This window comes from Phoenix dactylifera, unplaced genomic scaffold (assembly GCF_009389715.1).
Source record: "Phoenix dactylifera cultivar Barhee BC4 unplaced genomic scaffold, palm_55x_up_171113_PBpolish2nd_filt_p 001257F, whole genome shotgun sequence".
Taxonomy (NCBI): domain Eukaryota; kingdom Viridiplantae; phylum Streptophyta; class Magnoliopsida; order Arecales; family Arecaceae; genus Phoenix; species Phoenix dactylifera.
Window position 1 is genome coordinate 72,090 of NW_024068591.1, and position 50,471 is coordinate 122,560.

Genomic DNA, 50,471 nt, shown 5'->3' on the forward strand with positions numbered 1-50,471 from the left:
TGTCATCCTCTTCCAATCGCAGACCACCAGGCCGAGCATAGCCATACATTGCACCACCGAGGATGGCGTCCAATCCCACTAGTGGCAACGTGTAGAAGTCCACCAAGAACTTGTTTCCTTGAAACTCTACCACCTCCGACCGGAACATTTTCTGGCAATGGAGTATCTCCTTGTTGGCAACTTGAACTCCGAATTTGGTCATGGCTTCGATGGGAAGCGGAAGAACCTTGACAATGCGATCACTCACAAAGTTGTGGGTTGATCCGCTGTCAATGAGAATCGTCACGGATGTCTGTGGATGTGTGCCACCACCTGCATCATCCTCAGACCACTCCATCCTGAGAGAGCATGTATGGAGATCACCGGTTGTGCCACATCGTCGGTCTTATCTTCGCCGTGGTGCTCGAACTCACTGTTGATAGGTCCCTTCTTTGTCCTCCACATAACCGTGGTCTTGCACCTGTGCCCTAGCGTGAACTTCTCATTGCATTTGAAACTCAGCTCTTGTTCCTGCCGCTGCTGCATCTCCTAGGAGCATTGGATTGGCGCCGGAGTGGGTAACCGTGGTGCAGTGACCACCGGGTTCAAGACCCTCGAACTGCCAGCAACTCGTGTGCAATGCTACGGGACGCCTTCTGCTTCTGTTCCAGCCTCTCCTCCCGCATGTGAGCGATCATGATTGCTTCTCTTAGGAAGTGGGGTTGTCGTATGCGCACTTCCTTCGCAATGTTCTCCTTGAGTCCTCCAATAAAAGTACCGATGAGCACGTCTGGTGGCCAGCCCCTAACTCGGTTGGCCAACTTTTCGAACTCTTATTGGTACTCTCTCACCGTTCCTTATTGTTGGATGCATGATAGTTTCTCGTTGAAGTTTCACATACTCATTGGGCCCAAACCGAGCCAGCAATTCCTGCTCGAACACCCTCCAGGTAATGACGGCTCCTTCCTCCCTAGTATGCCTGTTGTATCCATTTCCACCAATGGTTAGCTTCTTTGTCCACATAGAATGAAGCGGTGGCAACTCGACGGTTGGCGGGGATTCCTTGGCCATCGAAATATTGCTCAGCCCGATCGAGCCACACGATCGGATCGTCCCCTGTGAACCGAGGAAAATCCATCCTCGAATGGCGCTGGACACCGCCGATCTCTTCTATTCGATTGAGACTGTCTTGTCGTTGTTAGATATATGCCCTAGAAGCCAATCTGGCTGACACATTATTAATTCTAGAATATAATTTTGTACTTGATTTTATTATTATTGAATAATAAAAGGTATCTTTTTCATTCATATTGTTTATGTGTCTATGAATCGTCCAAGGAATTAATAAGATGATGATGCATATTCTTAAGAGTTAAGAATTTGAGCCATGTATCATTGGTGATTAATTTCTAAATGCTCCTGATCGATGGATTATCACGAGGACGGTGATCGATCCGATAAGATCAGTGCATACATCACTTTCCTTATACATGGACGAGTCTCGAGTCTACAGTGTAAGACACTGAAGTGATACTGCAGGTACTTGTTAGAGAACAAGGATACTGAGCGTGACCAAGACAAGAAGTCACTTGGATGTCTATCTACTCGTCAGTGACTTGCTTGATGTGCAGTGATGTGACTGATTCTTTGACCTGCGGTGCTTCGGCTACTCACAGTAAGGTTATTGTAGTTTGATTGTATGCATACATGGTCTCTAGCCATATGGATCCATGCAGTATAGATTGGGACCTCGGCCGAGACAGTAAAAGGAAAAGAGTTTTCCGCTTTCGAACTCAAGTCGAATAAATCTATACATATGACAGACTGTGAAGTTTGACGAGTTATCCATGACCTTGTCTAGTCGGGACTTATGTATAGAGGGACTGTATCATACGATAACTGCACCTAGAGGTTCATTATTCTATTCTACTGGGTTGCCACTACATACTGCTAGGTGTCACTTGTGGATGTTGGGACTCACGGGCATTTACCTGATGATCGGTAAACCCTGACGAGTAGAACTGAAAGTGTTTCAGTCCACTGAAAGGTGTTTCAGTGATATTGAGATGGAGATCTCAATATGTCTCATTAGAACCTATGAGTCACACACATTAGAGCTTCTGATTATTAGGATTGTCGAATTGTGATTTGGAATCATAATGTCAATTGTCAATAAGATTGATGTTCGAAATAACCCACTAAGAGTTAGTGAGTTAAATGGAAGAATTAAATAATTATAATTAGATTATAATTAAGTCTTTTATTGATGATTAATTGAGTCAAATTATGTTGGGTCTGACCCAAAGAAATTTGACTCAAATCCTAGTCAAGAGTTGGCTAGATCGAGTCCCTAAAATCCCTACCTAATTCGGCCTTTTTCCCTGAATAGAGGCAAGAGGGGGCAGCCAAGAGGGCAAGGAGGGGCGTGGCCCCCTCTCCTTCTTTGCTATGAGCCGGCGCCTTCCAAGAATCAAGGGGCCGGCCAATATAAGAAGGGCGCCAGGAAACCTAGTGGACTAGGACTCCTGGCGCCTAGGGTTTTTGAGCCCTATATATGAAGCCCCACGCCCCAAGCTTTAAGAGAGTTCTTCTTCCAGGCGTGGGGCAGCAAGGAGGTATTTTTGGGGATTTTAATCAGCAAATAAAAGGAGAGAAGAGAATCAAAAACAGTGAAAGCGTTTCTTCTTCCCTTGAAGGCTGCACAAGGTGGGATCCTTGTGATTTCTTCCTTCTTCTTCGACATCCAAGAGAGGGTTTTGCAAGGAGCTAGCACCCCGGTGAAGCCCCATCTCTGATCTTCAGCAACTTCATGTGGATACTTGTAGAGGCCAGACGTTTGTGCGGCTACAAGGAACCAAACCACGATCATCAGTTGCGGTATTCTTCTACCCGCACAAAGGTGAAGATGAGATCTTATTTGAATTTTTAGATTTCTGATTTGCTGGTAGTTTAACAATTCATAATTAATTATTAGATCTTAGTTTAGTCCCCATCTGAATTCAAAAAGGTTATGAATCGTTCTGATTCAGAAAACTTTGAAATCCACCCGATCCTGTTCCGGCGTATACGATGCACCAGGCCCGGCACGCGGATTCCGCCGCGATCGTCGCGCCGCTGCGGGGCAATCCAACAGTGGTATCAGAGCCATGATTTTGGGGAACCAATTAAGATAACAATTAATTGATTATGAATTAGTTCTGATTTTTTAATTATTATGCATGCTGAAAAAATTCTGTGTGCTGAAATTTCGTGATTGTTGAAATTTTCAGCATGCTGATTTTGTTAGATCGATCATGCGATGTTAGTTTTAAAATTATGATATAATTATGATGTTTAAAATTAAGGTATTGCATGATCTGGATCTCAGATGGTTGAATAATAAAATTAAAATCAGATTAGATAAAACCATGCATAAGATTCATGTGGCGATGATCATAAGATTCAAACCCTTTTGGTATCAAATGTAAAGACCTGCGATGTGATATGTAATATCATGTAATATTTTCAGATGCTTGCATGCATCTTATTTGATGTTTTGAGGGGCCTGCGTGCCTCCTAAAAGGAATGTAATTTATTTCTATATCTAGTTGTATTTCTGTAATGTAATGTACGTCAATGATCAGTCGAAGATAGTACATGAGATGAACGGCGATCTGAGCGGTTGATGGCGATTGGATCAAGAGTTGATCAGAGATCGAATCAAGGAGGCTCAGGACCAATTCAAGAGTTGAAGACCATCTGATCGATTGAATGCATGTGCTTGTAATATGACCTAATTAGAATCCATGATCATCACCTATTTAAAATTCAGCTTTTATTTATTGCTGCGATTATAACTGCCTGCAATGTGCCATTTGCATGTGATACGAATGTGAGCGGGGTAGATAGATTTACATATGATGCAAATCAGTTAAGCAATCCCAATGAGACCACAAACCTCCTCAATCTAGTCGAGGGTGAACGATTCATTGAGTTAGCCATTTTAGATTAATTAATCGAATTGGTGTCTAGGAAAGCATTAAAGGTGGTTACTTAATTAGGACCTTCCTCTTCGAGTAAGGGGAGCCTTCCACCTGCTTACCTGGCCAATTGATCGATTACCTTTCATGGAGAACTCAAAGATGGAATCATCAAGACTAAGATTACCCAAAATTTTAAGTCTAGCGGTCTTCCACCGTAGTAAAGCTGCCAACGTCTTTCTGGTGTTGACTCATCTTGGCTGGTCACAGTAGTCAGTTGCACCGGGGGTGGGACCTCTCTAATGGCATGAGATGTCGCGGGGTAAAGATGGGGTTGGACCCAATAACTGTCAGGTGAGGGACCTAATGACGACTTTGCTTTTGCGGGTATATGGTGGGTCTGACTTAACTAAGGAATGAGGCCAATAACTATCAGGTGAGGCTTCATGACTTAGAGACCAGGTATCGCTGCGATTTGTTTGAGAAGTATTGTACAAGAGTTGTACACTCATTGGTTTATGTATCGCCAATAACTGACAGGTGAGGTGGCATATAGACCAATGGGACCGCATCACCCCACTTGAAACCCTAGTCGCGAAAAAGGTTTCCGTTCTCCACCCAGGGAGTGTGAGAGTTTTGTAGAAATAGTGGGAGCCATATTTGTTTTAAAAGTTCTTAAAACAAATTATATCAAGTACAAAAATTTTAACTCGAATCTTTACTCTCTGCAGATCACAATGTCAGCTTCAAATTTCTTTGATCCGTATTCTTGAGACCAACCGACTAACCGGTACAAATTACAAAGATTGGCTTAGGAACCTCAAAATCGTTCTAAATTGTGAGAAACTAGGCTACATACTCGAAAGAATATCTTCAGACTACCAGCACGTCCTACTGATGATCAGCGTGAGACGCATCAAAAGTGAACGGATGATGACGTTAGAGTCAAGTGCTACATCATGGCATCCATGTCCAATGAACTTCAATGCCAGCATAAAAATATGAAGACTGGTAGGGAAGTATTAGCACACCTACAAGACTTGTACGGTGAGCAGAGTCGCACAACTCGTTTTGAAGTGTCCAAGAGACTCTTCAAAGCAAAAAATGCGAGAGAGGCAATCTGTCCATGATCACGGTCTGACTATGATCAAGGATCTAAAGGAGCTTGAGAAGCTCGGTATGAACATGCACAAGGAATTGCAAGTAGATCTGATCCTGCAGTTCCTTTTTCGATTCATTTGGACAGTTTATAGTAAACTACCACATGAATAAGATTGAATGCACTAAGATTGAACTATTAAATATGTTGGTAACAGCTGAGGGGGCCTTGAAAGGTTTAAGGGCAATGTCCTTGCTGCTGAGTTGACTTCTGGTTCCAAGAAAAAGTCTACTTGGAAGAAAAAGAAGCCAGCGAAGAAGCAGAAGAAAGACAAGAAGCCAAAGAAGGAAGTTCAAAAGAAAAAGGCTAATGACAAAGAAAAATGTTTCCACTGCAATGTCGACGACTACTGGAAGAGGAACTGCCCTTCGTATCTCGAGAGCCTGAAGAACAAGAAGGTAGACACACCTTCAGAAGGTATGTCAGACTTGCTCGTAATTGAAACTAATCTTATGGTTCTTCTACTTTTATTTGGGTTATAGATTCTGATTCTAGTGCTCATTTGTACACTGCTATGCAGGGTCTAAAGAAAAGTAGAAGGCTGGCAAAAGGTGCGGTAACCTTCGGGTTGGCAACGGGGCAAAGTGCTGTTGTGGCTGTGGGCACCTATCCTCTGCAACTACTGTCTGGTTTTAGTTATTACTTAGAGACTGTTACTACTGTACCTGCTGCTAGCAGAAATTTGATTTTTGTTTTCGTGTCTAGCACAGGACGGTCATGTTTGTTAAATTTGACAAAGACTGCTGTTCTATTTATTTCAGAAATAAATTAGTTACACGTGATTTTATGATTGACAGTCTCTATAATTGTATATGGATGTATCTATAAATGTGTTTTGAGCAAGAAGTGAGTGCCAAAGGATTCAAGAGATCCAGGGATGAGATAAACCAGAAGTATTTGTGGCACCTCAGCTTGGCCAAATTGGAGAGGACTGAAATGAACAAAATGGAGAAAGATGGGCTTCTCGGCTCATTGACTTCCGAGTTATATCCAGTTTGTGAGTCCTGTCTTCAAGAAAAAATGGCTGATTGCCCTTTGTAGGACATGGGAAAAGGACCACTGAAATACTTATCCTGGTACACACTGACGTGTGTGGGCCCATTTGATGTGCTTGCCGGGGGTCGTTATTCATACTTCATTACCTTTACCGATGACTATTCACGATATGGGTATGTGTATCTTATAAGACACAAATCTGAGTCTTTTTGAAAAGTTCAAAGAGTTCAGAAATGAAGTAGAAAAACAAACTGGAAACCCTTTTAAGGCTCTTCGATCAGATCGAGGAGGAGAATACTTTAGTGAAAAATTTCGGAACTATCTCAAGAAGAATGGCATAGTCTCACAATGGACTCCTCTAGGTACACCTCAACTCAACGGAGTGTCAGAAAGGAGGAATCAGACTCTATTGGATATGGTCCGATCCATAATGAGCTTCACTGATTTACCTATATTTTTTGGGGAGATGCCTTACTTACCGCAATTTATCTACTGAATAGAGTCTCCTTTAAATCCGTTCCTACCACACTGTATGAGATATGGCATGGTAAGAAGCCGAGTCTTTGGTCATCTTAAGATTTGGGGATGTTCGGGCCCACGTCAAGCGACTACAGGCGGACAAGTTAGAGACTAAGACCATAAGTGCTCATTTTATCGGATATCCTAAAGAGTCATTAGGATATAATTTTTACGTCTCAGAGGATCACAATGTGTTTGTAAGCCGACATGTCATCTTCTTGAAAAATAGTTTATCCTTGATAGAGGCAGTGGGAGGAAAAATTGACCTTGAAGAGAAAGTCTCTGAAAGCAACGAGTCATGGATCTTATAGAATCCATTCATGCAGAGCCAGTACACGTTGTCCTCCTCCACCTCGCAGATATAGTAGGGATCTCCTATCCTTCTGATAGATACTTAGGTATGCTTGAAGAGGATACCAAAGAAATGTTCCTAATAAGAGATAGGGAACACATACAGGATCCCAAAACCTACGACGAGGCGATATCATATATCGATTCCGAGAAATGGCTGGAAGCTATGAAGTCAAAGTTAGACTCCATGCATTCCAACCAAGTCTGGACCTTAGTGGATCCACCAGAAGGAATTGTACCTATTGGATGCAAATGGATCTACAAAATGAAGATAGGTTCGGATGGAAAGGTAGAGACCTATAAGGCAAGACTAGTGGCAAAAAGGGTATAGTCAGCGTGAAAATATTGACTATCAGGAAACCTTTTCACCTGTAGCCATGCTGAAATCCATCCGAACATTGCTTGCTATTGCAGCATTTCATGATTATGAAATTTGGCAGATGGATGTGAAGACTGCTTTTCTGAATGGATATCTTGATGAAAATATCTATATGGATGCCTTTGGGGTTTTACTTCCAGTGATGGAGATTACAAAGTCTGTAAGCTGCAAAGGTCCATTTATGGACTAAAGCAAGCATCTCGGAGTTGGAACACTCGTTTCCAATGATGCAATCAAAACGTTTGATTTCATAAAAAATGAAGAGGAACCGTGTGTTTACAAGAAGGTTAGTGGGAGTGCTGTCGTGTTTCTCGTACTGTATGTAGACGACATTCTCCTGATAGGGAGATGATATTCCATGCTAACCTCGGTCAAGGTCTGGTTGTCAAAGAGTTCTCCATGAAAAGACCTTGGGGAAGCATCTCCTATATTTTGGGGGATTAAGGTCTATAGAGATAGATCTAAGAGGATGCTGGTCTATCACAGAAGATGTACATAGAGGAGGTGCTGAAGAGGTCAGCATGGAAAACTCCAAAAGGGGTCTTCTACCCTTAGGCCATGGGAATTTATCTCTCCAAAAAGATGTGCCCCAATACATCTGAAGAGACTCAAACGCATGAGCAAATTCCATATGCTTCGGCAATAGGGGAGCCTCATGTATGCCATCGCTGTGTACACGACCTGATATAGCCCTTGCTGTGAGTGTCACAAGCAGATATCAGTCGAATCCAGGTGAAGTGGACAGCTGTGAAGAATATTCTTAAGTACTTGAGAAGAACTAAAGATTTATTCTTGGTTTTTGGAGGATCATCAGAGTTAAAGTAGAAGGGTACACAGATTCAGACTTCATGACTGATGTCGATGATAGGAAGTCAACATCTGGATATGTGTTCTTGTGCAATGGTGGTACGGTGAATTGGAAGAGTTCTAAACAACCGATCATTGCTGATTCTACTATGGAAGCTGAATACATCGCCGCCTCTGAAGCTGCTAAGGAAGGCTTCTGGTTCAAGAAATTCATTGCAGAGTTGGATGTAATGACATCAGATGCCATAACACTCTACTGCGATAATAATGGCGCCATAGCTCTTGCTAAGGACCAAGGTCTCATCAGAAGTCCAAGCATATAGAGCGGCGCTTCCTCTCATACGCGACTATGTTGAGAAATATGTCGAGGTGCAGAGAGTAGACTCCGCGGACAACGTGGCAGACCCGTTCACTAAGCAGCTAAGTCAGCAAAAGACTGAAGCCCACCTTGAGAAGATGGGACTTAAGATATATGACTGATTGGCTTTAGTGTGGGAGATTGTTAGATGTATGCCCTAGAAGCCAATCTGGCTGACACATTATTAATTCTGGACATAATTTTGTACTTGACTATTTATTATTGAATAAATAAAAGGCATTTTTATTCATATTGTTTATGTGTCTATGAATCGTCCAAGAATTAATAAGATGATAATGCATATTCTCAAGAGTTGAGAATTTGAGCCATGTATCATTGGTGATTAATTTCTAAATGCTCCTGATCAATGGATCATCACGAGGACGGTGATCGATCCGGATCAGTGCACAGATCACTTTCCTGGATGGACGAGACTGAGTCCACAGTGTAGGGACACTGAAGTGATAGTGCAGGTGCTTGTTAGAGAACAAGGGTACTGAGCGTGACCAAGACAAGAAGTCACTTGGATGTCTATCCACTCGTCAGTGACTTGCTTGATGTTGCAGTAGTGTGACTGGTCCTTTGACCTGCGGTGCTTCGGCTACTCACAGTGAGGTTATTGTAGTTTGACTGCACCATACATGGTCTCTAGCCATATGGGTCCATGCAGTGTAGATTGGCTGCAGTAGTTCACTGTAGGAGTAGGTATGCACCTATAAGGAATCTATCAATCTTGATAGATAAGGAGAGTTCTATGTGATTTATAAGACTAAGTTCATAAGACCTCGGCCGGGCAGTAAAAGGAAAAGAGTTTTCCGCTTCCGAACTCAAGTCGAATAAATCTACACATATGACAGACTGTGAGGTTTGACGAGTTATCCATGACCTTAGTCTAGTCGGAACTTATGTATAGAGGGACTGTATTATACGATAACTGCACCTAGAGGTTCATTATTCTGTTCTACTGGGTTGCCACTATATACTTGTGAGACCCTGGAACTGGGCCTGGTCCACTTGACCGGCCCAGTCCCAAGTTTTGGCCTCACGTGCGGCGCACGTGAGGCAACGGGATGGAGGGATCCATCCCGAAGAAGAAGGAGCCCCTGTTTTAGGGCTCCTTCTCCTTCTCCTTCTTCTTCTCCTTCTCCTTTGAGTCCACCGAAGGAGACCGCCACACCCAAGGAAGAAAGGGGGAGGGTCTTCTTCGCGTTTCCGGAGAGAGAGGAAGAGGAGAGCCGAGAACACGGATGACCCTTTTTCCTTCATTGAAGCCGGAAAGGAAAGTCGTCGGACCTGCGTCGGGGCTGAGGTAAGGCCTTCTCCTCTTCCTCTCTTGGTGATTAGCCATGGTGTATGGGGGTTTTGAGCCGGCCGATCGCCGGATTTTGGCCCAAAACGGGATGTTCTGCTTCGGCTGTATGCTTTAGCCGTCGGCATGTTCGCTACCAGGGGTGGTCGGGCTTGCTCCGCCGCCTCCTGCCGTCGTCGGGGCCGGCCACCATGGTTGCCCCGGAGTCTGACCGAGAGGGAAGAAGAAGAAGAAGGGGGGGTCACGGGACCCCCTGTTTCACCGAAGGAGAAGAGGGGGAGTCGGGAGAGAAAAGAAGAAAGGAGAGAAAAAAAAAAGAAGGAAAAAGAAAAAGAAAAGAAGAAAAAGAAAAAAAATGAATAAGAGAGGGGGGTGGTTTACGGGTATGAACCCGCACTCGGGGTGCTAGGCACTCCTACAGGGCCACCCATGGGAGGATATTAAAAATTTAAGTCTTTGTATATATATATTGTGATGAATTTTAAAAGAAGAAAATGGTTTTTGAATATTAGGTTCTGCGAGGGATTTGCGGAATTAATTAGATTTATTGTGGATCGCGTTCGCAAGGTAAGTGATGTAACCTCTTTTCTAGATTTATCAGCAAACTATAAGTATGTTTTACGAATCGAATTATTCGTGATTTTGAATTTGATGTATGGATTATATGTATATTTTTAGAATATTGTATGACTCTGATTGAACGTATTTGCTTCTGATTTGAATTGTGTTTAATTGCTCTGACATTGTACTTTTCGGCTTGGAACACTGAACATAATGTAAAAAAAAAGATAAAGACGTGAAATAGATTCAGACTTGCAGTCGGCATAGTTTCTAGCTGTTGAGTTGAATCTGATAAATTGAAATAACATAAGATATGAACAATATTTGGTTTTGACACTGCATGTTTTCATGACTGAATTATAAAATAGAGAAACTAATTGAACTTCGACCTGGCTATGTTGAGGACCCCGCCAATGGGGGCAGATACGTTGGCAATTGATTGTCCTGAAGGACTCACCGCAAGAAGAATAGTCGGTGTTGATGACCCTGCCACAGGGAACATGTGGTCATAGTTCAGGATTGACAAGAAGAATTGAATATGTGAAAGAATCTCGAAACCGTGAAAAGAATCTTATGAATTTAAGACATATTTGACTTGTACTTTGGAACTGCATTTATATTTATTTTTCATATATTACTGCTTGATTTATCTAGTTAGAGTGTTCATTACTTACTAGGCTGTCTACCTCATTATACCATCTCTTGTTGTTTTACAGATTCCGAGAACTAGACTATTGGGGATTCAAAATGGGAGGGCGACTAGAAGAATTATGGCCCAAATTATCTTAGATTAGGGTTATTTAAGTTGAATTGATTATTATGGACATTTATCATGATTATTGGACTTTGCAAGGTTTTGTCATTTTAAGAATTAGGTTCTGCATGTTGGCCAATTATTGTTTCGCTGCGTATTTAGAACTGTGAGACATTATGACTTGAATCAGTCAATGGAATAAGATTGCATTTATTCAGTTAAATCAATTCAGATTTATAAAATTGAGATGTTTGGTGAAGATGCCTTACATGCTCGTGGGGAGAGTTTCCTACGGGTGTGTGCGGTTGGTGCGACCCCCCGGTTCGCAAATCTCGGGTCGGGGGCGTGACAATACTGCTAGGTGTCACTTGTGGATGTTGGAACTCACGAGCATTTACCTGATGATCGTTAAACCCTGATGAGTAGAACTGAAAGTGTTTCAGTCCACTGAAAGGTGTTTCAGTGATATTGAGATGGAGATCTCAATATGTCTCATTACTAGTCAGATTAGAACCTATGAGGTTACACACATTAAAGATTCTGATTATTAGGATTGTCGAATTGTGATTTGGAATCACAATGTCAATTGTCAATAAGATTGATGTTCGAAATAACCCACTAAGAGTTAGTGATTTAAATGGAAGAATTAAATAATTATAATTAGATTATAATTAAGTTTTTTATTGCTGATTAATTGAGTCAAATTATGTTGGGTCTGACCCAACATAATTTGACTCAAATTCTAGTCAAGAGTTGGCTAGATCGAGTCCCAAAAATTCTGCCTAATTCAGTCTTTTTCCCTGAATAGAGCCTCCCTCTTGATGCCTTATTTTGAGGAGTCAAAATAGGCAAGAGGGGCAGCAAGAGGGCAAGGAGGGGCGTGGCCCCCTCTCCTTCTTTGCTATGAGCCGACACCAAGAATCAAGGGGCCGGCCAATATAGGAAGGGCGCCAGGAAACCTAGTGGGACTAGGACTCCTGGTGCCTAGGGTTTTGAGCCCTATATATGAAGCCCCATGCCCCAAGCCTTTAAGAGAGTTCTTTTTCCAGGCATGGGGTAGCAAGGAGGTATTTTTGGGGATTTTAATCAGCAAGAAAAAAGGAGAGAAGGGAATCAAAAACAGTGAAAGCGTTTCTTCTTCCCTTGAAGGCTGTACAAGGTGGGATCCTTGTGATTTCTTCTTCTTCTTCTTCGATATCCAATGGAGGCTTTTGCAAGGAGCTAGCACCCGGTGAAGCCCCATCTCTGATCTTCAGCAACCTCGTGTGGATACTTGTAGAGGCCAGACGTTTTGCGGCTACAAGAACCAAACCACGATCATCAGTTGCGGTGTTCTTCTACCCGCACAAAGGTGAAGATGAGAGCTTTATTTGAATTTTTAGATTTCTGATTTGCTGGTAGTTTAACAATTCATAATTAATTATTAGATCTTAGTTTAGTCCCCATCTGAATTCAAAAAGGTTATGAATCGTTCTGATTCAGAAAACTTTTGAAATCCACTCGATCCTGTTCCGGCGTATGCGATGCACCGAGCCCGGTATGCGGATTCCGCCGCGATCGTCGCGCCGCTGCGGGGCAATCCAAGAGTCGTGGCATCAGAGGCAGTGCCGTCGACTGCTCAAACGGCAACAGTGGCGACACCGAGATTTGGAATGTCGGATAGCCTCCAAGACCTCCACGAGGTGGCCATCCATCATCGTTTCCAATCTCCGGAGATCATCCTGCAAGGTACTCATCTCTGCTTCCAACCGCTCAATCCTCTTCTTGTTCGACATAGCCTGGCTCTGATACCAGTGATAGGTCCCAGCCTATGAAGAAGGAGAAAAGAACAATAGAATAGAAATACTTTATTCAAGACCTCTCTTCGGGTAAGAGAAAACCCATGCAAGGAAATACTCTACTTCATGTGAGAGTAACCTATGCTTCATACCAAAGAAAGAAAAGAAAATAATTCTACACCTCCCCTGGACCCCCCTCCGGGCCATCACTCAACAATGCCCTTGTCTCACGTCCACTGCGGAGTTCCTCGAACCTGCGCTCCCCACGTCCACATGTAGTCCGGGCCATCACGCATCCTTGTTCCCCGTTCCGCGTCTTCTCTTCCCTCGTCCACATGACATCCGAGCGTCGCTCATCACACCCCACTCCCACATTCATGCTTCAGAGAACCTATGCATGATAGAAACGTCGAGTTTCCTCCGCTCCCACAACATTTGGTTTTCTTCGTTTCCGGCCTCGTCTGTTTCCCGGTGAGTCGGCAGCTCCATGGGAGACGTGGTCGATAACCACCAAGTAACGCGGGTCCGGCCTCCGAACCCGCTAGGGTCTGGTGCTCCCATCAAAATGAAACTAGAAACTTTTTGTAATTTCATACTCAGCTGGGCATTATAGCAAAAAATACCATCTTTGTTTGAGCTAGGCCTGGTGCCCCATTTGTCGGGACTAGAACAAACTTAGACTATTTGTTTTTTCCCTCCTTTGTTTTTACGGAATGTCTTAAGACTAGTTATTTGAAAGTACATACTTTTCATCATCTTAACCATCCTGATTTCTCATAAGGATATACATGCAAAAAACTGAACAGAATAATTGATTGTTGCTAGAAATGCCAATAATTATTCATGCATGATAAAGACTAAAACCTAAATGATTGAAGATTTGAGAATTATGGATTGTAAAGAGCGATATTCATCCCTCTCATTTTTCACATTCATATATGTGTGCTTCACCTACCCTCATATTGGAATTTTTTCTAGCTATTATAATTTATAGGACTCCAATTTATTTTCTATAATTAAAATCCTCGTTCTAGTATATGTGTTCTCTTGCATAAGTGATTGGATTAGAGAATTCTATAAATACTTGCAATCTCCAACTCTCATAGGCCATCTGTATGGCTAGACTATTTGGTTTTAGGAAATATATCTATAGTAGAAATTCACTATTTCAAGAGGAGAAAGGAGAGGAAGTTAAAAGAATCATTGGAGCACTTCAGTTGTATAATTCTTATTTTTTATCAAAAGTAATGAAATATAATCAAATGATATTCTTCATTATTCTTGGAAACTTGAGATTGGAGGGTGAAGGTGTTCCATCAACCTCTCCCCCTCCTTCAATCTTTCTTCAAAAAAGGTTATCAAATAGACAAAGTTTCTGAGTACTAAGATATCCAATTCACCTCTTCAATACAATTTTGATATTCCTCTTTTCTCAGAATTTAAGTCCTCATAATAATCTTAGGAAACTGCTGTTTTGTGCAAACAAAAAAGTTTCTCTACCACTGGCATAAGAGTATTTGTATAATTTGCAAGTATCAATGAATGTGATGAGATATGTTTCCAAGCACGTCCCTTTCCCTGCTTTTCTTGCTGTAGGAGAAAAAAAATCCATATGACCTTTAATAAATGGCCTACAAGGGAGAAAGAATCACAGAAGAGTTCATGTGCAAAAAATATACAAATATTTAGTAGTAATACGGGATCTCTTGGGGGGGTTATGTGCAAAAAATGCTCTCCTCCAAAGAAGGGACTCGGGTTGTAACCTTTGCGCGAAGAAGGATTCATGTTCCTTCGCAAGCCTTTACCGTTGGATCACCGATCGCACAGAGCTCAAACCTAATATTGGATAATCCAACGATGGATTCGCCCGAAAGAAGGATACAACTCGAGTCCCCGAAGAAAACCTCGTCCCTTTCAAGTAAATAAATATAAGTAAATAAATAAAGTAAAACCCTCTCTTCCGTTCACATTCGCCCACCCGAAAAAATTCTAGGGCTCGTTACGTCCCCCTCTCTCTCTAGGGTTTCTGCCCATGGAACACTAGCTCGTCGATGGAACCAGGCCCTCCGATCTGAATTCGGACCACCATGGGCGCCCTGACGGACACCCGCAAGCGCCGCTTCGTTGACCACCACCGCCTCCCCTTCTCCCCCCACCCCTCTCCGATTCCTCCTTATCTTCCCCTCCCCCTCTTTCCAAGAAACCCAAGCTTTCGTCCCCGCCGCCTGCCCCCCAGCGCGTCCCTGAAGCACCGCCGCCGCCGCCTGACGCCGCCCGTCCCCCCACCCTCCGCCGCTTCCCCCCGTCGCCCCCCTCAGCCGCCCCGTCCACGGCCCCCAGCGGATCCTCAGGGCCTTCGGCCTCGGCGCGGCCGGGTCGGTTCAACCCCGCTCGCTGGATCTCGTTCTAGGGAGAGAACCGGATATCGAGATGGGGGTCTCGTGTCGCGGTACCTCCAGGCGAAGAAAGCTGCGTCTTTGTCTTCTTCAAGGCAGCGGCGGGAGAAGGGGGAGGTGTCGTTTGGTCATGGTAGGGTTCAGGGATTGGAGGACGATGGAAGTCATGAAGGGTTGGGATTGGAGCAGTACAAGAAGTTGGTGAGTAGCGTGAAGGAGGGGCATCCGGTGGTATCGGATTCACGGTTGGCGGAGGAGTTGGTCAAGTTAGGGTCCCGGCAGTCACCACCGGCGGTGTCGGATCTGACAGCCGTGGTGCAGAGGGCGAGGAGCTATCTGTTCGCCTGCCATGAACCGGAAGGTGGAGGATGCGAGTGTTGTGGAGCTGGAGTCCACGCCGGCGAGGGAGGAGAAGGTGTGGGTCAAGAAGAGCCCACTGTACAAGGAGCTGTATGAGGATTCTGTAAGGAAGCATGATTCGAAATTGAGTAGCTTGGAATTTGAAGTGAAGTTGGCCGAGAAGAAGATATCTTCCTTCCGCTTGGCTCATGAGGCGCTGAAAAAGAAACCCAAGGAGGTACTTCACTTTCCTTCTGTCTTCTCGATTTTTCTTTTCTTTTCTTTCATCTCAGAATTTAAATTTTATGAATGTTGAATAAGTGCATCGAGCAAAAGAGGAAGAATGTGTTTGGATTTTGGAAGAAACTAGAGGATACTACTAGGTAAACAAAAGAAGAGATCTTTGTAATCAAGGCATAATGTTAATGGAATTGAAATTACTTCTCGCATGATTGGCATCATAATGCCAGAAAATGCAGTATAAGTCGAGAACTGTGAGGAAAAGATGCAGAAGTTTAAAGAAACAAATTATTAGGAGATACTGGTTACTGTGATTTTGTAATTCAAGAAAATTGTAATGGTGAATACATATGCAACAACGGCCTTGCTTATCTCTGACAATATCCAACCCCCTCCGCACACTAGTTTCAAATAAATATTCTTGTGAGTAGAGCCTTTTCTTGACACAAGACTGAGCACCACAAAACTATTCTTTTCCATTGTCACCTGCTTTAGTGGTGCAATTAAGCTTCTTATATGACATCGTTATCTTTACCTTGGCCCTCCCGTTTTGTCATCTCAGCTTTAGGGATAGATATTTAAGTGAAATGGCAGGCTAATAGAGATAGATATTTGACCTTTGGAGTGGGGAAGACCTTCATAAATGCCACCTTAATATTCTTATGAAAATTCTGATCAAAAGGAGAGAAGGCGAGAAAGAAAAAAATGGCTATAATTGGTTATGTAAAGGAGTACAAGGACCGAGACACTTGGAACTTGGAAGTGGCTGGGTTGGAAGGAGATGAAAAGAAAAGGAAATAACTTAGATTGTCTACATGAATGAGAAAACACTAAGAAGAGTAATATGAGAGGTAGATGGAACAAATCTAACCTTTAGTTTCATATCCCCATTTCCTGTCCCTGCTTCTCTCTCTCACTCTGATGAAGTGGTTGATTCTACTTATATCTTGAGTTCAGGCTAAATGTACAACTTAAATAAGTATTGACTAGAAATCTGATAGATTTATTCTACAATATTATTATCGACAAAGTAAAATCCAAATTGTAATGCATAATTTTAATTCATATGATACAAAGATGATCAGATGGATGGAATTGCATTAGATAGGTTAAGATCCAATTTGATACTCTGTTTGGATCTGCAAAAAGAGAAAAGAAAAAGAAAGGGTTGGAGAGAAATAGGCAAGAAAGAAGATGCCTGATATTTAATAGCCTATTGATATGTTTTGGAAGTTGAGAAAGCTTGGAGAAAAACCTTGTTATCTGCTATAAGATGGAATATTATTTGCCACTTTGCATATTATTTGCAGGAAGACCTTAAAGGATTTCCAACATCAACTTGCTAATGACTTATAATAACCTTAAAAATGGTGTGGAAATGGAAATACCATCAAATTAACATTCTGAACATTCCACTGTAATGAGCTTAAGTGACTCCAGCTCTCTTTATGCATAGACTTGTTCTATATTGGACCCATGTTTTTAATGATTAACTTGTATCAGTTGCTATTGATCTGTAGATTCCTCCACAAGTTTGATGGCATGGATTTTACAACTATATTTTGATATTTCATTTGATTTAATTTCTTAGGTCCCTCCTTAATTTTGCATGCTTTATATGCTTTTATGCCATGTTAGTCTTGGCATCAACTTTATCACCGACAATTGTAATGATGTTGTATCTTTATCTTCTTTTGCCTATGCTTACTTAATTAGAGATAGATACAAATTCATGTTTTTTTTTGTACAGATGATCAAAAATTTTGGATCGTCTTGAATTGTGAGATTGTGCAAATGCACTCTAGGAACACTGCCTATGAATAAACTGTTTAACAAAAGATGGGCATTCTTCTAGACTTGAATATTTGCACTGTGAGTTAACATGTCCCGTTATTGTATCCATATTCTGATCCTCTGAGAAGGTGAAAATTAGATCACACAGAAGAATGAAGAATGGGACCTTACTTATTGCCTTTGAAGGAATGCATACTCATGAAAATTTTGTAATGCCTGCACCATGTGGAAAGGAAGGCATGAGTTTTGGGCTTTTTTTTCCAAAATGACGTTGCCCTCTGTGGGGCCCACAACTGTCAAATTAAGATATAACCTTTATGAAAACTTTAATGATGGCAATACTGAACAAGAGCAAATTTCCTGATATATTTGCTTGAGGATATTTTTCTAATGACTATGTAATGATTACATACCAAAGTTTGACAAAGTAATCAAGTTAATAATTACATACTGAAGTTTGACAAAGTAATCAATTCTGAAGTTTAAACATACTTGGCTCCTTTTCACTTTTCTCTTGATTTTTAAAGATCATTTTATAGAAAGAAAGATACATGAAGTTAGGCCTTGCCGCATTGATACATGGGAACTTTGCCAATAAAGACAGCTATCTATCAATTACCAATAACCAAATGATTTTTGTTACTTGTTTGCCATTACTGGCAAATTACTTTTGTTTGTTGCTCAACATAATTGATACATAACTGAGCTAGACTGATCATTATGCATCTGTGAGCAATCTAGTCTATATTTCTTGAGCGTTGCTCTAGAACAATGGTTTTTAAGAGAAAAATCATTTATTAGCTTTCAAAAAGTTTTCAACAAATCAAAGTTTTATGTGGATTCTAAATCACAAGATTTTTTAAATTGCTATGAATAATTCATTGGATATGATGATTAAAATTAATATTGCTAAATCATTTGCAGATATAGGTCCAGTTAATTTGCTAGTTGATAAAATTTATATAGGTATTGGTGCTAAGCAAAGGGTCATTTTGATTAATATATGCCAATCTGTTTAGCTTTTCTTATGTTACTAGACACCATAAGTCTGTAACAGATTGCTTTGTAACATGATTATATCGTGTTTCTCATAAGGGTCTATGATAGATAAGATTAGTTACACAGCCAACAACTGATAACTCAGCTGGTTGGAACCTATATCTCCAAGTGAGATGTCTCAGGTTCAAACATGAGTCCTGGTGAATAACCTACATATTTTCAGAGAGAGAGAGAGAGATTATTTATATAATATAGTCATTCAAATCAAATGATGAGATCTGAGTCATGTAAGATTTATAACTAAAATAAGCACGGCTTCTTTGTCCTTGATTTGTTATATATACTTAACAATTGAAAATTGTTACAGGACTTGGATGAACCTTTTGTCCCTCTTACAGATGAAGAAGAGGAGGACGTATACCTTGCTCTGCATGGTAGAAACAGGTATTGTTGGCTGTTGTATGTTAATTTATTCATATGATATGATTTTTATTTCTATGCTCTACGCAGATTATTTTAGTAGCTAGTAGGAAGAGTTTTAAACTAAGACTATTGCTTTGCAGTCGTGAAGTCCTTGTCATCCATGAACCTTCTAACATTGAAATAACAAGAGAGATCCTGCAGTGCTTGAGTTGTGGTGCTTGGCTAAATGATGAGGTGATTGTCCTTATGTTATTATGTCAAATGTCTTATTTTGTTAAATGATGAGGTGAACTTCTAATGCCATATACACAATATTAGAATGATAGCCAGCTGTAGTCTTTTAGCTAGTAGCTACAATTTTTCCCTAATGCACATGCTTTTCTTTGCTTGTAGGTCATAAATCTGTACCTTGAACTATTGAAGGAGAGAGAAAGAAGGGAACCAAAGAAGTTTTTGAAATGTCATTTCTTTAACACATTTTTCTTTAAGAAGGTTGGCTAATGTGCTCACTTAGTCAATTACGTTTCTAAACTGAAGATTTAAAACTCATTTTAAGACTTATTCATTTAATGTTCGGCTTGAGTCAAGAGTATTGAACTGTGAGTAATGGTAAATTCACATTTACTTAGTTCATGTTATGTGTTGCATTCTTTTTATGCACAAACTGTCCTTCTCTGTTGTTGTTTTTATGTGCTGTTTTTATTACTTTCTTTTTAAGTCATTTGATTTCCATAAAATTTGAAAATAAACTTCATTTATCTCCTTTCATTTGTTTCTTATATTTAAATAGTTATTCTACCATTATTTTTTACCTATGTGCATTGCTATATGCTCACTCAATGGTGTTTGGTGTTAACCAGGAATTATGCATCAAAGTAGGTTGTCTACATGCCAGTGAACCTTGTCTATGCATAGGGTTCTAGCACTAATCATGGACTAAATTTCCTGTCAAGAGCTTCTTGTAAAGAAAATATGAATTGGATTATGCTTCTGTGTATGCTGTTTATTAAGGCTTGTTGGTTTTGGTTAGGGTTTTGGTTGATCCATTTTTTTCCTTTTATTCTTCCATGATTCTTTCGAAGTTTGATCGAAGTCAAGATTATATAATTGGAAGTGCTTAAATGATTAATGCATAAACAACATGGTGCTCTGCCTTGTGGCAAATGCTGATGCAAAAATGTAATCTAGCTATTCTGAGAGTTGGAGATTATATCTAAGGGAGGTATTGGTAATTGGATTCATATTGAGAAAATTGGTTGGGATGGAACTCAAGGATTATGTGAGTTTTTTTTAGTTAAATGCAGTGGTTGGTTAACTAGGGGATTAGCAGTTGGTAGCTTTGTCATAGACATTGCCTATAACTATTAGACTCTTTTTGTCGACTTTGAAGTGAAAAACAAATATATTGCTGACCAACCACAATTACATTACAGAGCCTATAATGAAATATGAAGCCGTTTACTAGAAGAAAGGTATTTTGGTGTTACGAGTTAAAGATCTGTCAAAAAATTTGATCATCTTTGACCTTGTATGGAGCATTCATGGAGGGCCCTTGCAAATAGGATATAGATTTGGACAAAATAAAATGTAGTGATACAGAGATCAAAGTAAATTACAAATAGAAGTGCAATATACAATGAATTTCGTATCTGAACATGTAGCCTTGAAGCTTTCCTTGGAACCTGGATGCAAATACTAGAAAGAAGAGAATGATTGTTTTAGATTAATTACAAGGAAATTACAGGTACCATGGAGATAGGTGGCAAGTTAGCTAACATCTTACATTGCTACTAATTGCATACCACTGGAGGTCATGGTACTTGAAGATTTCAGAATCTTGCAAAGGCTAAGCCCCCCGATTGTTTTGTTGAATTTATGCAAGACTTAGCTGTAAATGCAATTGAATATATGATTTTTTTCATCAGTTATGTGTACTTGTTTGCTTGCTTGCAATTTAATTCAATTATTAGGTTTAACATCTTCATTTTTTATCATTTTTCCATAACTGGTGTACCTTGTTTTGATGCACCCTATCTTTGTTTTGTTTAATGAATATTCACATCTTAGATAATAATAGTAATGTCGAATCCAGGTTTTTGATTTTCTTTATTTTTTGGCTTACTGTTTAGCTTATTAGTGGGAGAAATGGTTATGAATTCAAGGCTGTAAAAAGGTGGACGACACAAAGGAAATAGGGTACGGCCTTATTGAGTGTGACAAAGTAAAGTTGTTATGGCCTTTATTGTTCTTCTTCTAAGCACTTATCAAATTTATCCTTATTATTGCGTCTGTTTTCTCATGTCTGGTTTCACAATTTCTTGTGCAGATTTTTGTTCCAATACACAAAGAGATACACTGGTGTTTAGCAATTATCAATGTAAAGGATAAGAAGTTTCAGTATCTTGATTCACTTGGTGGAATGGACATGACGGTGTTGAGAGTATTGGTAAGCTAAGAAATAAGAATATACATTCTTCAAGCAAACAAAGTTATGAAGCATGCATTTGAATCCTATGCAGTTTGTTCTCCAAGTTGTTACGAGTGAAAAAACACAGTATTTGGAATATGAAAGAAAGAAATGCCATCACCATCCAGAAACACTTGGATGAAATATTTAAAGATGAAGTCTTATGGTACCAAGCAGAATTCTCATCTATTGTTCTTCTGTTCTTTTGATCCCTTTCTGATATTCCTTTTCTGTTGTCCTTTTTTCCTTTTTTTTTAGAATTTAGTTTAGCAAAATAGTTGTTCTAGTGCTTTTAAGAAGCATTAACTATTAATTATTTTAAAAAAAATATCCAAAACTCCTTTGGCCCTCATAACATCAATTATGTTTTCACAGTTCTTTTTTCTTTTTTTAACTCAATTTTCAGTCTTGTACGTGGTTTTCCTTTTTCTTAAATGCTTAACAATATCCTTAAACAGTTTGCTGCAAGTTTTCTTCTAGTTGTGCCACTTTTGAACTTCCTTAACTCATGCTGGGATTATGCTTCATATTTCAGCATCACCTCATCTATCATTATGGCACTGGTTTATTCTTGTCATGCTCTTATTATTGCGAGATTATGAACCAAATGACGTTGATGGTTGTATTTTGTTTCTCATAGAATGTCCCCTTAAAACTCACCAGCATTCTTTTTTTCTATAAGACATGTACGCTCATTTTATCCATTGCATATTTTTATATTAGATGTTTCAAGAACCAGTGCATTCAATATGTTTGATGGAGTTTATTTTAAAATTCCATGTCATTCTCTGAGAATCTAACTACTAAAGCTCTCTTTGGTTACTTAAGCTCTCATTGGTGTCAAATGGTACCAAGTCAATTCAAAACTTGGCCATTCTCTCCCATATCTAAATTATTATTTCCATGACTTCTATGGGTCTGATTAAGATACTAAGATACTAGTAGTGCTGGTAACAAACTTGCTGTTACTTAATATTGCACATTATTGATGGCATCAATATGGAGAATTGTGATATGGGGCCTGTCTCTACTTGATATTTTTGAGTATCATTAGGTTGCTTGTAATTCTGTTCTGTTCTACTTAAAATTATTCACTCTTTTAAAAACATTTCAAATAATGTTGAATGTTAGATTATGATGGATTAGCACTTGATGTTTTAAATTTCAGGCGAGATATTTCATGGATGAAGTTAAGGACAAGAGTGGCAAAGAGTTGAGCACACAGTCTTGGAAGCAAGAAGCAGTTGATAACCTTCCTCTCCAGAAGAATGGGTATGTCATCTTGATTACTTAAATGGATCAGGCTATGCGTGACTTATTTTACATGTTAATCTAGCTCATCTTGTGAGTGTAACCTCTGCTTGAGTTGACCATGTACCTTCAGTCTAGGTACTCTTATGACATTGAAAAGACTTTTCCTTCTATTATATAGATATTCTGCTTGTAATTTGATACATTACTTCAATCAATAAAGTCTCCTGATGTCCTTGATTGGTGCAAGAAGGCTGATTGGATATTATCATCAAAGTCTTTTTATACAATACCATGTGGAAAAAAGTAAAAAAAAAAAAAAAGATTCTTGGTCAATACTTTTTTTTTCATCTTCTCTTAGTCATTTTGCATTGGATATCTGGACCATGATGCAAAACTTACTAAAACCTTTTTGTTTGTGTAATTACAAATTCATAAAATGCTGAAAATTATAAACTACTAAGAGTTGAAAGAAATTGGTTTGGAAGATTGATTCTCATGGGGTATCAAAATCAAAATTTAAAAGCTGTCTGTATTATTCAAAGTGAATTTGTCTTTATAGAGTTGTCTGTCACAGACATACCTACTAAATAACAAAATTTAACTTTAACTGTTCGGCATTGAGTACAAAATCCATTTGACTGTGTAATACCCAAGTGAAATTGGATAATGGAGAAAATGGAGCAAAACCAAAACCATGACTTGCTGCAAGCTTAGGGTCTTAGACTCTCAAAATGTGTCAGGCATCTTTCTTCCTACTGTACACATTGAACACATATACAGACAGTGAAATTGGTTCCGCCTTCTCCACCGCCTCCTCCGCGCGGCGGCTCGCCGGCCTCCACCTTTCTCTCTCCCTCCCTCTCCCGCTCTCTCTCTCTCTTCCTCTGCCCTTCTCCTTATCCCTCTTCGTCGCTGGTTCTGATTTTGTGGACGGAACTGTCCCGATCGCCGCCGGTACAGCTTGGGATGCTCCGACCGGACGGTTCGGGACGGTTCCGCCGATTTTGATCTAATAATGTTGCACTTAATTAGAAGACCCTAATGTAGTATTTGGTCTTTTATTGCTTGTGTTCTTTTTGATGTTTTATCCCGTATGCTTATGTACTTTTCGATGATTGTCCTTCCTAATGCTGCACACCATCAATTTTTCGTTAGGTGCCCCTCCACCTTCAAGAGGGATTCTCGTAACTGGGTGAAATACCCTAGTTAGTGGAGTTCATTGCACAAGCATAGGAAAGCATGGAACAATTTTTAGGGAAGACTTACTGAAATTTTTATCTTCTGAGGATTTTTACCACGTGCTTTAAAAATATGGTCATGATGAAATATTTCGTGGCACACAATACGGGTCTGGGAAGCTTGTTGTGGTAAGGGTCTAGGAGACGGGGATAGATTATGGAACAGAGATCATCTTGAATGGCATGGAAATATTGAAATCAAACATTTACATCATAGTTAGTAATAAATTTTAAAGAACTATAACCATTGGGCACGGCACCTATTTGTTTTCCTATTATGTCTCAAAATCTTAAAATTCAAGCATACTAGGTTGTTCCTTCAAATGCACAGAATTCATATCCCTTCATTTGGTTACATGTTTAACTTGCTCATTTTGTTGTTTCTAAATTAGTTCTGTTAGCTGCTATTTTTTCCCCTTTTTTTTCTTGGCATTACTACTAGGTAGGGACAGCTATTTTGCTGCTTCTGCGTCTATTGATTTGTTCCTTTAAAACATTTGACCAGATAATTTTTGATTTTATCAGGTGGGACTGCGGGATGTTCATGCTAAAGTATGCAGACTTTTACAGTAGAGGTTTGGACCTCTGTTTTGGACAGGTGAATGGCTTTTGCGTTTTGGTGAATCATTGTTGTGCTGTATAAAAATAGCGTCTTTTAAATTTAGTGATACTCTACCAAAAGAAATGTTGTTGAGGGTTCTGTTGCTCTCTAGTAGAACTCTTTTGCCTCATCAGGTTGATATAGGCTTTGCCTGATTAATGCATAGATAGTGTTTGCTATTTCTCCCATTACATGGTATTGGGATCGCTCTTTAGAAATGCTTAGCTAAAAGGTAGCACACTTGCTAAACCTGCTTTTCTTTTTTCAGGAACACATGGCATATTTCAGGAAGAGGACAGCCAAGGAGATTCTGAGGCTGAGAGCTGAATGAATCAAAGCACACGTATGGGAATTTTTTAAACCCTCAACAGGTTGTCACAACTGGAATTACAGTTTCATACTGATAAGCTACGTGAATGTGGTTCTTGGATATGCCTCTGGCCATCATTTGGTTCCAGAAGCAGCACTTGATTGAGGCATTAAGTGGAGCCTATGAACATTAGTTCCATCTGCATGCTCCAGTCAGAGTATACACAAGCATTTGTAAACCAATTAGTGGAAACCTTGATCGGTGAGAAACGGCAAGATATGTTTTTGTTTTAGAGTGCTCTCTTGGTTGAGTGCTATCATGCCCTTTTTCATGTCTTTACCCTTGAGAGCAGGGCCAATTATTTGCATGTTTGTAGTTCTACTTTTTGCCTTTATTTTTCCTATGTAGGGCATCAACTGTCATATAACTCAGATTTGTATGGATCATTGGTTTTTGATAGAGGATGAATCAGCAGGTCGTTTTCAATCTTGAAGCAGCCATTTGTTTTCTGCTGTGTAATTTAGCAGATTCATCAGGGCAATCAACTTATTTCTAGAACCGTATTGTCTTAATCGAATGCTGGACTGCAACCAGCAGATGATATTTTTATGATTTGATGTTTGTTCATGAGTCGACCTAGAAATTTTCTAAAGACCGTATCTTAAATGGTCATTTGTGCCTCATTTTTGGAACGCTCATTTAAAGTATTCTGATCTACCTTCTGTGACTTGAAGAGCTGTCCAGGCTAATACAGAGACAAGATTATCATACTACCTTCCGGGACAATTTTGTTATCCCAAACGGGGTGTTCTCAGAAAATGTTTTGTGCTTGTATGGAGCAACATGTTTTATGTTATTGGAATCTCGGTATATCATGATGCGAAAATCAACTTCAAGATGCTATTGTGGAAAATTGAATTGGATGTTATATGTATACATAGAAAGAGAACAATAAATCTGAGATTGCATACATAGATATATAGGATCCTTATCGTCCAATCAAGATTTGACCGGATCTCAATAGAGATCCACCCCGCATATCCTAATTTCTCTCTCTATGTATTCAGAAGGCCTTTTATCCCCTGCCGTATAGGACATGTCCCTGTCCCTGCTTCTGGCTCTACCCAATTTTCAGATGGCTTTCCATGAATGCACGGTAACAAGCGGTGGACTCTCTCCTATGGAATGAGGGGGCCTTCCTTCCTGATCCCTAGCAGGCTGATACTAGGAGTTACTGCTGCTGCTTGAGGCTTATAGTTAAACGAGGGTGGCGAAGGCACCCAAGAGTGCTTACTGGTGGCCCATCTCTTCTTAAACAGGACTGAAGCATAGGAGTCCAGGTACCAATGCATACGTTACAGGACTGAAGCACAAGAGTCCAGGTACCAATGCATACACGTACCAATATATCTGCGCTCCATGGTACCTGTCCATGCACAATACAATAAATCTACAGATATCTTCATAGATGCTTAACACTCGAAGCTCATCAATTATGACAACAAGCTGCCCATGCCTTTCAGCGACATCGCATTCTAACTGTCCATGGTAATCATAAAGATTACACAATCATATTAAATTCTGAGAACTAATGGATCTTTTTTTGTTTTTAATGAAGAGATTTCATTGATAAATTCAGCCAACAATATGTTCCCTACTTAATGGCGATGAATCTTTTGCATCAACAATATATTAATTGCACACACTTTTTCCCAGGACCGGTCAGTTTAAATGAGTATATAGAAATAAAGAATACAACAATGATATAGAAAGGGTTACATACATCTCTGGAGATTCAATGCTTAAACTACCTAAAAATCGTTTCCTCCAATTCATTTTTCTTGTCACGGTCCTCCAGAAGCAAACCCATAATCCTGATAGCAGATACACGCTTCAAACAACTGCAGGCTGACAATCTCACATGCATGCCCACACGACCTGGCCTTCACAGAGCAGACAGTCGCCCTGCAAACAACGCAGATAACCAAACAAGGAAACTGAAACTAAGAGGGGAACCTCTAAAGTCACCTACATCTTCAACGCTACGAAAGCATATTCTTGAAGCCACTAACCTTTTCCAACTGACGATATGAGTGAGACGTAGGAAGAATCAAAAAAATGGTTAACCTGAGTTTGGGGCACAAGTGCCTCCTGGCATCAGTGGAAAAACAACCCAAACTATCAGAACAAAGCAACTATCGTGGTGCTTTCTTACGGCTAAGGATCTCCTGCTCTTTTAGGCGATGCTGGAACCTTGCTAAGCGGGCTTGAAGGCTCACCAGACCTGCAGCCTTGCGTGAGAGCACAAAGCTTAACTGTGTCACATAGTTGTCAATGCGGCTACCTGGTTGGTCAACCTCTGCCAATAAATTCATCTCCTGCATGGACAAAGTACATGAGGACTCTTTCTCTTGAAGTACTTGTTCACCCAAATATTTAGTCAAAACTTATCCATACATAAAAATTATCATAAGCGAAACATCACACTAATATAAAAAAAGTCTGTACAAAACAATTCAGGTTACTTGCAACTTGTAAGATCTAAACCAAGTTTTAGAAACCCGAATGGATCATCCACTAGTTAAAAAAAAACAAAGGAGGGGGGTTGCGTGTGAGAGCTGACCCAGCAGGCTATATGGTTTAACCATCCAAACTGATGCTTTGGATGGTTTCAACTTGGCAGTTCAAATAAAGGAAAAAAAATAAAGAAGGGGTTGTCAATATAGAGTCCAGAGCCTTCTTCCCTGATCTCTTCCACCTGAGGTGTGGCTCTAGTTACCCATGGTTTGGCTTGACATGTAGTAAGATAATTAGAGGAGGAGCCATGTTCGTGGTTCATGGTGGGGGGGATTAATCACGAGAGAAAAAGAGGCTTCATTGTTGAAGGGGGAGAGGAGTGGTGATGAAGAACAGAGGAAGTTGCAATACTATTGATGGCAACTGGAGCTTGACGAATTGATGGCGGACTGCCAATTGCCAGAGCCACTAGCTGCGATCAGATCATGCATTCTCTTTTTGTCAGCTCCATTATTGATGAGGTCAGGAAATACGATTGGAGACGAAGAAGGAAAATTTCAAAGAGAGACTTTGAGCCCTGCGGGAGAGGGGGGGGGATGGGAGGTGGTGGTGGTGGTGTGGGTTCTTGAACTGCCAACCTGCAACCCAGCCAGAAAATGGGTTGGGCCAAGTCGAATAGGTTCTGAACACTGATCTTAACAAAGAATTAAATTAAATCTATGGCACCTAGATGATTTTAAGTGAGTGAGATACTACTACGTAACATGAATCATAGCTTTGAAAGATTTCTCCCTAAATAAAGATTCCTGATTTTAGATAATATTCATAGATTCATAAAAACCAAATCTAAATTCTTAGCTCTTCTAGTCTGTTATATCTCTTACCTTGCTAAACAAAATAAAAGAGTTTATCAAAGAAATAAAATACGTACTAATGAATAGCAGTTTGAAAACCTGGTTTGGGATTGGATTGCAAATGCTAGGAAAGTAGACTCTATTGAGCCAACTTAGAAACATGTTTTGTCAAACAAACAGATAATAATAAATAAGAGATACGTTAGAATCATTAATACCACCATTTAATCAGATGATTGATGTTTGATTACTATTATCTAATCATAGAAAACTCTTAGACACAAGGACCGCAATCTCGGTACCGGGTACCGTATCGGTATCTTATCGGTTTGATACGATACGGTACAGTATACTTCTGTGCTGCAATAGCTCTCTTACCCCATTTTTTTAATTTTTATCTCGGTACGCCTCGGTATGGACCGGTACGCCGCCTCGGTATAGATTAGTATATCTTGGTACAGGTCGGTATATTTCGATACGAGGCGGTATGTCTTGGTATAGGCGGTATAGGGCTTGTACCAACTTGAATGTGTGTTTCGCACCAGTTTTCTTCCGGTACGGTACGTCGCATACCAGGCGGTACACCTTGTACCGGACAATACAAGGCGGTACGGCAAACCTTGCTTAGACATCCTTTTTTACTAAGTCCTCTTTTTACATATAAAAAAAGGAATTAAAATAAATTTATTTTAAGCACAATCCATATCTTCTAAATATGCAACATCATAAGTACAAAGAATATGTGGATTAAGGGCCTATGTGGCATCACTTTTATTTCTTGTTTTTTATTTTATAAATAGAATCATAGAAACCACGACAAAAAACATATTTGATGCTATTATTTTATTTTCTATTTTTCAAGTCATTTTCATCATTTCTATAACAAATAAAAGAAATTCTTGCTTTTACTATTTTCAAAAACAACAAACTCATGTCTTTTACCACTACCACCAAAACAATCTCTACCATACCACTATCGTCATCTCCAGCACCACCATCACCGTTGTTGCCATTACCATCATTTCTATTACTACCATCACCGCCGCCTCCGCCTCTACTACCACAACCGTCATGCCACCCCTCTGCAATATCGTCGCCACCACCACGGTGTATGTGACGCCAATTACACACCACCACCACCATCATTGCACCACCACAACATTGTTTCTGCCCCCACCACTCATACCACCACTACCACCCCTACTGCCACTACCACCACCTTCACCACTATCGCCCTCAATGTTTTTACCACCATTATACTGCCTCGGCCACCATCATCATATTTATAATATTAAACATAATTGACCATACCACATATTTATATTTTTAAAATTTAGAAATAAAATAAAAATAAAATCTCTTTTCTACTTCTGAAAAAATGAAAGAGATACCAAATGGCACCTAAATATAAAATTTTGGTATAACAATTTCATGAATGCATGTGAACTGTTTCTTGTGCGTAAGTGCTAGAGCAAAAGGCAATTGTAAGGGGCAAAACATCAAATGGTAGTGATCTTCAATGAATGTTGCTAGAAGTGATACAAGTGCTGACTTAACTATTATGACTTTAGGAACTGAAGGTTTAAAAGGTAAAACATTGCAAGTTGTGGCTCCGTGACTAATGCATGTAAATGAATATTGGGCTGGGAAAGTTGACAGATCCACTTATCCTCTAAAAGCACAAGAAATCCAACCCTAGATTGTGCAATCTTTTGTGGTCCAATTAATATAGATTTGTGGTAGTTTACAACCCAATTCAGCAAAATTTGACTCTAATCACTGAGTTAAAAAACCATGCATAAAACACCAGCAATTTGTAAATGAAATAAAAATGGCTCTGGATCGCATGTTTTTTTTTTCCTTGGGTAGGAGGGGTGCAGGTAGCATTCCCATCGAGAGCAATAGTAACACAAGTCAAATTGTTTCTAGATGCACTTATTCATGCACTTATTCAGCATCCCATCAAAAGGGACAGTAATTGACTGACATAAACACCACCATTTCATCAAATACTTCTGAGTGGCAATGTAATCATATGCATGACTGTGATGGCGAACATATATATGCCTTTTACCATTGCACCAAGCGATAACCCCATACTGATGATTAAGACTAAGTGGCACATATTATTATACGCATGCATGGCACATGAAATTGATATTAACTTAAGTGCAAAAAATTGTATGCATGTAGAGGGATATTGTCACATAACAGAGTGATGTTCATTCACATGCACAGTTGTCATAGATTAAGTCCTTAGCAGGAAGGACGTATCACAAGTAATCAAATGATCTGATATAGTAAGTGTGAGAAATAAGTGGAGTGAGAAGGAATAGACATTAGAGCATGTCCAACTGATGACAAAATCAAGCCCATGAAGACTGATCCAGTAAAGATATAGCATGCACGGGCATGAAGTTGCACATGTGATCAAGTGCATGAAGTTGCACATGTGATCAAGTGGAGAGGTAACAAGCAGGCACATTGGTCCGGCATGACTATTGATCTTATTAAATGCATGGACATTTCAATAACCTGGAGAGAAATCAAAAATTCATAAAAGCTGTTATGAGAAAGTTTGACAGATGGCAGTTACATCCGCAATACATGCCAAAGCTGGAAAGAGGAAGGTACAAAAGGACTTCAAAATGAAATACTAGATGGAAGTTGGACAGATGGCTTACTTCACGCACTATCTCCATTGTATTTTCAATTTCTTTTCTATGAGCTGCTATGAGAGCCTCTTCCTCCTGCACCAATCAAGAGGAGGAAAAAAAAGGTTAAAGACAGCAAATTTTATTAGTAGATAATAGAAGAGAAGGTACCAGCGAAGAACATGTTCACTACCTCAAGTAAGGCATCAATTTCCCCATCATTACGTGAAACTTCCAGTTCATATTGCTTTGACGCAATGTTAGAAGTAGAATCAAATGTATGTTGCTGCTTACGGCTGGCAGCAGGTAATTCTGGTGCACAGTCTTTTCTTGACCAATTGTTCACTTTTTCAGATTTTTCTTCCCTAGAAACTTTTCTACGAGGCGGGGAGACCTTTGGTACTTTTTCTTCATCCTGACTATCAAATGAGTTCTGAACAGAAGAATATAACTTGTTACCATAGCTGCTTTGACTGCTTTTCATGTCAACCCTCTCCATCTCCAATGAACCTAATGTTGTACCACTTTCTTCCCTTCCATTATGGGTGTAATTTGACATCATACTGGATGAATTCCTATCAAGCTCGGATGTGGAATTATATGAAAAACTTTCCATATTTTTCCTAGGCAGTTCTGCCACTTTCACTTCTTGGTTTTGCTCACGAAGATCCTCCGATTCGACCGAGAAAGGAAATGATGATGCTGAAGCTGATTCCTTGCTAGAAGGAACTAAAGATGCAGTAGTTGGGATCTTTTCTAGGATTACCACTCTTGGAAAGACTTTTGACCCTGTTCAGATAACAATAAAACAGTCGCTAAATATCAAATAACAGCCCATCAATTCTTACTCAATTATATAGCTTATGTTCAATAAAATGCACCTAATCATACCTATCGGCATATCTTAAGGTATTAACGGTATGTTCACAAGAACCTGCATTTGGAGAAATGCAAGAAATCATAACCGTCCTTGAATTGCCGACAAAAGAGTCACGAAGCACCTCTGTCAGTTTGCTCCCACGGAATGGAATATGAATTTGATCGTTGTCTAGAGCACGGATACATTCCTTCAAAGCCAAAAGGCTCTTATTTATTTCTGCTCCCTCAATTCTGAAGTGAGAATAGTACAAATATATCAATGAATACCACAAAACAGAATTTTGAAGAACGATGAAATAATAGATCGCACCTAGTAAGGGTCACATGGAAAATAAAATTCAGACAATTGAATATAACAATTGCTTGCATGGCATGTAGTCACATCAAGATACAATATAAACAAATGAAAGTGCAAGAAAACACTTTTGAGAAGATATAGACCGTGTCTGACGATCGTTATCTGTTGTATCAGCACCGCGCTCACTTCCAGCAAGATCAATAAAAGAGATCTTCCCAATAACTTTGCCTCCCTTGAAAGAGTCATTGCCATCTTTCTGCCTTCTGGTGTCAACTACCTCTTTGTGCTTCTTAATCGCAAGTTGCAAGATAGCATGAGATCTTGATGATTCTTCATTGGCTCCTGTAGAACCTGTACTTCGTGCAGCATTTCCTTTCTCAATAAAATCCACAACAATCTGAACATCTGACACTTCAAATTCCTGTAATCCAACAATGCAAACTTGTTGCCTTCCATCTTCCCTCATGCAGAGTTTCCTGATGGAAAACATTAGGTGGAAAGGATTATACTTGCGACAAAACGGAAATGCCAGAATACCTAGTTATCATACACATGCCCGCAATGTCTGTCCAAGTTGGGGACTATTTTCAATTGTTTAATTAAAAAATAAAAAACATGTCTCTAGTATGATGGCATCATGTATTTTGGAACTTGAAACATTCCACAATCCGACATTTTTATATAAAGCTATTCTTCATCATGAACTTACTAGAGAGCTTTGTCATAAAGCATTAAGATGAAACCTTGCACATGACTGAAGTAATATTCTGCACATCTATCAATCACATACTTAGTTACTTTTTCAATAACTACTTATCTAGCAAAATCCTACTGAGCAAATACTCGAAGAAGCAAAATCAGCAGAACCAATACCGGGATCCATAATGGTTGCCCCGCGGCATGGTACAGCACAGTACCGTGCCATGCCAACTCGTGGTGTACCAACAAAGAGGAGCCAAAGAGGAAAGGGGAGAGGCAGAAAGGAAGAGCAGAAAAGAGGGGGGGGGGGAGCCGAGAGAGGGAGAGAAAGAAAGGGCTTTCAAGCCGCCTCTCCTCCTATGCTACGTAATAAGGGTGGGGCCCAGGGAGAGAGGTTTGAGCCTCCTCTCCTCCTATGCTGCATAATAAGGGCAAAGCACCCCCCACACACACACCCCTCTCTCTCTTCCTCTCTTCTCTCTCTCCCCCTCCCTTGCCAGTGTCTTGAATTAAGGGGCGGAACAGCTTGGTACGCCCCAAACCAGACGGTTCAGGGTGATACAGCAAATAATGCGAAGAAGATTAAACAACTCAGAATTGAAGCCAGATATTGCATCCCTTTTGTATTTCCATGAGCTGTCAAGAGAATCAAACAAAGATCTATTGATTTAGAAGCTACTACCTTTTCCATGGAAATTTGAAACTTAGACACATGCAAGACAAGGAAAATATCATAAAGTTAAAATTCTTCAAAAAGGTGCATTAGTTATATGACATTAATAGATAGAGAGAAACCAACCGCCTGTCACAAAAGAAGATCAAAAAGTTTGCCACCATATATCTCAAAATAGCTAAGCCACAATTTGAAATTTTGATTGCGGTAATATTGGCTGACGCAACAACCGAACAATGTCTTCTGCAGCTCTGAGAGGCAAAGGTTTCATTGTGTATGTCTTCCCCACTACCTGGAAAAATAAGTAAATCAAAGTGTTATAGTTATTTTTGACGACTGACAAGTTGTTAATGAAAATATGTGCACAAGATATTAAACCTATAAAAATATAGGCTACCAATTATTTTTGTACACTAGATTTGTATTTGTTCTTAAAGGACTCTACACAGACATTAGTTTTTAATTTTTAACCCATATGTTCTGCCCCATTTTTCATCCTTTCCATTCTTGATCTCTGAAGGAAGTTTACACATCATCAAACAAACTGGCATGAGCACTAAATGTGCAAGAACTTTCAAGCACACACTAGCACAAATGCTTCCTTGTTGACAAAATTGGATGCCATGCAGAGAAGATATAAAATCACATTTAAGTAATTAAAAAAATAGGCGCACAAATTGCATCCTTGGATATTAAAAGGTACTTCATTATGCAGGCCTCGAGGAGGCAAAGGCATCATCACAATTCTCTGATGCATCTCAATATCGACTGTATTTCAAGCAGCAAAAAACATGAGAGCTTCACATCTCAACTAAATAAATCTTGTGATACAAATAATTCATACTAAAAAGGGAATTCAAGTTCTCAGCTGTCATGTGACATTTTTTTGTCATCGGAGTTTGTGACTATTATAAGGTGGCATTTAAACCCCTTAAAACATGTTGTAGCAAGCCTATCAGAAGAGGTAGGCCTGCAGTAATAAGGGTGTAACAGTTACCATCAAAACTTTACCACTTGCTGCTCAAGGCTTATCTTGCATACAAATTTTGGTGTACCAGGTCCTACATCCACCAAGAACATTTCTTCTGTTATGTGTAAGTGTAAAACTGAAGATTGTGAGGGCCATTTCCACTACAATAATAAGAAACTAGAATAGATCTTGGAAATGATCGACTACAATAGATGCTCATCGTAAGTTTTGATTTTTTTTTCCTCCTAATTCATATTTGATCATAAGCATCCAGCAGTGCCCACGGCCAATATAAGGGTTAAGCTACTAAGTGTTGGAGAACTAGTTAGAGCAATTTGCCACTTCCAACCTCTCTAGGCTTCACATGAAAGACTTCTGAAGCTTTTAATTCTCGTGTCTAAACAGAGACTTCATTTCAGTATTGGTTTACTGGATTCATCCAATAGATAGGATTATGCAATACAATCCCATCACAAGTTTGCAGATTAACCCAAGTGGATGATCCAGCCAACAGAAGCAGATTAATTAGTTTATGTAGATACTCTTAAGTCTGAGCAAACACTATTGTCGTACCAGCACATTATATCAATTTTGGTGTTGGATGATTTAGTCCTTCACCTTATATGGGTTATATCAGGGTATTAGCGTGATCCAACAACTTTTAAAGCTTTATTTCCCATTCCTTCTCATATTTTATAGCAGTTGGAAACTTCTGACTACAGAAAATACACCTGCTTCAATATCTCTTTAGAAACACATTCTTGCAGCTACTTCTGCCACACCCCACAATAGCTCCTACTTCAAGTAAGCTCTTACAACATAGTTTCCTACTTCTTTGCTTATAATTGTTCCTCAGAGAAATTACCAATATAAAACCTTGCACTCTTCCCTCTTCATCTAGCCACTTCTAGTTTCAAGGGTTGCTCTTTGGTTAGATAAGCATAAATTGCAATCAATTAGATAAGTCCACCAACATGCTAATTAAACTTTCAGTACAAGGGCTCCAACCCAAGCAGGTTTAGCATGAACCAGGTCCAACCAAACTTGCAATTTTGATGGGCTTGGGCTGCTTTCAAGTAGAAAGCTTGGGCAACTCAACCGAGCCAAAGCCCAAACTACCATGATAGACCTCCTAAAGTGACCAAACCTGAAGCTAACTTGCCTTAGGTGCTTCCAAACTAAACCCATAATTCCGCAATAAAGCTTTTAAGATAACCCAATTAGAAGCTTGCTCAAAATCAAACCTGGCCTAACTCAGTTGTATTTCAGTTTGAAACTTTTGGACTTGTTTCAACATGGGTTTTGGGTCGTCAAGTTCATTTTCTGGTTGAGCTGGGCTCCAATTGGCCCTTAACCTAATCCAACGAAGTTGCATCTCTATCAAGGTACCATGAAGGTTTCCCTTTGTCACCTATAGTTGCCTTGTCTAGGGATCTTATCAAATTGTAGAGAACTTATGTAAGTTTGATAGTAAGTCATAAAAAATATACTCAGCTTTCCCACAAAGCCCCTACAATTTTTGCCCCATAGCCAACCACAAACTACTAAAAGGGTCTGGGACCAAGGTATGCCATTCTCGATACCGGTCCCCGTGCCGGTACGTTCTGGTTCAGAGGCTGGTTTGGCGTACCAACACTTAGTACCACCCCCTATACCATATATCAGAAACCGAACCGGTATGGTACACCCCAAACTGCCCGATTTCAGTACGGCATGATGTACCATGGTCTGGACAATCGTGATGATGATACAAAATACTGGTGAAACTTTGCCTTTCAATATCAATATTTGAACAAATAAGTATGACAAAGGGTTAAAAAAGAAGCAAGGACAAAGACCAAAAGGAACGTGGACAGTAGTAGGGGTGGCAACCTGGGTGTGTCAGGTCAAATACGGCTCAAGTCGGATGCAAGCCGGTTCAAAAATTTGTGAACTCGAACCCACCTATTTATTAAACAAGTCAAAATTCAGATCTAAACCCAACCTATTTATTAAACAGGTAACCCGACCCCAACCCGTTAACCTATTTAAATGGGTTAAACAGATCGGGTTAAATAGGATAGAAATGAGTTAAGTAGGGTTTTAAACAGGTTTATGGGTCAGGTCATGACGTGGACCCAATTATTAAACGGGTCAAAACAGGTTTAAACGGTTTAAAGGTCTAAGCTTGAAACCGACCCGTTTAATAAATAGGCCTAGGCAGGTTGATTCATTTATGACCCAAACCCCATTTATGCCAAACACAAACTTACTTAAAATAAGTTGTTTATAGGTCGGGTCAAAAATTACCACCCCTAAATGGTAATAGTGAATAAAGATTTAAACAAAAAAATCTGCAAAGGACTTAGCCTCTAAAATGAATGAATGGGGAGAAAATATGAAAAAGCAGACCCTAAAAATAGATCTAATAAGCATGTTGAATATATCGTGGTCTATATAAACAATTTCACATGCTAGATCACGTAGATAAAAGATGCCCATCTAGAATCATCCTCATCCTATCAACTATTCTACATTTGCTAGCTAGATTGGCTTGCATGTCTAAAACCAAACAACTTAATATAAACAAGCTTCAATATGAAACTTGAATGCTCCACCAGTATTTTTCATCTCAAGTAGCAGTTTCCAATCAAAAATCACAAAGAGCTATTGACTTAAAAGATAAATATGTTAACAATGCTTAACTTTTTCAGCATTGGAAGAAGGAACATGTTTCATTAACTACTACGGGGTTACAAAGTTTTAGGAAGACAAGCTGAACAAGCCTGAGCACAATAAGTATTTTAAAATAAATGAATTGGATTTCCATACATCAAGAAAGGAGCTCTGTATGAATAAACAAACTGCACATCTGAAATTACTATAGAGGTTGTTAATTTTGTCCATGGTTCAACACACCTGTTTGACCGTAAGCAAAGCACGTGGCTTTTGCCCGCTGAAAAATGGTTGGTATAATTGGTTCTACAGTCTCACGATATACCTGTTCAGGATAGTAATATTATAATCATACAAAGATACACATTGCTGATTGAAATGGCAGGTTAGTTCTCTGTGCAAACATATCCAAAGTTATTTCAGAAGAGATTATTAAACTGACAAATTGTATGCGATATAGAATTTTGAGAGATCTTACCTCATCATTTGTAACATGCTCATCCAGAACAGCATCAAAACAAAATTCATGCTTCTCCACATATGCAGTCAAGTCCACCTATCATGTCAAGGTTACAAATCAGTTACTTCAGTAAGTACAAGATGCAAAAAAGAGGATAGGCACTAAGCACTACAGGGTTGATATGCCACATGCCTCCAACAAAATTCAGCATAAATATTTGTTACCATATATGAGAGGAAAAGAAAAAATTATAAACTTTAGGGGAATGAAACATAATTATTCAAGATTCAATAAAGATACTAAACCAAGAGTACATTCACTGAAAAAACAATTGAAAAGATTAAGCATAGAAAATTACAAGAACCATCTTCTATTAAACATGAGTGTGGCATTAGGGGATTGGTGAAATCTCACCGCAAGGGTCTAGGTTTTGGGCCCTCATCAACAAGCAAGTGATGAGCCTCATCAACAAACCAGCGTATTGACTTTCTAATAGTTATATTAATCACTAATTGTATCTTTCACTACCTAAAGAAACTCATGCAAACTCAACTACACTTTGTACAAGTCTTTCAGAACGTTCTAGAATCTACACCAACTAAAACAAGTGAAGAAACAAGGGTAGAGCCTAATATTAAGAGCGGCGATTAGCAAGGAAACACGTGCCACTGACCAAACCTGTTTTCAGCTAGGAAGCCATTGAATGTTTCAGCCATTCATTCTCACCCAAACTTCAAGAAATAAAATTCAGGTTGCATTAGGAAGCTTCTCACAATCCGTTGGGTTTGGACTCAGCTTCATGTTTGACATTGTTTTCATTTGGTATTACAACTTCAGCTGCTGTTGACAAGATGCTTGATCTTGGCCCGAGTCATGGTCTATCCCACAACATCATGTGCTTCAGCTGTAGAATAGTTCAGCTCAAGTTCAACCTTTACACTAGCAGGACCCTAAAGCAACCAGAACCCAAAAAAGAAATTACAGATATTTGTAACATACTTGAACTTTGACGAACTACAACAATTTCTTCAGATTGATTAAAAGGAATGGTGAAGTCATCCACATTTAGGTCAGGCGCAACCAGCATATAAGGCATTTCTATATCGGCTTCTTGGTTCGCAGGTTCATGGCTTGCTACAATTTCTTTGATCATCAACTTCTAATGTAAAGACAAAAGGTTTGGACAATCAATGGAAGCACCTATCCTCAATCAAACTTCCTGCTTTCTCTTGATCCAACTAGATGAAAAGGATCAAAATGAGGATTTGGTTTGCCTGTCTCAGAAACAAGCATGCATTGAAGCACGGGAAAAAGGTTTATTTTTAAGAGAAGTCAAGAACTATATATATTCAAATCTTTTCTAATAATGGCATACAGAAATGTTTTTCATATAATTAGAGCTGGAAGGATGAAAAGTCAACTCTATACTGATAAAAGAAAATCTCCTTTTAACCCCAAAAACCCAAACAAACCTACTAGCCTAAGTGTACTTTCAAATCTTGTAGAGTTCGAGAAAAAATCAGAATAGCAAACAATAGTAGGGCCTATAACAAAAAAGTGTCCACCACTAAGTACCTTCCCTATTTTCTTCATTCCAGGAACATCACTTTGATAACACCTTAAAACGAAAGTGAAGGTACAAGTTTTCCGATACAAGGCAATAGATCACAGTTCCTCCAAATGCAAAATTGCTTCAAATAGAGAAAATCATTCAGGAGTTACTAATATAAAAAAAGATTTCTCAGAACCCCATAGACCCTCAGATATAAGTCGAAACTTCGTAAGCTCTTGCATTACAAGAATTATAAATTTTAAGAATCATACTCCAAGGGTTCCCCACATATAACCAATTGCTTATAACAATGCAATCCTTTCTTCGAGTCAAAACGATGAGGCAGTAGGGGCAATAAAGAATCAACTTTCTGTTCTTTATAAATTAACTAAAGTATAAAAAGGCTAAGAAATAAGCTAGGTTATTGCATCCTCTTGATTAAAGAGAACTTGGCATCTCACCACCAAGGACTCAAGATGCTGGTCTCAACAAAAGTTAAGAACCAAATATCCTGAAGAATTGTTTCTTAAAATAACAACTACAATTTTATTAAGCTTTTACAATAATAAAAAAAATCTAATCCTTATTCATTACTATGAGAGCTTATAATGATGGAAACAAATTCCCTGGATAGCCATAACCCTTAATTTCCAAAAATAACTTTTAGTTCCTAAATGAAGCACAGGGAATTATGAGTTCACAAAACCTCCCACTCATAATCTCATTGCTAAGAATCTGATATTATTGATCCAAAGTTACCTCGACTTTGTGCTCGTTATAGACCTCAGTAGCAATTTTTTAAAAAGCTGAAGCTGAAGGCCAGGAAAGTTCAGCCTATAAAGACAAGGAAACAATCCTTGGGGCAGTTCAGGGCATAAGCCTCAAGCACTCAACTCAAAAAATTGCACATACTGTCAACAATATGTTGAATCAGCCTTTGAGCTGCTGTGCATGCCTCTATCACAGTGTTAGCAAGCCAAAGGCTGAAAGAACAGGTTAGCAGCTATAAACTTTACCAAAGAAGAGCAAATAAATCAAATTAGTTTTTGATTTTCAAAGGTTATCATCATTCTAAAATCTATTTGTTTGTATGAAGGATTTAACTTTTTTTTAGTTATAAAGGGAAATCATACGACCACACAATATCCACCTTTCCTCCACCTCAGAATAATTATAAAAGGTACATCTAACTTCACAAGAGTAAGCTGTAATCACCAATCCTGAAATAAAAACTCTAGGGGCTAGATTTTTATAACCATGCACAGCCGATAATATGTTTCCACTAATTAAGCCTATATGAAGAGATAACAAATAGACCAGCCTAGAAGTCAAAGGTATGAATCTAAGTTATGGTGGCCCAAGGTCCGCTAAACCGGTACCGAACCGGTAGGGCGTGCCGGTCTGTGGCAAACTCTAATTTTTTTTTTGGGAGTTTTCAACAAAAAAAATAATTGGTAATGACTCTTTTCAAACTTTTTCTATGAATTTAAGTCTAATTTAACATTTTTTATATTTTTTTGATGTTTTTTTTGATGTTTCTATGATCTCGATTTAACCTAAATGATACATCTGATTAATTTAAACTGATACAAATCATCATTTTTTTATTTTTAATCTATAAACATAATTTTAATTTTTAAAAATTATATATAATTCAAAAATTAAAAAATTTTATGTCGGCGTATACATCGTCCATAAATCTACAACATATAAAAAAATTAAGCCCAAATCGAAATTTTTGGCATGACCTCCATTTATTTTATAATTGTTGAGCTATTTTTTCAAACCCTTCTCCCAAAAAAAGAAGGAAAGGAGATAGAAAAGAGGAAGCACACCTTATTTAGCCTTGGATCCTCCTTTTGATAGTTTGAATCGGTTGTTATTTGTGATTTTTTTAGGAAGAAAAAGCGGTGGAGCTGCTTTGAAATAGTGTTGGGAAGGCCGAGAGTGGCAATAATATCATATCCAATCGGTTCGAAATCGGGTGACTTGTTGTGACCGGCCGGTTCGCACCGAGTCGGCACCGAATCGACTGGTTTCGGCCGGTAAAGGACCGATTCCGGTCGATCCAATAGCAGTTTCGGGCGGAACTGAATAGAATAGCCGATCCGACCCAATTTCGCACCAGGTCAGCTTGGTGCTGGCCGGAACCGGATGGTTCGGCCCGGTTCGGCAGACCCTGTGGTGGCTTGTTGAGAATATTTAAAGTTGCTATAACTTATTAAAATTATTCTTTCGCATGTGGAGCCATACAGAAAATGCAAACAATTGGGTCATGTTGCTTCAAAGTCTGCATTTAATTAAATTGAATTGCCAGTATTTAGAAAAGACCAAATAGATATAAGCCCATTACTTGCAAATAAATAATGAATGCCAAACAGAAAAACACTTCACATGGTAACTTGCTGAAAAAAACCAACTGAATATTTATATAGGTGTTGAGAGATTGCATAATGCATGAGAAAAATTTGATACACTTATGAAGAACCATCTTATCCCTAAAACCAAATAATAAAAATAACTCTGCAAAGACAATAGTTTATGAACATATAACAATCAATCATGTAATGGAAAAAAATGTCCCTGGGTTGTAAATCATGCATACAAAGGTTTTGCAATATTAATTTACACTGCATGCTTAGCAACCGGTTGAACTCATTCAAAAACAAATACCTGAGAGTCGTGGTAAAGAAGATGATTAACATTTTTTTGGTAGGAAGAAGACAATCAAGATTAAGATTATATAACATTCTGCAGACAGAAAAGATAACAAACCTTTAACTTAGGCTCATGGACAGTTAAATATGCATTATTATGTACAGTGACGATATCATCCTCTTTTCGGGAAATCTCCTTCTTGTTCAAAGGCCTTTTACGTACCTGCAATGGTGGGAAAGGAGGGGGAGGGAACCAGTTTATCAGACTTCTAAGCATATCTCAAAATCTACAGAAACAAATTAATAAATGTTTTTAAGCAAGGTTTGCCGTTCCAACTGAACTAATCCAGAACCGCCCTAGTTTCAGTGGCATCAATCAGTTCTGAGCCAGCTTTGGCTAGTTTCAGCCAAGTTAAATCAATCGAAAGGTATATTCAAAATTTTATCACTCTCCTTCATATTTGCTAACATAAAGCTTGCTCACAGGTGATGTATCAATTTCCTAGGGCGCATTTTTCCAACACCAACTCAAATATGCAAGGGATCTAAAAAAACAAAAAATAATTTAAAAAAGTTAAAAGAAATGGATGTGAAAGAATGTTAAAGTTAAACTATTCTTTTAAATTGGTAAAAGTTAAATATGACTTTCAGAGCTTACATTTCATGAAGGATCTCCAAATAACTTAAGTTTACAGATTTAAATATAAATATTGTAAATTGTAGAAAGCTTTTTTTAAGAATGCATAATTTCTAATATAGTCGATTTCCAACAAATAACATTTTTTATCTTAAAATGGTGCCTAGTCAAATTTATTACATAATATTTTTCTAATTATTATTCTTTTTTGAGAGTTCTCTGTACTTTTATCTCTGAACAATTTAAATATATTTTCGATCACTAAAACCAAAATAATATTAGGTTCAAAATGATATAATATACATTATTGTCACGTTTCAGAACAATATAATCTAACATTATTATCACATCTAATAAACATGGTTCATTTTATCTTTATGATTATAATTTTTTTACAAAAAAAATATTTTCAGCTGAAATTCAGGAAACCCAAACATAAACTCATTTGGCCTGACCAGACCCCAAAAACAAAATTCATAATTTCAACCTTAGGTATGAAGAGAACAGCTTGTACTACACTAAAGGGCAGTACAATGATTATTTCAGCAATACCAATAATAACAAGATTTGGATTGCTTGAAACCTGGGTGTGATGATAAATTCATCCAGAACTCACCTCTGGAGGATCTTAACATTATAATTCAATATCGAAGTACTTCAGATGCTGCACATTAAAGATAACAAAAAGGCATATCCCCTTATAACAGACTTCTTGAAAAAATTACACATCTGTCCTCGTATTTGGAACATGTGGAAGATATGTTAGTGCCTTTTCTAAACAAGACTATTTTGTTTGTGCTGTCCTTTTTGTTCTCTCCGAATCATATATATATCTTCAGTCTACATTCAATCTCTCAAGCTTAATTTGTTAGTCCTCCATGACCATAAAGGGCCAATTAAGTTATTGCTCACATCAACCTCAGTCATAAATGATTGGAGGGGCAACAGTCTTCTGCCAGAACCTATAAACTAAACAAATTATCCATAAAGACATTTAAGTATCTCCACTGGAAAGGAAACATTTGTCGACCAATCAAGCAGAACTGTGACCATAAAAACCCATAAACTGATACCAACAATAAAATAATTCAACCGGATGGTAGAATAAGGACTTGGTTGAGTACTACCCATATGGCAGGTAGAATGGTCCAGCCCACAAATGCAGGGAATTGATACCCTAGAGAGTTCTGATCTGTGCCACTTAGACTTGACAACTTCCAAGGGAACATACGTGAGGATGAAAATAAAAATATTGGTTGCAGGAATAGGAGATGCAAATCAGAACATTAGGGTTAAGATACTGAAAAACAGCCTGAATAGCAGCACTCTTACATTGACAAAGGTGGCATCTTGTTGCAGATAAAGGTATAATAAATTAATAAACTGTGCGCAAATGCATTTGCCTACTACTAAAAATTTCAGATATAGGAAAAATTTAAAAAAAATAAGCATGGACTGGGTGTTAATATGCCTTCCTCATAAAATTTCTTAATGTTTATGTGGTATATTATGCTCTTAATCTAGATAATCTTAGGTTTTTCTATGACCAACAAATCACTATGAATTTGGATTTTGTAGATGTGGGACTCTTATCATTGAAACATGCCCCATGGACCCCTTCTTGGAGTCCAGCAATGTTAAGATCCTTTTCTATAAAAGTTTAGCATGGTTCAAACTTCAAACATCTAAGGAAGAATCTCATTTAGGGTTATTATGAGAAATGAAACTTTTGGAAAATATATCCACTTTTTTGTGGTGTTATGATAGGATTAGGGTATGAAGCCATTTTATAACTCAAGTATCTCAAACTCTTTCCCCATGTATTTTGAAACCTAAGTGTATTAAACAACTCTAATTTCGAATATAAGTATCCAGACTATCCATGTGCAATTTTCAAAACACAAAGGCATCAACACGTGAAGCACCAGAATGCATTCTCACCCTATGACATAAAGCTTATATGATTATAGGGAGTTTACTTACCACAACTTTAATCTTGGCTACATTTGTCTCTTTTGAGCTAATTTCTCTTTCACTAACTGATTGTCTAATATTGCTGTCTGCTGGCCCTTGTTGCTTGCTAGGTACTGCATCATCATTATTATCAAAACCACTGGTAGGCATGAATGGTGATGGCTCAAATGGTTCTGACATTACATGCTGCAAGGAGAAAATGAAGCACAAAATGGTGACTAGAGCTCAAAAAAAAGTGGAAACATAGCATGTGATATCAACATCATCCAAGGAAAAAATAACTTTTATTAAGTAATAATTTTCATCTACATTCATGATGAAAAGTAATCAACAGTGAAAGATTAAATTACAAGCTCTTCAACAGAACTGTATTACAGTTTGATCCCAGATAGACAATTCAATAGTCAAAAAACTTCATGGCATCATTTGTAGGTTTGCTAATAAAAGAACCTCATTCCTTCACTTTCTCTGTTGCTTTTGCATAATCAGCATCTCCCTGGCCAGCTTGTCAATGCTTAATAATCATACAAATGATGAAAAAGAGACAAACAAAATGAAGCCTACCACAGTCACAACACATTGAAGAAAAGTGATGGCATATATACCACCTTCCCCATTCCACAAGCTAATTATTCCCTTAAATTTTTATGCCTAAAATTAAGAATCAAAGTTTTTATATTAGTCAATATGAAATAACTCAAGAGGCTGGTTCAATCTTCAAAATTCATTAAAATGACTTTTGTTTCTCCAAGTTCATTGTGTCAATTTTTTTCCCTGCTGAACACTTAGTTGATTCACCGAACAAGGCATACAAGGCTCCAACATATGTAACAGTTATATCTCATCTTCCTATGAATATTTAACTTCTTTAGACTATCTCATGCCTTCCATACATACAATATTATATGAGTAATCGTATTGGCATTAAACTTTTGGTGCTTAATAGTCGATATTAGCTAGTGATTTAGAAATGATTCACAGCCTATAAGTATCAATCTTCATCAGAAGAAACAAAGTAATGTAGCATCTAAAAGATTTCTCCGTACTCGTAAATTTCTACTTTTTACTTGAATTTACTCCTTTTTTATACAACAACTACTAATCAAGCTGAAGCCAAAACTAGTGAAATTACCATAATGTTTCTTGGCCCTCGGACAAAACCAAGTATTACACTTTAAAGTTGAATATTACATGTTCAGATAATATGAATTAGATCTAATTAGTTTACTGTCAATTTCATTAATTAAATCATAGTTGGAAATATAAATTTTATTGAATGATCAATACATCAATTGTTTAATCAGATTTATTGATCATGTATTCATCAAAGGATCTACATGATTGCACTTATACAATTAAATGAAACAGATTTCTCTTAAAAAATGAATAACATTTTCACTTTCAAAACATAAAACTCTCTTTGCATTCTCTACCAAATTTGACATGGTAAACAACTAAAATCTAGTTTCAAGGTGCTCTGAACAAAGTAGCATGTTTATAGTTTTGCTCTAAGGATAAAGTAGACTACCTACATGCTGGTGGTCTCAATTGTGCATCTCTTCAAACAATAAATTTTTTCCTTCGGTTTTCATTTCATTTTCTCATTAGTTCTTTCACACACCCCCAGCCAGTCAAAGCTATGAATGTTGGCACAATACATGGGAGGCTGATGTCAAAGTATTAAGAATAGCATTTTATTAATCCATTTATGGGCCTTCTTTAAAATAGTGGAGGCATTTATTGCCTCCTAGTCAACCCTATATTTATAGGATAAAGCTTAGTTATCATTATTGTTATCATGTACCTTAGCATATGCACTTACATGTGGATATGTCGGTATGTTGGTTAAAAGAGATTGATATGGGCTTATGTAGAAATGCACAAGATGCAGGGGTACGTACAACATCAGTTGGGAGGATGAAAACAGAACATACTATGAGAGAATTTCTTATTTCACAAAACTATATATTTGGAGAAAATCCCATAAACCATAAAGCATGCCTAGTCAAGAAAATAAAAATCAGTTGGTCATATCTCTTGACCTACATGAAAATTATGCAACTAATAATATGCTTCAATAATGCAGGTTTGTGCAAGACAGGAACCCCCACCCACAAAACAAAAAAGGGTTGAAGGGCATAAAAACATACTAGTTTTTAGCACATGCACTGCATGAGCAACTAATAGACCAGTTAAGCACATGGACAATTTAGATTAGAATCATTAGATGGAGAAAGAAGAAAAAGCATGGGAATTACATGTGAATTGATGTGACGAGCTTACAAACGACCAAGATCAATTAGACAGAGCAGGAAATCCAAGCACATTATGATGATAGTCGAATGTCAATGGAGACAATATGTAATTACGTTGTATGTTAGAAAATATTGATGATCAAATCAGGCATAAGCATGTCTTATACATACTTCCAACAAAAAAATTAAATAAAATAAAGATGGCTAGATCACAGTAGTTTGCATGCAAATAATGAGATGCAAGGATCTAGCTATGCACCAAAGTTCATGATGTGCTGTATGTGAATACCTTATTTATTAAAGATAAAATTTGTTAAGAGTTGCTATTCAAAAGCCCATTCCCATGTCATGATGATGACGGCCTCTCCCACCAAGCACAGGCATTTTCATTCTTTCCTAGTTCTCAAGTGCAGTCATTAACAGTTATGATATATTCTTATTTGCGCATGGCTTTAGAACAAGCATGACCAGATACTTCTTTTTTTGGTACTAACCAGATACTTCTTTCAGGAAACTACAAAATGAAGTCTCATTGTTGTTTCTTTCTTCTGAAGCATCTCTCTATATCCTTCTTCAACATTAAACAAAATGATAAATGATTTCTAGGGGATATTGGTTTTTAAAGAGCATACATCTAAATTATACCAATAAGGATATTTGTCAAGGAAAATGTTCAAGTAGCGAAGTTAATTAAGCTTCAAATAAACAAAGATATGAGTAACTTGCTATGAAGTGTAAACTTATGATGCCCTCTAAAATAAAATAGATACAATATAGAATGTTAATTGAAAAATGAAACACAGTGCAAGTTTCATGGAGGAATGGATTTACAAAATGGTTTTCTTGGCATTCATAAGGATCATACCTCAGAAAGAAGTTCAGTGTCATCCATAGCATGAAGATCCAAAAGACCAGCTCCGAACTCCCCTCTGAGTTCGGGTGAATAAAAGCCATCTGTTGCACCTGCTGCTCCCATGCTTTGGGCCGTTTGAGTGTATGGATCAGAACCAGACTCCCCATTAAAGTTCAGATTCCTTAAAACTTTAAAGAGTTTCTGCTTCTCCTCAACAGTCTGTGGCCCATAACCCTGTCTCCACAGCACCCAAAATAAAAGGATATTCTAAACTACAGGATCAGAGCCAATAAAAGCACCAGAAACAATGTCATTGTATATTCTTTAGATAACACCAATATTTGTAATGGCCAAAATTAATCCACAGTGAATGACACATCGCAAAAGAATACTCCAGCAACACAAGTAAACAAGCAGGATATAAACCAACATTTACATGCTTCGAAATTTGAGAACTTTTTATTTTTTTAAAAAAAAGGAACATTACTTTCCAGCATTACAAATATTCCCCGATCTTAACAAAATGAAGATTAACCCAGATCTTGAAAACGCAAGACTGCCCTATGTGAAACCAATAAAGCAAACAGGATCCAATTAAATCGCCATATTATAAAATTAGGATTAAATCCGAGAGAGGAAAGAAACAATCATCAAGTTTAATCATGACACGACGCAAAAAGGAGAGATCTGCCTCTAGTACCACTACGCGAGAGTCCATTAAACTTAAGTTTTTAATATAAAACATTACCAAAAAAAAAGAAGAATCATCTCAGATTGAAGCAAGATCCAGTACCTGCATGAGGAGATTGGGGAGCATGCGCTGGTCAGCGGAAGCAAGCGGCGAGGCCAGGTGCTGGAGGCCGGCGGACTGGAGCCACCGAGCCATGACCGCATCCCCGGCGTCCCCGCCAGCCCCCGCCGCCCCGCCGGGGTGGTGGTCATACAGAGCCGCCGCCGCCGCCGCGGCGTTGCTCTGCTGCACCTGGCCACCCATGTGGCGCTGCGACCTGCGTTGGGGCGCCAACTTTCCGGCTCCCTATCAACCACCTCCTTCGATCTAAGGAACACGAGATTTACCGAGAACCCGATCCCTACGGAGACCCGCAGATCATCCAATCGAGGAGAATCTGGATGGATCGGAGGCGGAAATGCCAGGAATTGCAGCGTTTTTGGAGAATTAGGCACAATGGGGACTGGGATCGGGGAGGGAGAAACCCTAATTTTAGGACTGGGGGCGGAGCGGAGATTTGTGTCTCGTTTCTCGCCTGTCCCTTTTAGTTAGGTGGGAGGGGGGGCAGTTCCTTGCGAATGAAAGCGAGAGAGTTGGAGGTACTGCAGGGGCCCGTGGGAGGAGATGATGCATATAACAATGCTGTATGAGGTTTTTTCGTGTGCTTGATCACGGACAAGGGGAGGGATAGAAAGGGGGTGGATTTTTTTTCTTTTTTCCGTACAAAAGAGGGGGATTTTATTTTGTTTTTGTTTTTGTTTTTCCATTGTTTTGTTTTATTTTTTTGCTTTTTTTTTTGTTTTTTTACACCAACTCGTCACACCATATGCATATGAGTATAGTCAATAAAGTCAAAAAAAAAAAAAAAAACTGGCGAAGAGAGTAAGAAACATCTGCCTGGTTCATCCAAAGAAAACCCAGAGTAATGCCCCACGAAGGAGGCCACCCAATCGGCTGCGATGTTCGTCTTCAATAATCATAAGTGGCCCTGAAGGAGCCACAATCCCCCGCCATCCTTCGAATATCGTGAAGCAGAAATTGTCCGTCCGTCGCGATGTGTCACCCTCGAATCTCCTCATCACAGTAGCTGGGTCCCCCAGGTGGATGCAATCTGCACCCAAAGCATGCCTCACATAGGATACGCCCTCCCATGCCGCCCTCAATTCTGCTCTAATGACAGAAGTGTCATAGATTCGTCGCCTGCCAGCCGCTACAAGTCTCGAGTGGCAGTCTCTGATAACAAAGCCTACTCCCTCCACTCACCTCTCTCAGCAGTATTGCCATCAAAATTTACCTTAAGAAAGCTAGGAGGTGGAGGCTCCTAGAAAACAAAGACGAGCCTGGTTGCTGACTCAGCTAAGTAGGAGTCCTAGATATCCCTAGCCGTCTTGGGGAAATAGGATGGTGTACTGCTGACATGACCTCTGATGCATGAAGCAAGGCTCTAGTTGCCACCACCCTTGGATGGAGCCACTTGTCCTCAAAGATCCGAGCATTCCTATCCAGTCAAGTATGGTAGGCCAGATAGGCACATCAGACCTCCTACTCCACTATGTCTAGCCTCCTCGCAGACGCCCTCAAACGAGCGAGAAAATCCTCCGACGAGGACCTGTCTCGCCCGACGTCAAGAGAGATCCTTGAATCACCAAATCTAGGCTGCTCGCGGACAACAGAAGAGGACATGGCAGATGGTCTCCTCCGTCACTAGGTAGGCCCCACAAGCAGGAGGGACCCTCACTCCTCTCCTCGCCAGTACACCCCTAGTAGGTAAATACCACCAAGCCACCTTCTAGATGAATATGGCAATTCGAAGGTGGATGCGCAACCTCTAGATCTAGGTCCCATCTATCTATTGCGCCAAGGCCCTAGTCACCAGAACTCGGAGATCTTGGGCGCACACCCTCAGTCTCCCGAGCTGCTCCAAACCCTCCTATCTGCCCTCTCCTCTGTGAGGACCGGCATAGCCAAGACTCTCTCAACCAGGGCCTCCCTGAAAGTACCTTGAATAAGGTCCTCGTCCCACCTCTGCTCACCCGAGATAAGAAGGTCACAGACTCTGCACCCAGCCAGCCACGCCGGATCGAGAAATGTGGGCCACCCACTCAGCGGCATCGTTGTCAGCCATCTGCCTCAAGGATATCAATCGTCAGCCCATCGCCAACCTCCCACCTGATCACCTCAAGA

At 39.1% G+C, this 50,471-nt stretch overlaps 1 protein-coding gene, 1 long non-coding RNA gene and 1 pseudogene across 2 annotated transcripts; 2 read left to right on the forward strand and 1 right to left on the reverse strand.

Annotated features, from left to right (window-relative positions):
- Positions 1-10,344: 10,344 nt before the first annotated feature.
- LOC120108286 lies at positions 10,345-11,245 on the forward strand. Its single transcript, XR_005509700.1, has 2 exons — positions 10,345-10,383; positions 11,094-11,245. It is a non-coding gene; the product is annotated as an uncharacterized LOC120108286 (long non-coding RNA).
- Positions 11,246-14,996: 3,751 nt separating this feature from the next.
- Positions 14,997-25,239, forward strand: LOC120108284 (ubiquitin-like-specific protease ESD4). The gene is given in 11 exon segments (XM_039121872.1): positions 14,997-15,506; positions 15,616-15,882; positions 19,045-19,121; positions 19,241-19,334; positions 19,494-19,592; positions 21,230-21,281; positions 21,284-21,321; positions 21,427-21,546; positions 22,736-22,839; positions 24,585-24,657; positions 24,929-25,239. Coding segments are annotated over 11 exon segments (1,497 nt in total). The 3' UTR covers positions 24,992-25,239.
- Positions 25,240-26,568: 1,329 nt separating this feature from the next.
- On the reverse strand, positions 26,569-48,806 carry LOC120108287 (annotated as a pseudogene).
- Positions 48,807-50,471: the final 1,665 nt, after the last annotated feature.